The sequence below is a fragment of the Leptonotus elevatus genome, chromosome 7 (assembly GCF_054856555.1).
Source record: "Leptonotus elevatus isolate MCC_2025b chromosome 7, RoL_Lele_1.0, whole genome shotgun sequence".
Lineage (NCBI taxonomy): Eukaryota > Metazoa > Chordata > Actinopteri > Syngnathiformes > Syngnathidae > Leptonotus > Leptonotus elevatus.
In genome coordinates this window covers 2,942,785-3,014,873 of record NC_141245.1, presented here as the reverse complement: position 1 = coordinate 3,014,873, position 72,089 = coordinate 2,942,785, and the positions used below count along the sequence as shown (strand labels likewise).

General features: G+C 39.3%; 2 protein-coding genes across 5 annotated transcripts in view; one reads left to right on the top strand and one right to left on the bottom strand.

Annotated features, from left to right (window-relative positions):
- The first annotated feature begins 14,103 nt into the window (after nt 1-14,103).
- LOC147170383 (melatonin receptor type 1B-B-like) lies at nt 14,104-59,790 on the top strand. The gene is given in 4 exon segments (XM_086080962.1): nt 14,104-14,125; nt 14,128-14,298; nt 54,698-54,816; nt 55,571-59,790. Coding segments are annotated over 4 exon segments (1,062 nt in total). The 3' UTR covers nt 56,321-59,790.
- Nucleotides 59,791-71,010: 11,220 nt separating this feature from the next.
- Nucleotides 71,011-72,089, bottom strand: part of LOC147170382 (vascular endothelial zinc finger 1-like) — a 41,164-nt gene continuing 40,085 nt past the window's right edge. For all 4 annotated transcript variants that reach the window (XM_086080568.1, XM_086080570.1, XM_086080569.1 and 1 more), the window contains one exon: nt 71,011-72,089. This exon is cut by the window's right edge and continues 6,287 nt beyond it. The gene's annotated coding sequence lies outside the window, so the exon portion shown is untranslated.

Here is a 72,089-nt window from a genome sequence, read left to right as displayed (position 1 = left end):
TGGCTGTAATGTATATGCCAAGTCTACAGTGATGCTGTAGCGCAGCCACAGGGAGTTAACGGAAAGCGTAGAAGAAGAATCAGCGAAGAAGACAAACTTTATTGCAATCTGCAGAACAAACATAGCTTTGCATGTATCAAAACAACATGACAAATTTGCGTCATCGCCGTTCGTGATGAACCGTCTGCATGGCTGAATTTCTACTATCACCACACATGTCAACTTTATGCTTCATGTTTCAAGTGTGATTAAATTAAAGACAGCTAAAAATCTAACACTGTTACTCTAAACAGCTTTGTATATATTCACAGACGTGTCCGTAGTCTCCCTTCCAAGCATTCTCTCCCGCCCGCGGTAAGTGCATATCAGGCTTTTGATGACGTATGAATCGGCTGCGTGCGAATGAGCATTCACAGTACAGACGCATCGCATACATATCCAATTTATATCTACATACGAAAGAGGCCCAGATCGGGTGTGAAAAAATCGGAATTGTACCGTTCACATTGAATGAAAAAATCTGAATTGAGCTGTAGTATGAATGCAGCCATAGTCATAGCCACAGCCAAGTCATCCATCCATCCATTTTCTTAACTGCTTAGTCCTCACAAGGGTCGCGGGGGGCGCTGGAGCCTATCCCAGCTGGCTTCAGGCAGTAGGCAGGGTACACCCTGAACTGGTTGCCAGCCAATCGCAGGTCACACAAAGACGAACAACCATCCAGACTCACAATCACACCTAGGGACAATTTAGAGTGTTCAATTAACCTGCCATGCAGGTCTTTGGAATGTGGGAGGAGACCGGAGTACCCGGAGCAGACCCACATAGGCACGGGGAGAACATGCATACTCCACCCAAGAAGGCCGGAGCCCGGACTTGATCTCACGTCCTCTGCACTGGGCGGCGGACATGCTAACCATTCATGCACCGTGCCACCATAGCCGAGTCAAAGCAATAGCCAAGTCATAGCCACAGCCACAGCCAAGCCACAGCAACTCCACAGCTAGTCAATTTGTCCCCCGATTTCCTGCTCACGTTATGATTTCTATTCAATAAACTCACCACGTTATTCCGTTCCTCTATCTGATTGCCGTGCTTGCTTTCGTTTGGGTCCATAATCCCTCACACACCCACATTGTGACACTGATGTGTGTCATTCCTCTCTCTGTCTATTCTTATTTATTTATTTATTTATGTTTATTATTATTATTATCATTTTATTATTTTTTTCCTTTGCGAGCTCAGTATTGTTCATTCGGTAATTTTACCGATTTGACATGTCATCATCATTGATCTCTTTTTAAAAAAAAATATATATATATATTTATTTATTTATTTATTTATTTTGTATGTGCGTGTGTATGTGTGTGCGTGCATGTGTGCGTGCGGGTGAGTGTGTACTCATTAGTTCACCTAAAACCTATTAAAAATCCCATACCGTTCACCTAAACCAAATACTTCAGAATCCAGCTAGAGTCGTGAGGTTGTCAGGAGACCCGAGGAAGGATCAAAGGAAAGAAAGGAAAGTGAAATCCAGCACCGAACAGATATTACCTACTACCCACCGGGTTACCAACCAGAGTCTTTCACCAACCCCAGAAACATCTAAATTCCAACAAATTAGGGAAAATCAAAGGAGAGACTGAGGAAAGGAAGGAAGAATAGATGAAGCAGAGTAAGATCCACAGACATCATCCACCGATTCAACGACCAGAGGAAGAAGCAGATTGTGTTTGAATTTCGATAGATGCTGCTGTGGTGGATCTGGCATGCATGACAACCTCCACCAAAGAGGGGAGCCATCGACCCCAGCCAGGACAGAGCAAGCACAACCCCGCAGGGCCCCCCAGGCCATGGCAGCGCCAAGGGACAACCACCGGCCGGAGAGCAAACCCAGGTGCCAGGAGCGCTCCCAAACCAACGCAGTAGACGGCAGGCCCGCCATGCACCCCACCGGCCCACAGCCCCTGCTCCCCCCACGACCCCCCGCCCCTCACCCAAAGCTTTTTCTGGCTTTAATAAAAGTTTAATTGCTGCTGTATTCATGTATGGGCGTATGTAACCATTAGTTTTAATTTATGTTACTACTCTTAAGAATAGTGGATCAAGCATTAACCAAAAGTGCTTAAAAAATATAGCCGGATATCCATCCGGGCCAGGTGCTCTGCCATTAGGCATACTATCTAGAGCACTGTACAGCTCGTTTATAGTAAGTGGCGCATCTAACATATCTTTATATTCAGTAGTTAACTGAGGTATATTTAAGCTACTGAGAAATGCCTCAATATGCTCAGGGTTAGGCTTGTTAGTTTCTGAGTATAGGTTGCGATAATAGTTATAAAAAATGTGATTAATTTCTTCTAGTGATTGTGTGCATTCACCAGTTGTCCCTTTAATAGCCGTTATAAGAGATTTTTCCCGATTGTGTTGAAGTTGGTTTGCAAGAAATTTACCTGTTTTGTTATTACATTCAAAGTTGTTGTATCTCAATTGTTGTATTATAAACTCTGTCTTTTTAGATAGCATATCGTCTAACTGTATTTTTGTATTTTGTAAGTCAGTCCATATTTGGTTATTTGGGTTTATTGCGTACTCATCCATCAGTTGTTTAATTTTATCTTCCAAGTCTTGTTCTAATTTTTTATCTTGTTTCTTTTTATAAGATGAATATGATATCATTTTACCTCTAATTACCGCTTTCCCAGCTTCCCAGAGAAGAGATGGAGATAAGTCTGCAGTCGTCTATTTCCAAAAAGTCTGCCCACTCTCTTCTTATAATATATATCTTATAATATGAATCTAAACATAATGAGTATTCCTTTAATTCTTTAACGTACTCACGGATGACATTTAGTTTTTTATTTATGGAGTCAAGCATACTGACCGAAACGTCCGTAGTGGTTAGATTGTCCGTGTCCGTCGCTGAGTCATTTTTTCTCTTCTTGGAAGGTTTCTTGAAGGAAGGATCCTCCATCGCGCACCAGTAAAAATATCCGTCGATGAAACGTTCAAGGTCCTCCACGCTGGGTGATATTCCAAATCTGCCGGATGAAAGAGAGAAGAGAAAAGCCAAGATCTCTCTCTGTTTATTCTGTTGAGTGACAGAGAGCTGTAGTGGGCCTGCCACCACTTTTGGCTGTGTGCTCCGAGATGAACTACACATCTCTGGTTTCAGTAAAACTTCAGGGACCATGACAATGGCTTTGAGATAGCGATGGGTAACAGGTAGTCTTACCAGGCCGTGTTTGATTCAGTAATTCATACTTGCTCCATTGTCCGCAGAAACAGAAAATATGAGAATGAGGAAAACTTCATTCGGAATTCAGTTCTATTACAATATTGTGTATGTGCATAGAGAGCAGAAGTCCAGCTTTTCATGAACGTTTTAGCTAGTGTTACGCACCTGGGCTAGTCAACCTGGCTGTGACGGTGCAATAGGTGCTAGCATGGGTATGGCCTCTCTCCACCCCATCAGCAGCTCATTGGTCATTTGGCTATTTTCCATTGTCTTAATTTAATTAGGTTAAAATATAAGGAATACGATTTCTCCAAAAGCTTGGGGGAGGAATTTGTTTGGGAAAGTTGTGATAACTTGACTCTTACTGTAGCAAATGAAAACCTCTTGGAAGAGAGTTAAAAAAAAAAAAAAAAAAAAACATGGGTTGAGGAACACAACTTCAGGTTGGGAGACAGCCGATCTACTCCCTGAGCCACGCAGCTCCTGCTGTGTGTTAGTATTTTGCTTGTGTCAGCTGGAATCTTCGTAACTCTAAGACCAAAAACAATATGATTGGTCTCCTCTTTGACATAAGCAAACAGTAGGAGTGGCATAGCTCAGGTGGTAGAGTCTCCCAAGCTGAAGGTCATGAGTTTGTTCATCAACCCTTGAGTGACTTTTATTTTATTTTTCCCAATAGTTTTTTAAACTCTTCCAAGTGTAAATATTACTCTAAAACTGAGTGAATTTGGTCCAACTCTAAATATAGTCAAATTTACTTTACAAAATGTATTAAACAGGAAATGATTTTTGAAAAATGAATCTCGTAGTTATGTTAGTAACTACCAAGTGAATCATATGTAGCAAACCTGCCAGGGTTCCTTTTAAGGAAAAATTCAAAAATGTTGTGACATTGTTTTTTTTTGTTTTTTTAATGTATCAAAAGTACTAGTGGTATTGGTGACTACCCAACGGTTTAGTAGTCGTTCTGGTATCAGTCTAAAACAAGTGGTATCGAGTATCAACTATCACTCATAACGTACAACACTCGAGTAGGTCTGATCAGAGAAGACATTAAAATTGTGTCCTAGCCATAATACACTGTCAGAAAGTCATTTGGGTTGTAATGTTGTGTGAGTGGCAGTATATTGTCTGATTTGCAAAATGCACCGATGCATGGACACGTATAGTTGTCATTAACACTCGTTAATTCATCGTTCATTTTGTGCTTTTTATTTTGGGCTGGTTCAAAATAGAGGTTAAAAACATATATTTGTTCCCTGACGAGTGTAATCAGTATGCTAAATATTATTAGCCTGGCATCTTTGGAGGTTAATACTATACAACTTTGAAGGTAAAAAAGTGTTAGATGAGCTATTATAAGAACGGGTGTAATGTACGCATAATTATTCTTTCTGAATCTTTTTAACACTACAGGCAACCTGACTCCTGTGGAGGTCTAACAAAAGCCCCCTGGGAATCTCAGGGGACTTCTAATTGCTGTGCCATTGAGAATATGCTAACAACCAACCGACAAATTGCAACTCAGTAAGATACATGAAATGTTCCAAATGGGCTTATGAAGCCCCCAGCAGGTAATAAATATCGCCAGGCTGATAAGCAACTCCCACTTAACCTTCACTGATGACATTTATCTCAAGTGCTGTTGGGGAAAGTTGAGGGATAATATCAAAGATATTGCCTACCCTAACCAATAATTTTATTTTCTCCCCCTGTTTCATATTTATAATGTTGATGATACCTTGTAGTTAGGGACAATCTAATTTTTTTGTTTATTGATTGTGCTATTCTGAACTCCTTTACATTTTCATTTGATTCCAATTATAATTAAATGTATGTGTTTTGTCTTCTTTAAAGGATGGTACACATCTTAAAAATTCTGACATGGTACAGTATGCAAACTTATAGACAGTATCCTACATGAATGCACGTGTAAATAATCTGCACCTTTTTTTTTTATAAATATCCTAACATTTGAATTAAAGTGCATTTGTCTGTACAGTATATTTTTCACCATCTCTTCAACCTCTCCATGTTCACTTTCTGCTTCTCTTTTCACTCGTTTTGGTGACATTGAATGGCTCTGAATTAATACTTTTATAATGGCTGAATTGAACTCTGGTGAATTTCTTTGAGTTATTCCAACACTTGTTGAATTCTCAGTTGATGCTTGACTTCCAAATATTGGAGGCAAATTTCATCCTGTACATTCTGGTTGGTTCCTGAATCGTATCACGATAGGGAAATTTACATATTGAGGATCCACTGCACGTGCAAAGATTGTCTGCAGAAATGGATGAGGATGTCAGGATTCTGACGCTGGATCAGTCACACTTAATTAATCTGATTCTGTAAGAGAGAAAATATTTAATGAGATGATAATGTAACTCACCTGGAAACATGTGCATTTATCTACATAAAATTACAAAAAAAAAACGTTTTGATGCATTTGCAAATTAATACAAAGTTCATCACTGACTGCACAGTATCTGTGACTTTAATTGTATTCACAGTGAGTCACTGAATGCAGATGGTATTGTGACAAAACACTTACATCCAAGTCACCTGTTTATCAGATCTCTGTTTTGCATGACTAACTGTGAGCCATCAAAAGTGTACACACACAAAGTGAGTTCATGGGACAGAAAAGCAAAGGTGCAGTAGTGATGCGGCATTGATGTTGTTCCACTAAAATCTACCAATAATCTAATCAGGTTTCTCCTTGTTCCCAATTATACTCAGACTATATTAACATTGCATAACATATTGCACAAACCCTAATTCAACCCCTTCTACTTGTTGCTGCCCACGGCACAGGTTGGATCAAAAGTTGTTCTAGCCAAGTCATTTGTTAAGATCAAGCAGGCCTCCGTAATTTGTATGGTGGGCAATTTAGTGTTTGAGTGCCCAATGAAGGCATTTAAACCCACCAATTATTGCCTCATGCTCCATGTTAATCACTGGCTCAAAGGCATCAGTGACTGACAAGCCTACAGTATGAAAAACATGTTAGCTATTAGTTATTTTATAATGGATAGACAATTTAATTTCAGACAGTTACTGTATTTACATTGACATTATTTTGTTTTATTTTTGCTTTTTACCATCTTACTGCCAGTGTGTTGGTGTATACTTAGTGGTGGTGTGTGATACTGCAAATTTTGGCATCGATCCGATACCAAGTAAGTACAGGGCCAGTATCGCCGATACTGATATCAATACTTTTATAAAATTATGGTATATATATATATTTTTTTATTATTAAGGTAGCGCTATCATCGAATTGGTTATTCACAATCAATTTTCAACCTTTAAGTGTTTTTGTATTGTTTCCTTTTTAAACAACAAAATTAGGACAAAGTTTATTGATAAAAATAACTTTATCAAAGACCCCCCCCCCCCCCCCCGCAGAAACATTCCAACCATAACAACATCTTTTTTTACGTTCTTAAACAAAGTGCACAAATTAATCATAGGAAAATAAATTTAAACAAATACTTTATCATATGCTGTTCAGAAACTACAAATCTAAAAAATAACTAAAAAATCTGCATTCATCACTTCTTTTCCTTTTTTTTTTTTTTTTTTTTTTTCTAAAGAGCTCAGTATTGTTCATTCGGTAATGTCATCATCATTGCTCTTTTTTTTTATTTTTTATCCTTTTATATATATATATATATATATATATATATTTATTTTTTTGTATGTGCGTGCGTGCGTGCGTATATTTGTTAGCTCACCAAAAACCTATTAGAAAAAATCCCATACCGTTCACCTAAACCGAACACCGCCGTCAGGAGACCCGAGGGGACCAAAGAAAACAAAGGAAAGTGAAATCCAGCACCGACCAGACACCACCCACCGGGCCACCCACCAGAATTCTTCCCCAACCCCAGAAACATCTAAATTCCAACAAATCCCCCAAAAAATCAGGGAGACCTCAAGAGACCGAAGGAGAGACTGAGGAAAGGAAAAAAAGGACAGACGAAGCCGAGTGAGATCCACAGACACCAGCCTCCACCGATTCAATGACCTGAGGAGGAAGCAGATTGTGTCTCAGTTTCGATAGATGCTGGTGTGGTGGATCTGGCATGCATGAAAATCTCCACCAAAGAGGGGAGCCGTCGACCCCTGCCAGGACAGAGCAAGCGCAACACCTCAGGGCCCACCAGGCCGCGGCAGCGCCAAAGGACGACCCCCGGGCCCTACCAGCGCCACCGGCCGGAGAGCAAACCCAGGAGCAGGAGCGCCCCCCACCCCAACACGGCCCGCGCCCGCGCCCCCGACCCAACGCAGCAGGACGGGGCACTGCAGGCCCGCCAGGCACCCCACCGGCCCAGGCAGATATTTTTTCCATTAAAATGTGATTTATGAGGAGGTTAGACCATTGGTCGATATTCAGAGTTTGTTTATTTTTCCAGTTAACAAGAATTGTTTTTTTTGCGATAGTAAGGGCTACAAGTATAGATTGAAATTGTTTATGTGGTAAGTCAGTTGTTGTTAAGTCACCTAGCAAACACAAGTTTGGAGAGAACGGTATCCTACAGTCCAGGACAGCGGAAAGTTTTTCTAAGACTTTTTAGTCCAGAAACACATAACCGGAGTACATAACCATAAAGCATGAAAATAAGTGTCTGTAGTGTTTTGTAAACACTGGAGACAAATGTCGGAGTCTGAGAGTCCCATTTTCTTCATCATATATTGAGTAATGTATGTTCTATGAATAATTTTATATTGGATAAGTTGTAAATTTGTGTGTTTTGTCATTTTAAAAACGTTTTCACAAACTTGAATCCAAAAGTCAGATTCCGGAGCTATAGACAAGTCTGTTTCCCATTTCCAGATGGGTAAAGATGTTTTATCAGTATATGAAAGTAACTTATATATTTTTGAGTTTTTTTGTTGTCGGAGAAAGCTTGGTAATATCTAAAACAGCTAAAACAGGTGGTTGGAGCGTACCCTGAAGTGTTGGAATTTGTTTCTTTATCATACTTTTAACTTGCAACTTTATTTTTGGAGCAAGGATGTATATGATATAAACATATGATCTGAGAAGAGATGGTGGAGATGTGTAATTCCTTTCTGCTCCCACACACCCAAATAAAACAATTGGTTGTTAATTTGAAAGTCGGGGTTATGCCCTAGGGGAGAAAGCCCACAGGGCTCCACTTGGGCTTTTGTAATTTCTAGTGCCTTCCACCAGACAGTCAGGGTGGCGGAAATCATTGGATTTTTAAAACAGTTATGTCGCTTAATCGATGTTGTAATAAAGAGTAAATCTAGGAGTCTGAGGTTATTACAATCCTTCTGTTCTCGTTCCAGCCAACAGTTAGTATCTCTGTTGGGTTGTGCCCATAAAATAATATATTGTAGCTGGTTGGCTATATAGTAGTGCATAAAATTTGGTGCCTCTAGACCTCCTTTGGATTTTTTTTTCTGAAGAGTAGATAGACTAATCTTTGCCTTTTTTTTATTCCAGTAAAATTTTGTAACGGCTGAGTCCAACAACTGGAACCAGTTAGCCATAGGTTTAAATGGAATCATTGAGAAAAAATAGTTTATTTTGGGTAAAACTTTCATTTTAATAGTGGCTATTCGTCCTATTAGAGAAATAGGAAGATTATTCCAGGGCTCCAAGTCACTATAAATGCTATCCAGAAGTGGAGTAAAGTTTAAATGAATTAAATCAGTTAATTTAGGTGAGATTTTTATGCCTAAGTATTTTAAATTACCTATAGGAAATGAGTAGTGTGGGTCCTGGCTTGCAGGGTTCCATGAATTTTCTGTAATAGGTAGAAGTGTTGATTTTGTCCAGTTAATAGAATAATCTGATAACTGTGAGAATTTAGTTATTAAATTAAATACTTCCCCTAATGAAATAGCAGGCTTTTCTAAATAAAGTAAAATATCATCGGCATATCGATTAATTTTATGTCCTGTTACCCCAGAGTGAATTCCTGAGATATAATCCCATTAGTAGTAACAGTAGCTTTAGGAGAATCATATAATACTGACACCCAGTGAATAAATGACTTCCCAAAGCCAAATTTATTTAAAACAGCAAAGAGGAAGGACCAGTTAACTTTGTCAAAAGCTTTTTCTGCATCCAATGATATAATAACTGCCTTTTTATCATACCGCTGTGACATGCTAATAAGGTGAAAGAGCCTTCTAATATTATTAGTAGAGTGACGCTCTTTAATAAAGCCTGTTTGGTCGCTATGAATGATTGTCGGGATTACTGTTTCTAATCTAGATGTAAAAGCCTTAGTGATAATTTTAATATCAGTGTTAATTAGTGAAATCGGACGGTAACTTGATGGAAGGGTGGGGTCTTTTTCTGGCTTTAATAAAAGTTTAATTGCTGCTGTATTCATGTGTGGGCGTATGTGACCATTAGTTTTAATTTCTGTTACTACTCTTAAGAATAGTGGAGCAAGCATTGACCAGAAGTGCTTTAAAAATATTGCCGGATAACCATCCGGGCCAGGTGCTTTGCCATTTGGCATACTATCTAGAGCACTGTACAGCTCGTTTATAGTAAGTGGTGCATCTAACATATCTTTATATTCAGTAGTTAACTGAGGTATATTTAAGCTACTGAGGAATGCCTCAATATGCTCTGGGTTAGGCTTATTAGTTTCTGAGTATAGGTTGTGATAATAATTATAAAAAAATTTGATTAATTTCTTCTGGTGATTGTGTACATTCACCAGTTGTCCCTTTAATAGCAGTTATAAGCGATTTTTCCCGATTACGTTGAAGTTGGTTTGCAAGAAATTTACCTGATTTGTTATTATATTCAAAGTTGTTGTATCTCAATTGTTGTATTATAAACTCTGTCTTTTTAGTTAACATGTCGTCTAACTGTATTTTTGTATTTTGTAAGTCAGTCCATATTTGGTTATTTGGGTTTATTGCGTACTCATCCGTCAGTTGTTTAATTTTATCTTCCAAGTCTTTTTCTAATTTTTGATCCTGTTTCTTTTTATAAGATGAATATGATATAATTTTACCTCTAATTACTGCTTTCCCAGCTTCCCAGAGAAGAGATGGAGATAGGTCTGGAGAGTTATTTATTTCCAAAAAGTCTGCCCATTCTTTTCTTATAATTTTGTCAAATTCTGCGTCGTTTAGCAGTGAGATGTTAAAACGCCATGTCGGTGGTGGTTTATAAAGGTATAATCAACTTGTAGGGAAAGGGAGACTGGTGCATGGTCGCTAATAATAATAAGATGTATTGTTGAAAAGGACCGGTGCACAGCGGAAAATAAGGTAAATTCCTTCTTATTTGGGTTTTTAAGTCTCCAGCTGTCGACGAGGCCAAAGTCATCCATATATTCCCCTATTACTTTTGTCGATTGTAATCGCCTTATGCATGTTGTTTTATTAGAACGATCTATTAATGGATTTAAGACTGTGTTAAAGTCTCCTCCAATAATAATAGTAGAGTTCGCTGCTAATTCAAACAGCTTAGAGAAAAATTCATGGAAAAAGGCCGGATCATCATTATTAGGGGCATATAAATTACCAAATGTATATATTTTATTATATATAGTCACCTGAATAATAATGTATCGGCCCTCTGGGTCTGTTATTGTATTGTTTAGAGTAAAGAGTAAATTATTATGTATGAGTGTACAGACTCCCCTTTGTCTACTGTTATAAGGGGCAGAGTACGCTTGGCTAAAATTATTATCAATAAGTAATTTTTCTTCAGATTTTTGTAGGTGGGCTTCTTGTAGGAGGCAAATATCTGCTTTTAATTTTAAGAGATGGTCTAAAGTTTTTATTATTTTTGCCTGTGAGCGAGCGCCACAAACATTCCAGGAAACCAGAACTAATTTATGCATACAAACAATATAAACTCAGTCCTGTGTATATATATGTATAGGCCATTTGCCACTACTGGCATGTTATAGGATATAATCAAAGTGGTTAGGTGATTTATGTAATTTGTGTAAAATATGAGGTAACGTGTAAGTAAATAAAACTGTGCAAAAACGAGTAGGGAGGTGAAAGTGAAGGAAATTAACAGGGGATTAAACATAACAATACACCAGTAACCCAAGCGAGATTTTTTTGTTTAAATATACTTTAGATATAGTTCTGTATTAATATTATATTTATAATATAGCCTAAACATAATAAGTATTCATATTTTTGGTTTTATAACCACATATACAGTATATGTATACACCTAATAATCAAACTAAGTTTAGTTCCGCCAATGCCAATTAGAACAGCCAGGGAGTGGAATTGGGGTTCCGGAATAGTTGGCCATCGATATATAACTTATCAACGGCTATCGTAGTCCGTTTACCCTCCTGCCTATTTTGTTTCATTATAGGAAACAGTACCTTTCGCCGCTCATTGATCTCTCTCGGGAATTGATTATTCATTCCAAATGAAGTCCCTTTAAGATCCCGTCCTTTACTTTTTACAAATTATTTCTGTTTAAAATGCTCAAACTTGGCAATAATAGGACGGGGTTTATTGCCCCTACGGGCTCCAAGCCGATGTACCCGGTGAAAAGAGATGTTATTTACCGTCTCCTGAGGAATTTTTAACGACGTCGTCATAATTTTTTTTATCTCAACCTCTGGGTTGTCAGAGGTATTCTCGGATATGCCTGAGAATATTAAATTCTCCCGCATACTACGAGATTGGACATCTAGAACAGTTTCGTTTAGCGTTTTATTCTCCTTTTTCATAGTTTCCAGCTCGGCTGAAACAGCCGCGAGTGAAGAGTGTAACTCGGCATTTTCCCGTTGAAGGTCACTAACCTGTTGACTGACAAATTCCAGGCTTACCTTTAATTCTTTGACGTCCTCGAGGATGAGGCCGAGGACGTCAAGTTTTTTATTTATGGACTCCAGCACACTGACCGAAACGTCCGTAGTGGTTAGGTCGTCCGTGTCCGTCGCTGAGTCATTTTTCCTCTTCTTCGAAGAAGGTTTCTTCGGCGGTTTCTCGACGGAAGGATCCTTCATCGCGCAGCTGTAAAAATATCCGTCGATGAAACGTTCAAGGTCCTCCACGTTGGGTGGTATTCCAAATCTGCCGGATGAAAGAGAGAAGAGAAAAGCCAAGATATATGATGGTTAAATTTGGATTAGTTTAGTATAATAGAGCTAGTTCTATCTTAGCAGCAGGGCGCCGCCATGTTAGGGTTTCCTGGTCTCGCTGTAGGTCTCGCGATAGTCACGGCATCTCGTGAGCGACTTCCCCCCCGGGTGTCCTTCCCCCCCGTGTGTCCCTCACTTCTTTTTCAATGTAACAACAAATATAAAACATAAAACAACATACCAAAAAAACACGTTATTTTTCAAGTACAATACTGTATGTGTTCATGCAATCTACTACAAAGATGAGACGCTAAGTCACATAATGGCACACGATCGAAACACAGGAGGGGAGGAGGGAGAGCGGGAGCATATCTGCCTGTAGCTATTGTGATATGCCTGTTATGTGTTTGACCAAACCGCGGAGTGCTTAAAAGAGCCAAACTGAAACAAAACTACTAGATCGATGTTATAGTGCCAGTATCGATCCGATATCGATACTGACTTGTTATCGATAATATCAATATTTGGATCGATCTGCCCACCACTAATATTTAGCACATCTTGCCTATAAGTTGTACAAGTAGCATCAATATTATTTCCATGGGCCTCAGTAACACTTCAGAAAATCATTGTCAATCAAACCAGTTCATTGCTACATTTACAAACGTAAGTTAATACTCGACTATGCAACGCAAAAGTCAGAAAGTGAAGAAAGTCAGAAATGCCGTTGGCTTCTTTGGGTACGAGCTCATCTGAGATGGATTGACGCCAAGTGAAATAGTGTGCTGTGGTCTGATGAGTCCACATTTGACATTGTTTTTGTAAATCATGTAAGTCATGTCTCTGATGTGCAGAGTTCGATTCCGGCTCCAGCCTCCCTGTGTGGAGTTTGCATGTTCTCCCCGTGCCTGCGTGGGTTTTCTTCGGGTACTCCGGTTTCCTCCCGCATTCCAAAAACATGCATGGTGGGCTGATTGACTAGTATTTGTATTCTGTTTTTGTTTATTTCACACTTGCAGCATCCTAACTTAATTTTTTTATTAGAAAATGCCTCACATGATACATGTGATATTTGACTTAGTTGAGTCTTGTAAAGGAATCCCAGACCTTCACTAAAGGCATTTGCATAAACATTGTTGTGCATTACATAAGTTGCACGCAATCAGAAGAGAAGCCAAACACAAAATAGTTACAGTCTCAGAAATCCAAAGCATAAGCAAAAACTTGTAGTTAGAGACATATTAAAATCACAATCAAACAGACATCTTGGCACTTTTCATTGGTGATTAATAAAATATGACTTCAAGAGAAAGGATTGTACCATTCAAAGAAATGCATGAATTGCTGAAATTGAACAGCAGCCAGTGTATGCACAGACAGCAACAGAATACCAAAGGAGATTTAGCAAGTTCCTCCGAGATTAGAGGAGGGGGAAGGAAAGGAGATGTGTTGGAGGAGGCAGAAATGAAGAGAAATGAGGAGCAGCAGCTTCCGAGAGGCAGCGCAGCAGAGAGAATAAAAGGAGGTGTGCGGACCCATGCGTCTGCATCCTGCTCTCAGCATAGAGGATCCCTGAAGTGTGCATGGGTCTCGGCTGGCTGAAGTCCGCTCCGCGTGAACTGGCTGCGGGCCGGCGGAGCGGCTCCGGACGGCTCCAGCAGTAAGAGCGCAAATAACACCCGCGGCCACTGAGGGGCACGCAGCTGCTATTTGGGCCATGTCGTGGGGGAGAAGAAAAAGAATGCAAGCAGTCTATCACGCAGGGGAGTGAAGAGAAAGGGGGGGGGGGGGGTTGCTATGGACATGCCGGAGGATGGATCATGTTGACGAATCAGACTGAGCACGGGCTGGAGCCCAGCCGGGTAGGCGCGCGTCCTGCATGGGCAGTCACGGCGCTGGCCAGCGTGCTGATCTTTACCACTGTGGTGGATGTGCTGGGGAACCTACTGGTCATAATTTCTGTGGCGAGGAACCGCAAACTCCGAAATGTGGGTAAGAAGCTGAAATAGATTGCTAGACTGTACACGTGTTTGTGCACTCGCGTCAACGAACAGCCTAACGCATGTAGCGAAAAACAAAACAAGCTATTTAGATGTGACACAAGCTGTACTGTGGATGACACGACGCACTTTTAAAGGAGTCAGTCGAAACGAATGGGTTTTAATTAATTCATGTGTCAAACTGAATGGGTTGTTTTCAAGTCTGCTTCATTCATTAGCCAGCAGATTATTGAGTTTTACTAAACTTAATTGTCAATGGATCTATTCGCATTCAACGCAGCGCCTGGAACTTAAATCCAGCAGGTTTCACTTCATGCTGCAATGGTTTGATCTTGTAAAGTGGCCATAATGGGATAATGACGAGCTATGGATCAGATAAATACCCGACTACATAATCGTTTATACTTATTCCATGTACTTAATTAAAAGTGTGTGATAACATGTATGTACGGCAATTGGGGGGAAAATCCAGATTACAGGTGATAACACTAATAAATGTTGTTAACAAATTAGACAGATACTACCTTTTTAAGATCACTGATTCTTCTGTGCAGCTCATGGCAGCATGGAGGTGCTCTGATATTAGGATTGATTCTGTTTATGAGATACTCTGTACTGGAATGGTGCCTGGATTCTTTCTAAAGCAAAGCTATTTACATTTTAATGTATTCAAATAAAAAAACAACTCCCTACATGCAAAGTATACAGTCGAATACAAGGGTCTCAAACTTGCGCCAGGTGACATTTGTGGCCCGCAGGATGATGTTTTGTGACCCCTACTTGACACTAAAAGTGCTTTGTCATGCCGTTTCATTGCCTGTTTAAGTTTACTTAAAAAATAATAATAATACTTGAACCCCTTTTTTGCTGAACACTTGATGTGGCCTAGACACACCCAGATTCTATTTCCAGTGGACTCCACATAAATACAATTTGAGATCCCTTACCTAATCGTAACATGAATACAATAAAACACCCAACATAGCCGGTTAGCCCATAAGATCAAGGTACAGAAAGTTTCAGCGGTATTTGGACAAAGACAGAGTTCTGATTTTGCCAGTAACCTCTTCTGTATGTAATTTTCAAAATTTGGAAAGTTCCAGAACTCTTCTTTATGGAAATTACCACATCATAGTCAGCATCCGTTGAAAAGATAAGAGAGAGCTTCTGTAATTAGTGTGTAGTTAGTGGGTAGTGTGTGTGTAAGGCAGTTTGTGTAGGGGGATAGCAAAAGCAGAATAGTGCCACAGGTGGTGGAAGCAGATACAGTATATTGTCAAGAATGGAAAATATCAGTTGTACGGCTTCTTTTGATACTACTAATAGTGCCAATGGGGGAAAAAGCACAATGAGTCTAGGAGACTACACTGCTACAGAATAGATTGCAGTTTAATTGATTTATTCCAAATGTTCAAAAAGGCGTGGAGATCACAAAAGCTGTTATGGTTCTTAATTTTCAATTGTGACTTTCAATGAGCATGGTGAATGTGATGCCATATGCAAGTATCTGTGTTAAACAGGCAAAGCTGCTGAAAGACCAACATCAGCATCCTCCGGCCAGAGAGAGGAGAAAGGGACTTTCCATTCCAGCGCTTCTGATGCTCTAATTAGAAATGCCAGATTAGATATGCTCCATGAAGAGTCTCTTTCCTCTCTTGTGTTCACATCATTTGCTTGTGCACCAAAGTAAAGAACCTTGGTATTCTTCTCCCTCTAAATGCCAGGAATTTAATTCTTATTCAACTGTTCACTTGGAGCAGCAAAACAGAGTACATGGGATTGGATGCACCAAGTCAAGCATTCATCAAAATGATCATAAATCAAAGCATCAGACACAGAATTGTAAGTAACGGGTGTACCAATAACTCCCAATACGAATTTGTATATCATTGCATATTTCCGGTTTCCATTTATTTCAAGCTATTTTGGATACACTCCAGAGGTAAAATAATCTCATTCTTCAAATGTGTGTCAATGTGTGTTAGTGTAATTCAAGAGCTCCGAGCTGATGCTTTTCAAGGTTGGAAAGTCACCCGAAGTTGTGACTTTATAAAGACAAAGGAGATGCTCCTCCAGCCAAATCCACGGAGGGCCATTTGAACACTTTTACCAGTGAGTCCATGCTACAAAGGAGATGGAAAGCTTATTCATTCGGCTGTAGTTTGTCCGACCTTCTCTACGTTTCTCTCTGCCCGGCTCCCTGGGGAGCGAGGCGTAGCTTCAGTCACTCCATCGCAAACCTGCGCTTGTTTTGTTTTTCTGGAGAAAAAAAAACTGCGCTTGTGGGGATCGAAAAACTCTCGAGCCGTAGGACGCATTTATCCTAATCCGGCAGTTAGTATTATATGCTTGTCATTATTATTATTTTATTATTGGTTGTCTTTTATGTTTTCATAACCTGAATTTTTCTGCACCATAGATTATTTTTGTGCTCTTTAAACAAAGTTGAGTTGAACATCAATGTCAAACACAAGTCTATATATACAGTACATACGGACCTGCATGTACTGTGAAACAGCCAATGGCTCATTACATCACATATGGTGCTTTGATTGCTTCGCAGACACTTGGATAACTAGAGCAATTAGAAATGTAATACGTCATTTACGGTAACTTGACATTTTACAGCAGATGGCGAGTGTATTAAATAATTTGATGCTATCATGTTATCGCTATGCATTAGACCAGCGACTGGAAGTTAGCACGCTGCACATCTCAAACACAGAAACGGGGCATGCATAGAGTCCAATAGTGAATGTAAATCTTGTTTTCATCAATAATAAAACATAGTTTTTAAAAAGGCACTATAATGCTATTATTCAATTTGTTGTATTTTGGCCACAGTAAATCCTCAGGAACCTGTTGTGTAGTATGGCTGTGCGAACTAGGGTCTAGTCAAGTTCTTGAGTGATTGTCTACCCCAACACCAAAACATTTCCATCTTCAAGGGCAATATTTGAGAGATTCGAGAAACCTTTGTCTGAAGCACTCATCAGATCTTATTGGAGAACTACCCTTCCTTCGCATTTAAATGTACCCATTGGGTTCTATGTTCATAGACACTCGAGCGTCAAAACTGGCACATTTTGATTTTTGTGTCGGTGCAAGCCTCGTTTAGCATATTTGGGAATTTGGCAGATGATTTTGCGCCATGCTGGGTGTTTTCTTTGACATCTCCGTATCACATCTGACAATTTGGTGGCTGAGAGTAACTTTATGCCTGCTGCAAGCAAGCCAAAGTACAGTATTGGCACACGTGTTATGTGGTTTTGATCAATTTGATCAAGGTGCAGGCAGACAGAATCTGAGCTCCGCGAAATGTCTGGGGTATGTCATCATATTTCATTCATAAATATGACAACAGCATGCAGCAAATCCTCTGAATCATTGTAGAAATCAATTAATTGAGCACATTATTTGTATTATTTATATAAAACACACGATTAGTTCGGAGGCTGTTGACTACTAAAGCAATTGTTCCCCAATAAAATGAATGGGAATAGAATTGACCCAATCCAGCCCCAGAAAATAAATAAATAACTTCTCTGGGGTTGGTTCACGGGGGCAGCAGGAAAGCCCAGGCTTCCCTTTCCCCAGCCACTTGGTCCAGCCCTTCTGTTGTGATTCCAAGACGTTCTCAGGCCAGCCAGCAAACATCGTCTGTCCAACGTGGTGACTTCCCTGATTCATCCCGGGACCTCCATCCAAACCAGATGTCTGAACCACCTCAATTGACTTCTTTAGATGCAGAGGAGCAGCACATTTACTTTGTATGTGTGATCCCAGTTCTTCCAGGCACAATCCACAGCTTGTGACCATAGGTGTGAGGGTTGGATCATAGGTCAACTGGTAAACTGCCACAACAGAAGGATGCAGAGTCCATATCACTGCAGATGTGCCACCAATCCGCTAGTCAATTTCTCTCCCCATTCTACCCTCACTTTTAAACAAGACCTCAAGAGACTCCACCACTTGGGGCAGGATCTGGAGCGATCACTCAATGTGAAAGGATTATTGACTGCATGAACACGTACTCTGTGTTTGGCTGTGGCTAGTGCAGGTATACCCACAGGACTGCAGCCAAGTACCGTGGCACATTTGGTATTGGGCTGCAGACACAGTACAATAGTGGATTATGAGCCTCAAAGGGAGACCTCAGCCAAGCCCAGACACACAGAGGTAACAATAACCAAACAGTGTCTGTACACTAAATAAAGTTAACCTCACAAACCAGATTGCTAATTGTAATTCACTCAAGCGAGTTCTTTACATTATCAATCTGGAACTTCACTCGGCAGATCCGTTCGGGGAAGGAGGGACTTGCTGTACAATACTCTGAGCTGATTGGACGATGCAGCATCTTGTGCACGTTTGTTTTGACCAATCACAGCAACAGATGAAAATGTTGTCTTCGGTCTCGTCTTAGGAAAAAAAAGCATGAACATCATTACCAGATAAAAATGCACGAAGCGCTTGTCGCTGTTCAACGTTCTACAAAGGAACGGTGAGTAATTCTGCAAGAACAGAATTAATAGCAGCGACTATTCGTCTATGTTAGGTTTGTTTCACCTGACGTTGCCGCTTTCCTGGTTTCGTCACAACTGCATGTCCCGACCTAAACAATGCCTGATTGGTCCGACTTAAAAAAGGTCGGTTGCGAACGTATCAGCGGCAGCAGTACAAGATGTATTCTCGTGGTATTTGTGATCAAATATCGCAAGAATTCAGCTTGCTGGCAAGGTTAAAATAAAGTTTTTATTTTGACACTTCAAATCATTAACGTTACATGTTACAGAAATATTTGTTTTGTTATCTATTAACATTACTAGTAAACTAACTATATACGCTGCTGCTGAGTTCAGCCTCATACATGTTTTATATTTTGAGCCATGCGCCACTGCGCCTACCCAAAAGGATAACTGCTATCATCCTCTATGGTTGTACATGTGTGGCCTTACATATGCACTATATTTTTCATCTTTAAGAAGGTTGTGAAATCCTCAATGTGGTTGATCAATCTCAGTACGTTCTGCATGCGTCAGCAATCCTTCTGTTCCCATGGATAAATTCAGATATTAGAGGACTGCAGCGGTGCCATTATTTGTTGTGTACAAGAAATGCCTCATGGTTTTATTTAAACTATGCATATTAAGCCTGAAGAGAATATTAGCTTCAGCCATATTTCATAATTGCTTTATTTTATTTTAGCGCTTTGGAACACTGATTGCTCCAAAGATGGTGACTTGTGAAGGGGAGAGTGCTGCCAAAAATATTGACCACATTCATTATTTAAGATTGTTGGCCTGACTCATTTTGGACCCTATTATCGGGTCCAATCCACTCTAAGCACACCTCATATATAGGAATAATCTTAAAAACAACCTTATAAATCATAATATTTTAGGGTGTTTGATGTCCTTGCAAAATCGAGATAAAAACTGACTTCATGTGTGTACCCGGCCTGGATTGGCACACGTTAAGATGTAAAGCACAAAGATGAAGAACACAGGTTGTTGTAGACGGGAAATGTGGCTAATGGAACATGTAAAGGAATCTGTACTGCTGCATTACAATGCCTTAAAAGCATTTTGTCCAGAAGGCAAGGCAGTACAGTTTGTTGTGCTACTCGTGTTTTCAAAAGTGTTGAAAGCAACAATATTTATTTTAGCACAGGGATGTATTTCACAAAGCAGGTTTAGTCAGAACCCTGGGTCAGAAAATCCTGAAATGTGGGAAACTCTGCATCTTCCGTTTCAGAAAGGGAGGTAACTAGAACCAGAGAAAAAGAGGTAGCCTATTTCATAAAAAGAGGTCATTTAAGCTCTCGGTCAGTTACCATAGCAACATTGTCCATGAATCAAGCCTTGTCGGTGACAGGTTTTTCACAATGAACCTCGAGGTTTTCTCTGTTCCCACCTTCTTCCACGACATTTATTTTCCTCATTCACAAAGTCCGCTTCAGCGAGTTTTTGCGTAAATACGCCTATGGTCTATAGCGTAAAATTCACTTTTGTCACGAACATGACATGTCCTTTTTGACAATGACCCTATTGATGAAGGTGCTGCATTATTGCGCAGGGAATTAAACATTCGTCGCGAGATTGTTATCAGACCGTGCATAGATATGCTGGCATTTCTGGATAGTTATCTTTTTGAACGGTACCGTTTCATATCACAGTCCGTCGCCTACATACACAGCTTAATCCGTCCTTACATTTGCAACATTACCGGCGCCGTAGTCATGCGCTCACATAACAGCATATATTGTGGGTTGCACTCCGCGTTTTTCTTATAACCATTTGAATATTGTTTTTATATTTCATCGTAAGTCAAGTGCGCTTCTTCCCCGCAGGATTGCGCCTAAATGAAATTAATTAATGAGTTACAATTCAACAGGTTTCCCCTGTAATATTATTGTAATTGCAAAGGACTACATTTAAATTTATGCATTGACCCGAGCAGCAATGTTCTCCTATGCCGCCTTCCTCTATGGGAAGCCGCTGCGGTGTTGCACTTTTTTTCTAAAGACATGTTCAAACTCGCCATATGATCACATTAAGATTTTCAGTTGAGAGGGGTAAAAAACAAAACACGGAAGCAGAGGGCGGCGCCGCCCTCTGCTTCCGTGAGCAGGAATAGACTTGCTGGAGTCCATGCAAAAGATCGTACATATGTTTATAAAGGATTGCAAGTAGGCCTCTATGGGTGGATCATCGCTGTGTAGTGGGCACTTGGAGACCGCCTTCCAGACTGATCATTCTTGTCTGTTGTGTGTGACCACCCTGACCCCACCTAGCTGTGCCATGGCCCGGGGGGTGTTTTAATAAAGATAAATAAATTTGAAAAATAAAGAAGATGATAATCATGATGTGTTTAATTAAATTATTCCTACAATGATTCTGATTGTTTGATGCATGCAATTGTCATATTTATGAATGCAATACAATGGCATCCACCACGCCTATGTTCACATCAGAAAAAAACATGGCAAATATTTTCATCTGTTTGTGAAAAGTTCACATTTGCAAACCCCAGCAAATTTGTCTGAAGGAGCAAAATTTTTGCTTCATACACTTCATCTGCACTGCCCGGCATGCCCGTGCAAACTGCATTGACCGAATGGCAATCATGACGCATCACGGTCTGCCAAATTCCCAAACACAGTAAATTAGACTGGCCTTGGCCAAAAATGAAGATGTGGCACGTTTTACGCCAGGTGCATGTGCACCATCTGCTAAATTAGATCCTAATATTGTTAAAGCTAACGAATACGAGCTGCAAAATGCATGAGCCCACCGAAAAACTCAGGAAGGATATATATTCAGGTCCGTTATGCTTCTCACGGACAGACAGCATACTTCTGCTCTGAGGGGAGAACATAACACAACTCAGTTGGTGACACATGAATAATTCCACACAGGTCTGGCCACCACCTCTCACCCTGGGCAACTATGTGGAAAAGAATCAAATCTCTTTTTTTGTGCGTCTTAGGCTATGCGAGTGTGGATAGAGCAGAGCTTTAGAACTGCTTATCCTTCCCACTATGTCCGAAATTTCTTTACACTAAGTCCAAATCAAGTAGTAGTAATCAATCAGATAAGAGCTTCCTTTTTTTTAATGCACTTGCAGTTGTCTAAAACATAAACAGGACATTTGTCCTCAATACAAATAAAAGCAGATTTTAGCTTCAAATTTTAGCCGACTGGTCACGTTTATCTCTCTAACTCCCTGGACCTAATTCGTTTGCATGTTCACGCCAATACGGTTTAGTTACTACTGTTGGAATAACAATCTTTTTTTGGATGGGACAAAAAGTGTGTAGAGAGGAAGATGAGTATGCACAGTACGGCTGTCACTATCAAATAATTAAAAAAATATATATTATCCTATTGATTATTCCATCGATTAATAAAAAATAATCATATTTTTTTCTTTATCCAATAAGGTTGGACGTAAATTGAAGTGAATATAAGTACTCATAATTTATTATTTGATGCATTATTAAACACCAACAAAATTAGTCTATGCTAAACATTAGCAATCACGATTAGAATTAGCGTGGTAGTGATTACCACTTACGGTAAACAAACACTAACTACCATTTAGTTCACACATTATATCTACATTACACATGTAAGAGTATCTTAAAAGTTAACAGTGACGGTCTTCTATATCTTGACACTTCTTTTACCTGTGACCATGAGCGCATGTTCGGCACAGACATTAACTTGAACGTGCACTCTCTTTTAAACAAAACTTTTATCATAATTGACCTGATTTTAAATAACAACCTAAAAGGTATTCATTTATCAGAGATATGGCTTCGCACGGATGCCCCAGTTTCTCTCACCGAGGCTTGCCCATCAAATGTGTACTTTTTATTTTCTCTCAGGGATAATAAATGAGGAAGTGGGACTGCATCAATTCTTAAAACCACTTTAGCTTCCAAGGAAATAATTTTTAACAGTTACTCATCCTTTGAACATCATGCCTTTGTTTTTAGCAGTCCTCCTATTCTTTGTGTCACTGTTTACAGACCTCGCCATCATTCCACTTCTTTTATTAGTGAGTTTTCAGCGTTTTTTATCGATTTTTACATACTGTAATTTCTGGACTGCAAGCCACTATTTTCACTTGCTTTCGACCCTGCGGCAAATACAATGGTGCGGCTTATCCACCAGGTTATGAGGCGGCGCACTATAAAGGAAGTGCAAGAGCACAATAGGAGAGACAGAACGAGAGCGAGACAGTTTGCACCCTCATTATGGAAAATAATCGAAGAAGTGATGTTGCATTAGGGATGGGTACCTTTCACATTTGAACCGGTACTGTTCCAGTAGTCAGTACCTGGGAATCGATACCGGTACTCAACGGTACCAATTTTCAGTACTTTTGTACTTTTTTTTGTTTTGTTTTATTTTTATTTATTTTTTATTTATTTTGGTGGTTTTAAATTTCTATCATTGTTTAATAGTAAAAAAAAAAATTTTTTTTAATCAATTTAACAATTACCTTTAAATATATAAAATTGACAAATAAAAAAACATAAAAAAATTCATTCAAATGAGCCAGAGATGAATAGTAAAAATAAAGGTTTAACATTTTACTGTCATGATTGGGGTCAGCTGGTTCTGTTTTCCCTTGCAGTTGCTGGGGAAACAGCTGGAGGGCGGATCCTGCCAAACGTACCTGCTGCCCATTAGTTCATCAGGCCAAAATAAAAGCCTGGCAGAAACAGCAAGGAGCGTCGGGTTATTACTCCGTGACGTGACTCACCAGAACTGACGTTGTGATTCTGCTAGCGGTCTAGGGGCAATCTTTCCAGGTGCTGTGGACACCACGCGTGTTTTGACTAGTAGCATTTATCCATGGATCTACTCTGTACCCCACGCTACTCGCTGTTTTATCCGCCCTCGGGCGTGATCTTGTGTTTTCCTGTTTTTGATTAAAACTAAGTTACCAGCATCCCTGCCGTGGCTCTCCTACCTTCCTGCATTTGGGTCCTCCACTCCGTAACCCGTGACATTTACAATTACTGAAGTATAATTAATAAACATAAGTTAATATTACAAAAAAAACAAAGTGTGAATTAAAGTTCTGTGCAATGAACAACAGTAAATATATAGATTAATAATAATTGATGTTATTTTAGTTTCTTGCAGTTGTTTTTTCAAGAACGTAAAGCCTGTAGCGCTATGAGCTCGAAGTTTGAACCCATATTGGACTCAAATATAAATTAAATGACAGTTGGAAGAGGACATGACATGAACAAAGAGAATAATTGGGTTCAAATTAATCATTTGAATGTACCCGATGTGGTCTGTAATGCTCGCTACATTTTGGCCACAATCTTTTGCTAATTTAAATATGGTGACCAGTAGTATATCCAAATTACAATGTCTATATACCTTAACAATGGTGAAGCAGTGTGCCTTCCAGCATGATTCAATCGGTGGGGGAAGACATGCTCCTCATACAGTGAGGACAACACCTCCCTCTCAGGCATGCATTGTCAGCCTGCACCTATGGAGCCACAACACTGACAATAAGATTTGGTATTGAAAAAAAGTCATTATGGAAAAAGCTGCATTGACATTGAAACAAGTATTGGCATTGTGAAAGGTTGTAGTGAAAAATAAAACACAGACATGGGAGAAAAAAAACACTATTTACTTTAAGCATATTTTTTTGTATTAGGATGTCTTTTTTTAATGCCAATCTGCAGATTTTTTTTTTACACTTCTCTTTTTTTTCAGTTTTAACTAATTGGCAGTGTTTTAATGTGGGGGCTTTGAGCACGAAAATGCCTTCCAGCTTTTCAGAAAAGGAGAGAAGAGAGGAGAGGAGAGCTCACCAGCAACTCTTAAGCCGCCTGTAAATCTGTGTTTTTACTACATATAACCTTGTGGCGTCAGTGTTAATGTTTTTGTAGTAAACTAGTTAGTACGTTAGCTAAATTAGCATGACATGATGCATAAAGTAATTTCAAACATGGTGCTTTTAACACCAGGAGTAACATATATAATCACATATAACCTTGTGGCAAGTTTAGGAGTTCCTGGTGAACTTGTATCCAAAAAAATCTGGAAGGCGTTCTCACGCTCAAAGCCCTGCCCCTAACCACAACTGTATTTCTTTGGCTTAGTGCCGCAAAAATCTCGCTAGTTTCCAAAACCCGGAAATGTATTTTAGCACGCCTTGCGTGAGTGGGTGACATCAGTACGCTAGTGCGCGTATAATGTTGCGTTCAAGTGTGCCATGGAAAATCGGCAACTCTTCCACTCCCGAAACATGGCACCGTTTGATTTTACGTGAATCAGTGCTCGGAAGTACCGACCCAAATCGGTCCATACCCCAAAAAGTACAGTTTTTGGTACCCATTCTTATGCTGCATTTAAGTTAAAGACAATCTACCTGTTTGATTCTGACACTGAGGAAAATAACTTCAATGGTTTTACGTTGTATCCAGGAGGAGGACGATGTCACGAGAATTACTGGTAAAGACTGACTTTTCTGCTATAGTAGGCTAGTTATTTTTGTTACAGTAATGTATTGTTGTACAGCCGTGTTAATACACCTTTACTGACGTTTTACAGGCAAGCACTTTTAAAAACTGATTTTATTTAGCCATTTGAAGTTATTGCCTCGTCAAGCGCTGTAAGTTTTGTTTTGTTGTGACTGTTATTACTGTGACTGCAGGACGTGCGCTGTATTATTTGTGCACCTCACGAATGCTGTTCAGATGGTAATAAATGAAACGCTTTGTGTTCCCAAACAGTCATCACTGTCCCAATAAGTCCCAATGTGGTAGCAGCAACCCTTATATACTGGTACCGTAACATTAACACACCTGCGGTTTACAGTCTGGTGCGGCTTATACCTGGACCAAACTGGGGTATATCCCCCAAATTTAGCTAGTGCAGCATATAGTCAGGTGCACTTTATAGTCTGGAAATGACGGTACTACTTATAATAGAATTTTAATAACTGCCGATTTTAATGTGCATGTTAAAAACACCTGGCTGTGTCTGACCACTACTGTGTATATTTTAACATCGCCAGTTTAAATCATCAGGAGGCCATCCAGTGACAACAGTGAGGAAACTTCCAAGGTGGCTGCAAATTTTTTTTTGATTTTTAAGAGAATCCCTGCTGACATCTTACCTGTATCTTGTGATTCTATTGTTGATCATTTTATCTGTAATTTATTTCAATTCATTGTAAAATATTATATGAACAACTCAAATCCTACAATAAAACGGTAAAACAGGCAACAGCACATTTTTCAAATCTCATTACAGTCAATAAAAACAACACTAAATGTATTTTTTCCACCTTTGATCTTTTTACAAATGCTCTCTGTGAGGGCTTTGCAGACAACTTCAGGAGTAAAATCGATGACTTCAGGTGCAGTCTTTTAGCTCATCATAATGTAGGTTTTAATAAACCTGGACAGTCAGTTTTACCTGAGGAAACACTGAAAAATTTTGCTCTGGTTGATGCACGGACACTCCAAGGTCAAACCAACAACCTGCCTTTTAGATCCAATTCCCACATTACTTCTAAAGACATTTTATGGATTTTATTTTAGGAACAAATTTTAAATATAGTAAATTGCTCTCTTCAAACGGGTGTCTTTAAAACGGCGGTGGTGAACCCCTTTCTGAAGAAAAGCAATTTGGACCCAAGCATTTTTAATAATTACCAACCTGTATCCAACTTACTGTTTTTAAGTAAGAAGTTGTTTTTATTCAATTTAATTCATTTTTAGATACAAATAATGTATTAGAGAAATTTAAGAGGATGAAAAATAGTACAGCGACCGCCCTTTTAAAGATTTTAAATTATATCAGGTGTAATACAGACATGTCTTGGTACTACTGGATTTAAGTGCTGCCTTTGATACGGTAGATCACAACATTTTATTGAATATATTTAATAACCTGGTGGGCGTCTGTGGCACTGCCTTTAATTTGTGAAATTCCAATCTCACAGACCAATATTTCTTTGTAAGTATGTTCCTCTGGAACCCATGTAATTAAATGTGGGGCTCCCCAAGGTTCAATCTTAGGCCTATTACTTTTTAATCTTTACATGCTTCCCCTTGGGGATGTCATGAGGAGACACAGCGTCAACTTCCACAGTTACGGGGGGGTTCCCTGGGGCGATCGTGGGCCGTCATCACTTCTCAGTGTGGATGAGCTACTCCTGGGTGCCTTTCTCACATGGTTTCTCTGTGCCTCACCATGTTTTTTGTTTTTTTTGGGGTCTCAGTGTGTGTGTGAGTATGCTCATGGGGATATCTGGGGAGGGTGTATTTTTTTTTATTGTACTATAGATGTTTTAGTTGTTCAGCACCTTGAGTTGCATTTTAATATATGAAAAGTGCTATATAAATAAAGTTTGATTTAATTTGATATCACGTAACCACCGCGCTTGTCATGACCCACCGGCGAATAAATCTCTATTTATTGTGAATACAAATATTTTAAAACTGTATTTTATTTCCTTTGTCATGGGGAGTAGTGTGCACATTCGGACAGCCCAGATCACAGCCACCATGGCAATACTACGCGTGTCTGTAAAAAAAGGTCAGTGTATAAAACATGGATAGCCCAAACATGGTTCCAGTGTAACTTCGAGGCAGAACATTTAAGATGATCTATTTTTAAAGTTTACTTATCCGACTTGGTTGCCTTTTTTTCCCAGCCGTAATGTAATTGGAGGAGTCACTTGCGAGAAGACTGGACTTTTTGGTAGGTTTACTTTCTGATTTATTTGCTTGATGCTTGTTGGAGAACTCTAAAGTAATTTGCACACTTTGCAGAGCCAAATTCAAATAGCACAGTATTTGTACACCTTTGGTGTATCACCTCAGAGCAAAATTCCCTGCTCTTGGTCCCTCTACGGCACCTCACAAACCAATGCTGCAGGAATGTGGTGCTCGTGAGCAGAACTATACCTGTAAGCGAGAATTGTTTCAGTCCATTTCAGTTATATTTTACAAATTTATTCCATTCAAGGATCAAAAAAAGCTGTTAGCACAGTCTTTGATTCTAAATATACTTTCGATTTGATTATTTTACATAAATTCCAAAATTAAAGTAAATATCTGTTACAAGCTTTTAAGGAAAAAGTGGAAACAAAAGTGGAAAATAAATAATCGTGATATATATATTCTAAATGAGATTAAGATTTCAAAACTTTTTTTAACCCTTTACAACTCAACTGAATTTGCTTTAATCTTCTTGAGGGTAAGTAAAATTAACTGAAATCATGTGGTGCACACCCTCCTAAAACTGGGGTGTGGCTGTGTTCAGAATTAATAATCACATTCAAATTCATGTAGAATCAGCACACACATGCATGCATGCAAAATTCGGATGCTCTAGTCGGCTCTTCATGACACCTTTTTTCTTTCAAGCAGAAGCCTGAAGGTTTTATGTTAAGACTCCAATTCCTGCTGAAACAGTCCCAAAGCTTGATGTTTATATAGCAATGCTCTCTCACCCTCGCTTCCATCTCTCCCCCGCTCAACTTTGTGTGCTCATTGTTGCCAACATTATACAGTGGTACCTCGGAGTTTGAACATAATTCAGAGCCTGCCCATATGGAATACATTTTGTTGAAAGTTGATATATACAACGATCACTGAGCTTCCGGGTTTTGTGAAAAAGGTCCATACTAAGAGCTAAGGTTGGACTGGCACCCAAAAAAATCTGCCCTGGCATTTGGACTTAGACCAGCCAGCCTGCTGGTTCAGTTTGCTGTTTATATTGTAAATTGTTTATTGGTCTTCTCCCTCAATTGGGGTAAAATAGAAGAAAATACTAATTTAATAGCACAGTATTGGCCCCAAAAGACGTGGGCCCACTGGGCATTTGCCCTGTATGCCAGATGGCCAGTTCAGCCCTGCTAAGAGCCTATGAACCGTCTATGTCTAATCTACAGTGTTCCCTCGTTTTCTGCTGGGTTTAGGTTCCAAAAAATACCCACAATAAATGAAATCCGCAAACTTGATGATTTACATTTATTATAAATGTTTTAACGCTCTAAAAACCCTCACCACACATTTTATACATTTTTCTCATTGAGGCATTTACATTTTCTCACATTTCTCTCTTATTTAAACATTCTCAGTGTTCAAACCTTCATAAATATTATAAAATAGGTACATTGTTGTAAAAAAAAAAAAAAAAAAAAAAGCATGCAAAATTGCACACACAAAAATCCGCAATACACAGAGGCTGTGAAAAGTGAATAGCATAGTATATACAGTAGTCTGCTCGCGAGATGGGAGTGGTAAAATCGCCGCTGTTGCTTCAACGGTTTGCACGGGCGTGTATGGGCTACAACCTATCCAGTTATACATAAAGATTAGTGCCCTCACTAGATGAAGTTATCTATCTATCTATCCTCCATAACGTGTTGCCTTCAGGAAGAGTCTGAAAACAGCTTCCCTTATGCAACTCAAATTAACTTGACTTTATTTATCCATCAATCTATCTAGCAGTGCAGCATAGTGCACACGTGGTTAGCATGCTCCCCCACAGTTCTTGTGCTTTGGATTTGAATTGGGTGTCTTACCATACTTGTTTTGAAGCAGTTTCCTGTTTGATGCAAGGTTAAAAACAAAACAAAATTGAAGTGTCAATGACACCTTAAATATCACGTATGCTTCATGAAAGCTGTTTGATAATCCTGTTTACATATTAGTGACAGCATAGAGGTCAAGAACACATTACAGGCCTTAGTAATGCACTCTCATCTCAGGAAAGTGGCTACATAACTGTGAAAAGTACTGGAAAACAACATGTTTACTATGAATTTGGAGGAAAATAAAAAAAGTTGGAACACTTACTCCTAACATTGCTCATATTGGTTAATGTCTGATGGCTCTTTGAGGTTAAATCGTAAAGTGTGAATGAGCAACCAAATGCCTAGAGATGCTTCAATGGGAAGAAATTAGATTCCTCATTGATATGCCAGCATTGTAGCAAAAATGCTCTAAAATCCCAGAACTAATGAAGAAGCCAATTACGGAGCCGCACTCTGGGAATAGAGAAAATTCCCAAGCCATATATTGAGATACCTTTACAAACATCTACTGAGAAAAAATAAAAATTCACAATTGCCTCATTCTTTCCTGGGGGAATCTGTTCCCTTCGCTCCCTCTGCCTGCTGCCTTTTTCCTTGTGTCCCACTTTGTTTTCCTCCTTTTTTTATGTGCTAGCATAAACAGATTAACTTATGCTATCAGCCATGGCCAAGATGCAATTGCAAGGTTATTTACTGATTTAACACACCTTTACTTATCTGGATGTAGAATTACTTGACTTTGGAAGACATTTCATTCATTTTCTCTTATGATCAATTTGGAGCCTTGACACAGGTGGTGGTTATATCAGAAAAGCCACCCTTTTCACTGTAATATCAAACCACTTCCGTTATGTCTCTTCCTGCTTGTCTGCTTCCTTCGTCTGTCTACTATCGGCTTGTGAATCTGTTGTTGTGAGTTTTGGTCGGGTTGTTTCACCACACACTTTGCTATGTTTATATACAAGAAAATAATAGTTCAGTCTTTTCACTTGGACCTGCGATACTGCTGCACTGTGATGTCATCTTTATTCAGCATGACTAACACGTCTCGAAATAAGCGGTTTCACATTGCAGTTCGTGTGCCAAAATTTGTATTTGGCGCCTCGTTTTAACACATTGATTTCTCACCGAGATAAAAGTAAAAAGAAAGTAGAAGACAACAAAGAACCACTGAGACAGGACTAAAACGCTCACGTGGCCTACTGTGCGTAGTCGGAGGTTGAGGGAAGCTCTGTACTACTGAGGCAGAAGCAGCTCGCTCGCAACAGCTTCGACTGGCTACTACTACATCACCTGTGGGGCGGCAAATAAACTACACTTATGACAAGTGTCATACTCACAAAGAGATGACGAGAAAAGGTGGAGACATACCAATTGCTAAGCTAACCTAAGATTGAGCACAGTGTTCGGGTGACACCAACGTCTGGCTGGAATAGCGTATCCAACTTTGAACAGGAAAACTTATCGTATCGTATCGTAAAAGGCTGTGAATAAGACACATTTTTTCCTATATAAAATGATAATGATGAAAATCAGCAAAACACCATCAGCAAAACTAGTCAAGCTAAAAGCTGCAACAATATTGTTTATGCTATCGATGACGGAACACGCAGCCAGTGGTGAGGTAAACTTTGAAATAAAATCTTTCAAAATGCAGTTATACGCTGACATTCGTGCCTTGTTTCCGACACAGGGTGATTACTTTTTAACTCATCCAATCCCAAAAACGTATAAATATGTTTTTTAATACATTGTCCTTCACTTCCAAAAACGTATTATGTATTTTTTTAATACTAGAGCATACAAAAGGATTTTATGCAGCTTCTGACCAGAAGAGGTGGCTTAAAGCAATGGTAGTTATTACAAAAAACAGCCAGCAGGTGGCAGCACAGTATAAGAGATCAGCCAGGGCCATGTTTCAACAAGCTCTTTTTTCCAGGGTTTTCAACAGATTTGTGAATAATGATGAAACTTAGTTATATTCTAATGCTAATGGACTATTTGCACAAATCACTTCCGTATTCGACATATGAGTGCACCCAACCTTCTTGTGCGGGGAGACTTCAGCGGAGCGCACTGTTGATGTGATGTAAAACTCTAAGCCCAAATCTTTAAACCACTGAAAAAGAACAGGAGTCGCTCCTTGCTTTAACACTATGACTATCAGAATTTTAAAACTACTAATTAGATCACCCAAAGCTGTAATTTTAACGGCTTGAGCTCTGGTAATGATGTCATTGCTTAAAATTATTATTACACATAAATACAATCCTTTTGAGTAGCTACTAGAGCTATTTTGTTTATTAGATTTTGTAATGTAAATGTAAAACATGTATTGTAGCTCCTCTTCCGGGACTACTGGAGTCCACACAGTACCCCACTAGTCGGTAAGGTTGAGGTCTCGGATCTTTCAGATGGAACCTGCCAGATAACTGTTCATAGCTTGTTCATTTTTCTTTTTCTTTTACCTGGCATTACCGGAAAAGGCGGTGCGTTATGAGATTTTCCCAGAAATACATCACGACTATTTGTGCATAGAGTCCATTGCTGCAAAACGGAAACAGATACAAATATACTTTTTTTTCCTAATGAAAGAAAATGCTCAAATCTTTCTTTTGGTAGGTTCCATGTTTTTATAGTAATGGAACACAACATTCTGTGGACCTGGCAAAATCAGTCAAAATCCACTAAAACAGCCGGGAGTGAAGGGGGTTGCTTCAGTGAAAATGGCTGGGAGTGAATGAGTTAACAAATCAGGCTTACTTAAATGTGCTGTTTAAGCCGGCAAAATCTCTACTGATGTCATCTTGTTTCATAGATCAAAATCTATGGGAGAGATTTAATTTTGTTTTCATTTCATTTATTTCAAAAAGAAAGGGGGCAGAAAGAAGTAAAACTTGTAATATCTGCTAACTACAATCAAGGCACACTTACAAAATTAAAAAAAATGAATTCGGAAAAATAATGATAGTATAATATAGACAGATTTATCTAAAATCTCAATATTAGCAGTAAACAACACGCTTGTTTCACTTTTAAGTGTACGGGCTCTCGAGTAAAAATCACGCTTTCTAAACTGAACTGAAGCCAATAAAGTTTGCTGCTATACACTATACAATTTAAGAAATAAAACCTCTATTAAAACCTCTTAATTCTATTTTTTTTTTAATAATAAGAAAACCAATTGTTCATTCATCATATTTTATTGTTTAATCAAACCTTGGTTAATTTCCCTGGGATTAACCTGCAAAATAACAAATAATAATAAAAAATAAAAAACATTGCTTCACAGTTAGAAATTTGCTCTTCAAATAAAATCATCGATTTAGCAAAAAAGAAAAATATATTCCAAGCTTTGACTAAGATTGAAAATTATAGCACATTATGATTCCTGCTTTTCACCTTTCATTATTATTTGTTTGCGTTTGCATTTTTTTTTAGACAACAGTAACCACAGCAACAACAAAAAGAGCACTTAAAGTTTAAAATTTTAAAGCTTTGCATTTTCTAGCTGCATCACACTTGTCATAAGTACAAATTCCACATTCAACCTCCCCTCGCCCCTTCCCAAGAAGTGTCACAGTTGAGGTGTTGTACAGTTACTTTCTACTAAGTACACATTGTGCATTATGAATGTTTTTTTTTCACTTATTAAAATTTGTCAGATCAGTTCTCAATGGGATTTATGTATTTGCCAATTTTCAATTATTTGGAGTTTCTGTAATAACTTCTTCTTCCTCTGCCCTATCCTCCCTTAATGGATTTATCCCTGCTTCTGCCTGTCTTACAGTCTCTTATCATCTTTATGGACTCACTTCCTTTGTCCTTCCTTCCTACTCACTGCCAAGGTCACTCTTCACTTTGCTTTCTCATTGACCTGGACTCTCTGCTGAATCTCCGAGTTTCTCATTGAACAAAATAAGGTTGTAAGGTTATACTGGTGCTGCATGTACCACTTGAAACTGTAGATTGAATTCATTACAACAGTATTTTTTTTTTTACAATATGATAAATAGAACATTTAATTCTACAAAAGCTGCTAAATGAAAAAGTGCCCTGAATTGTCTTCATCAATTATTTAATCAATAGCAATCTCTGATTTGAAATGTTTGTTTTAGTGATCTAGCTAATTCTTCACTCCTTCAGACAAAGCCTCAGCATTTTCAGATCTCACATTAGATCCACCTGCTTGTTTAAAAATACCTTCACTACATGCAAAGTAAAAAAATCCAGATGAAAAAAAAAAATAATTGACCTAACACAAGATTTTTTTGCGACTTATCCCTTTGCAGACCAGGATTTGTAATTCACAAGACCCCTGGCAGAAAAATCCCTGAGCTCTATTCTTGCTTTGCAAGTCTATATTTAAGCATGAGAATGAATTGACATACCGTAGTAGCTTTCTATTAATACCCGAGAGGCAGTCAGCAACCATCTATAATTAATACAACTCCTGCTTGTGTTGCTTTTTTCTTTTTTAAGTCTACGGTGCTTTCTTCAGGTCACATGCACACAGTTATGGAAGGTGGAAGTCTTCCCTCAGTCCCATTATATAACCATCATCCTCACATAAGACTGTGTCTATGCCTTTGAGAGATCTCCACCTCAAATGATGTCTGTTTGAGTCACTGTTGTGTTACAAATGTTCTTGTTCTTGTTTATTACTATTCAATTTCTCTTCCTCCTTCCGCTTCATCTGCAGCATGCTTTCCCTATTGACCTGATATAGATGTAATATTCAGTTGCAAATCCTTAGACTCTATAAGTGCATCAAACATGTGAGCACCTGATTTCACCAACTGTTGCATTCTTCTTTTGGATGCATTCAGTTGTTCTTTGTTTTGGGGAGTGATTCCAGTCATTCTCCTCTTTAGCAGATAAAATGCATGCACTTTAGGACTTGAGTCTGGACATTGACTGAACCAGTACGTTTCTGTTCTTGCACAAGGAATGGATTTGTTCCTTTGCTTTATGATGATCTCCCTCCCAATCAGTTTGGGTGTTTTCATTTGGGAGAGTTTTTTCTAATGAACACTTTTCAGTTAATTTTGTGCTGTCATCGTGATGTTCATCGATGAAGATTATCGAGCCCATCCCAGAAAAAAGCCGTGTAAGTCCAAGCCATGACATAACATTACCTACTTGTTTGGCCTTTGCATTGCTTTCCTAAAGTTTAACCGTCTTTTCACTCAACAAAACTTGGTCCACAAATGTTTGCATGGGCGGATCTACCGGGGTGGCACCCCTGCTGCCACCCCAATTTGCAGAGACAAATTTGACATTTACGACCAAGAACTTTAATGTCTGCTTTCAATGAATGCAGCACTTTTTTTCCTACATCTTTGTCCAAATTATATGGGCCAGACTGTAAACAAATGTGAGAGTGCAACGTTCATTTGTGCCTCAACAAAATTGCTTTGTGAGTTCCACAAATGAGCTAAAGAGACATGCTCACTCTTCACACTGAATGGTCAGTCAAACAGAGTGGGAGTTAAAGTATAGCCGTTATAAGAGTTGTAACTCCTGAAAATAACTGTGTTACATCAATAAAAGAATCTTCATACCTGAGATGGGAACAGGTGTTGTCTTACTCTTTTGTTTCACCATGAATGTCTGTTGTCACAAATTCGTATCATACCCAGATGTATGACTATTTTATGTGCTGTACTCATATTAACATTTCCAACTAAATTAAATTTTTAGTGAGTACCCTATAAAATCCTTTATTTATGCTGCTTTTTTGGTCCTTTTTTATAATATTTGTGTAAATATTAACAACTATTTCTTTTATTCAACACAATCTATTACATTTTTAATCAAAATATATAATATTTGGTAAATTAAAGGTGCATTGTGCCGTTTAAAAAGGTAATATTAAAGCTTTTTCTACAACATGCATGCACCACCAATGCCCAGATGAGTACGAAGAGCCCTGACTGTTTTACTCTGACTGTGCCTATTAGCTTTTATCTTCTCTTTATAGTTTCTTTGGGGAGGGGAGGGGCGGAGTTTTTCTTAAGTCATGTCTTGGGTTTTCAACTGTGGTTGTCGCTTTAAGATCATGCACGTACTTGCACGCGCAACATGAACGAGTCTGACACAGATGCTGCAGTTACGCTCTGGGCCAGAGGTGGCAGTTGCGAGTAAAAAAAGTGACAAACTGCACAAAGATCCTTTAAAGTTGCGCTGATCACGTGTTTGAGGTCATGTGACCATTCACAATGGCGACTTCCGAGCCGAAGAGATATTTCTGCATGTTTTGCTAATATATGCTGAAAAAGAAGGCGACTGAGGGCTGCTTCTCATGAAATATGGTGTAAGCCCTACATTAGAGCCTCCGAAACATACTCAATAGGGTTCTGCTATATTTGGTGTATGAAGAGTGCATGCAATAATATCAGCGAGCAGTTGGCGCCTGTCACGCGGACATGTAGAGACAGTGGCGCCTGAGCGCAGAAATGATCAAACATGTTTGTTACTCTGCGCCGATGACACAGTACCACTTGCACACAGAAAATGGCGCCCGTACACGAGGCGCGGATGTTGAAAGGTGGTGAATTACCGAGCATTGTGACTGAGCGCCGATGCCGCCTTGTGTGCGCCAGCTTTTAGGTGACGGTAATAGCGTTATTCAAAGGGGAAAACAAAAAACAAAAAAACTTTTGTTGCCACCCCTAAAAATTGCCTGCCCCCTTCTTTCCACCCCATAAATATTTTTTCTAGATGCGCCCCTGAATGTTTGACTCATCTGAATGCTTTTTAGAAAATTCATGCCTGACATTCCTATTCTCCTTCTGAACTTTTGTTCATGAAGAGTCGATTGTGATGCATACACTCCTGCTCTCTGGAGGTTGTTGCTGCTGTCACACATGGTTGATTTCCAGACTTTCTTTACAGCTTTCAAAACATTGCTGTCGTCAACTGCTGATGTTTTCTTTGCTCTACTTATTTACTGTCTCTTATTGAGTAGTGTACACTAGTGGTTTTGTTCTTCAGGACACTCCAAATAGTTGTATTGACTTAGGTCAATGCTTGTGCAATAGGATTGACATTCAATCATCTCTCAGCCTCACAATAGCTAGTTTTGTCTGTTTTATATGCTGTATTACACATCTGACTCGTAAACATGAAGATTTAACAAGCAATAAAAGGATAATAATAGACAGCATACAATTACACTCACTGAATACACAATTAGGTACACTTGAACTATCCATTTAAAATGGTTTATTATTGCAGTTGCATTTAGCAGAGGAAAACGAGACACTGCTAAGAATAATTAAGTTCTCCAAAATATTATGTAAAATAATTGACTGTCACTTCAACTTTGCCAGTGTTATGTGTTATGTGCATGCACACGTACAGAAGGTCACCTTGAATCAGCTAAAGAGGTTGATGGAGCGGTTCTGCTGTCCTACTCACCATTACAAACCACAGAGCTATAGAAATGTGCTGAAAGTGATCCGACTTCATAATTTTCCTCATTGCTGACATGGCACTTCACTGAAAGTGATGTATCATATAGCCATCACATTCTGACTACCCCTTCAACATTGAATGGTGATAGTGTGTTTATATATAGAACGCCTGACTTGTGACTTTTGGAGACATTCTAATAATGTAAACGTTGAATTATACATCCCACAACTGTGTTCTTACTGTTTCTCCCCACATTCATTGAACGATTCTTCCCACAATGACCTTCCTTGTTCTTACCGTTTCCACTCTCATTTATCTTACAGTTTTGCAATTCATTTATCTCTGCCTCAGCAACATCACCGCTGACCCCTCTGCTCTTGTAGTAATGTTTGCGGGGAAATTGAATGGCACCCTGGCCCCTTTAAAAGCTACCCTATCTAATGATTAGCAACTGGTCAGACCCAAAAGCAGACAGAGAGAGAGAAAGGAATTACTCAAAGACTTAAAAGCAAATAAATAAAAAACAAAACAACTCAGAGTGGACCACGACCATGTGAACCATCTACCCCCGGTGGGCACCCCCTAGCAGCCTCTGGCTTGTGTATCAAGAGAAGAGGACAGTTGAAGCCTTGTCATGCAGGGGTTGATGAGACATTTGATTTTGTAATGGACAGATGGATCAAGTCAAAGCCAAATGGCCGTGGGACTATAGCCATGCCCTAGTCTGGAGTCCAATGACGATGGCTTGTTTGTGGGTGACTGGTGGAATAGGTGAGGCGTCAGACACGGTGGGCACGGCAGAGATGAGTCTGAACGGAGCTCCAAGTGCACTGGCTCATCATGCCAACCTCAACTCGTTTTGGACCCAATTATGGGGACAAGTCCACTCTTAAAGTAGCACTAAGGAACTTTTCAAACTTAATACAATTATTTCATGACACCTTTCCACATTAGTTACAAAGATGGAAATCAATTTAAATGTCAACGCTCGCTGGCGTGAGCTCGAAAACGACGCAATGCGCTTGTCCACATGAGAAATGTGGTCTTTATTCAGGCATAACATTACCACTTTTTTCCATATGGTGTTGCCATAATCAACGTAAACTGAAAGTTCCTTAGTTTTGCTTTTAAACACCTCTCACTTCAAAGGATAAACCTGTCAGGATGGGGGAGTATGAGGACCCAAATGCGGGAAGACAGGGCGTGGAGGCAGAGGTTCAATCAAAAAAAAGGGATTTTAATTACTACAAACAAAAGGTGATCTTCCAAATTGCAAGATAAACCAAAACTAGAACCAAAAAAATTACCAAAACATGGGGGAACAATGCAAAAATGAGCAGCATGGCATGGGGGAAAAACAATGAACCGACACAGACAGAGGGGAGACAGCAGACTAAATACACAGACACTAACGACACAACAAGACACACCTGGGGCAAGACACAAGTGGCTGAGGGCACTGATTGGATCACACGAGGAAGGGCAGGATCACACTTAAGACCAAGGGAGACACACAAGGAAAACAGAACCCAAAACATGACAGAACCCCTCCCTCAAGGGACGGCTCCCAGACGTCCCTAACACAAAAAAGTCCAAAAACAGGGCGGGCGGAGGGGGGCACGGAGGCGGGAACCTGGCACTTCCATCAAGGCCAGTCCGTGGGGCGTCCCGGACGCCAGACGAGGGGAGCCCGGTGGCGCCGGTCCGGAGGGCGCTCCGGACGCCACACTGGAGCAAAGGGCGACCACAACGTGCGCCGCCAGACAAGGAGAAGACGGCAGTGGGACGTGCACCTCCTGTCCACACTCAAGGACTTGAAGCCGCCATGGAAGAGGTGAAGAGACTTTGCACGAGAGCGACCGAGGCAAGGAGGCCAGGGGCTGCAGCGGCACAGGCGGGGATGCCCGGGGCGGCAGCGGCGAGCTGGCACGGGGACTTGAGGCTGCCGTGGCAGACGTGGCACGGGGTCCTGGGGCTGCCGCGGAGCCGGCACGGGGTCCTGGGGCTGCCGCGGAGCCGGCACGGGGACCTGGGGCTGCCGCGGAGCCGGCACGGGGACCTGGGGCTGCCGCGGAGCCGGCACGGGGACCTGGGGCTGCCGCGGCAGACGCGGCACGGGGACCTGGGGCTGCCGCGGCAGACGCGGTTCGGGGACCTGGGGCTGCGGCGGCAGACGCGGTTCGGGGACCTGGGGCTGCGGCGGCAGACGCGGTTCGGGGACCTGGGGCTGCGGCGGCAGACGCGGTTCGGGGACTTGGAACTGCGGCGGCAGACGCGGTTCGGGGACTTGGAACTGCGGCGGCAGACGCGGTTCGGGGACTTGGAACTGCGGCAGACATGGTTCGGGGACATGTGCTTGGCTTGGCGGTGCTTGGCGGTAGCTGGGTGAACATGGCTTGGGGTGGCGTGGCTGAAGCAAACTTGAGAGCAGGAACTGGGGCCACATCAGCCTGCCACCATGGGGAGTGAGGAGCAGCAGGGATACTAGAAACCGAGGATACAGAGACTGAAGGAACGTGACGAGAAGAAACAGGATTAGGTAAGGAACCAGGTGAAGTGGGGACTAAGTATTGACGTGGCGGTAATGTGGGGCTATGAGGTGCACAAGATGGGGACCGGAGTGATGAACTTGGCGGGGACCGAGGTGACATGACCCGGTGTTAAAATAATCCGCAAAAGAAAACCGTGACGATAACATGTAAGGGTCTATGCTGGTGAAAAAATCCAAATCAGTGTCTAAATCGGAACTGGAATCTGTAAGTGCATTAACCAAAAAACAGCCTTCTTCATCATCATCTGTGAAGTCTGTGTCTATGAAACAATGGGGTGACAAAATGGTGTCATAGGGCAGGGACTTAAGTGAACTAAGGAGATCGGGTGAATGGGGAACAGAGGACAAGGCGGAACCAGTCAGAGAAAAAGTACCTACATGGAGGGAATGGGATTGGGTGGCAGGCTGACGGTGCTTTCGAGCCGACAGACGGCATGCCGGTCGGCAACGGGAGCTTCCCACTGGGTCTGATCATGGTCGGTTCATTCTGTCAGGATGGGGGAGCTTGAGGACCCAAATGCGGGAAGACAGGGCGAGGAGGCAGAGGTTCAATCAAAAAAAAGGGATTTTAATTACTACAAACAAAAGGTGATCTTCCAAATTGCAAGATAAACCAAAACTAGAACCAAAAAATTAACCAAAACATGGGGGAACAACAATGCAAAAACGAGCAGCATGACATGGGGAAAAGACCAGGCAAAAACGAGCAGCATGACATGGGGAAAAGACAAGGCAAAAACGGGCAGCATAACATGGGGAAAAACAATGAACCGACACAGACAGAGGGGAGACAGCAGACTAAATACACAGACACTAACGACACAACAAGACACACCTGGGGCAAGACACAAGTGGCTGAGGGCACTGATTGGATCACACGAGGAAGGGCAGGATCACACTGAAACAAGACCAAGGGAGACACACAAGGAAAACAGAACCCAAAACATGACAAAACCTATAGAAAAACGTATAAAACATAAGATTGTCGGGTGTTTGAAGTCCTTGGTCGGGAAAGGACAAAATCGGGACAAAGACTGACCGATTGTCTTTATGCGTGTACCCAGCCTAAAGTCACAGAAGGATGACTTATTAGGGCTGGGTATGGATTCAAAGTTCTTCAATCGATTCAATTTAGATTCACAAGTGCTCAGTTTGATTCGATTTAGATTTTTTTTCCGATTGGATTTGATTCACTTCAGTTCAATCAGATATTGATTAATTATGGAACATCAATTCTTCTTAACTCTTTGACCGCCATAAACGTTGTAAAACGTTTAGTAAAAACCTACGGAGGGGCGCCGAGGACGTTAAAAGACGTTCACTATGTTTTTTTTTGTTTTTTTTGGAAACGGGTGGAGGAAAGCCTTGGGCAGCTGTGTATCAAGTATCAAGCAGATCTAGTTAGTTTAATGACTCGTTTTGGCCCCTAGATGGCAGCGATGACTCTCTTTGCACAAGGTTGGGTGGGCCGCCCACCGTGGGCGTCAGTAGAAGACGTGAGGCGGAGCTAGAGTGTTGAGGAGACAATGGCTGATGATGCAACCGGTTGCAAGCAGCTCAAGCTTGAGCATTTTTTTCAAAGACGGAAAGCATCGATCAATACTAAAAAGCGCATTGATGTCGACGATGATGATGACTCCGAGCTTGACGCCAAAGTTGGAAGCCTTGACGCGACCGTTATGATCACGTAGTAAGCCTCACCGGCTAGCGCTGCTAACGCCGGAAAACGCGCAGCACATAGAAGTACCGGGTACTTCTGCACAAGCGGAGATTCGATCAGGCGATGGAGAGTTGTCGAAAAGCATCGACCAATGCACATTGATGATGATGATGATGGTGAATCCCGAGGTTGACGCCACAGTTGGACGCGGCCTTTATTCTCACGTCATAAAGCCTCACCGGCTAGCGCTGCTAACGCCGGAGCTGCACAAGCGGACATTCGATCGGATGTCCAATGCATATTCATCGGAGGAGCGGGTACAGTCTGATCACGGAGAAGACACTGGTCATGGACTACGATGAAAAAACGGCCTGCAAGAAAGTGTAGCTTCTGCACGCGAAGAGGTAATCGCAGTGAAACTAATCTGTTGTGCAAATCATGTTGCGTCTCCTTGCACGCAGGGGAGTGTTTCACAAAAAGAAAAACTGTCGTTGAAACATCCACATAATTGTAAATAGCACCACAGTTGCACACATTTGTAAATAGTTTGCCAAATTGTTGTCAAATTGTTACACTGTTGAATATAAATAAACGTATTTTGCTATCAAAAAAACACTTTTTCATTCTTGGTGGTAGTGTTTTATAGAAGTAAAGCACTATTTAGGTGTTTGTGGCATCATTCATGGACAAAAATAAGTGTAAAATTCACTAGAGTGCATGAAATAATATTGTTTCACTAAAAGCTTGATTTCTCCGTATTTTGGTCCAAAACAAGCGCATTCGGAGGAAAACTAACCCTTTTCTATTGTTGATTACTAAAGAACGGAATAAGGTAGAAACAAACTATTTTTTTCTAATGAAAGATGATAGTTCAATCTTTCATTTGGTAGTATGTGTGTTTAAACAGAACATTTTCTGTGGACCTTGAAAGATCAGTCAAAATGCTTAAATCGGCTGACACTGACAGCATCCCTTTTCTGAAAACGTCTGGCAGTCAAAGAGTTAAATATCAAGGACATGCTAAAAAACAAAAAAACTTCACAAACATTACATTCCAAATAAAATTTTGCAGAGGCAGTAACTGGTTAAATGATTTATTTATTAATGAAAATAACATGTGTTATAATCACTTCATCAGCGTGGATGAGATGAAAATGTTTTAATAATTGTAATTCAATAATTGTAAATATAAATGAAAAAGCTTCTGAATTAAACAGGTATTTCATAAATGTAAGCAAATACTTTTAAATTCATGTGAACAGTAAATATCAAGAAAATTAAATTTGGCTATACAATTCTATTTTCTTGGTAATTTATGGGGGGCGGTGGGGAGGGGTTGATATTAAAATAATAGATTCATGGTTTTAGGAATAGATATTACGTTTGAAAAGAAAAATCAATTAGATATCGATTATTTTTATTTTTTTTAACCCAGCCCTATGACTTGTGTTTCTTAAAGTGTACCTGTGTGCTCACAAGGTGAAATATATTTGGTCTATCAAGAATAACTGCATCCAAATGCATTTTTTGTTACACTAGTTGTATTAAAGGAAGCTTGTAATAGCTCTCGAAAAGTATTTGTCGAGACGCTATGACAGCTCCTACTCGCAGCCATATTTGCCGGAGGGCACTAAAGTCCAGATGTTGCCACGTTGAATGCTGTCTCGGCTCAACTGACTCCCCCGAATAAACGCGGCGTCTTTTGATGAATCTGAGTCATTACTCACGGAAGGTCCATCAATCCGTAACTGGCAACGCCCGTTTACTGATGAACAAGATGAGACAGGAGGAAGTGCTGTCATGTATGTAAATATTCCGGGTAGTGAGAATGTTGATTTTCTGAATACAGACTGGAGATTGGTGAACAGGTCCTTCGAAGGATTTATTTTACAGAATATTCCGGACACAAACAAGTTTACAGACAAATGCTGCAGTCCTCTCGGAAGTGTGTCGATTCCTGACAATTGCAATAGTCTTATACTATCAGAAAGGCGGTACCACTAAACCCCTCCCCTCTCCCCTTTCTCCCCACCCCTGCCCCTTTCTCCCCACCCCTGCCCCCAGCCAAGACAGACTTTTACAGCATTCAATACACATTGACAGATGGCCTTTTGATGTGGAAATATAGTAGGTCTCAGACCTGACGGCACCTAGCACGAGATAAGACTTACAAAGAAATCCTATTAACACATTTGCTTCACCCCAGACAAATGGCTCATTGCGTGTGGGAATAGAGGAAGCTCTTCAGACATTCCACCTTATTCAAACACTCACCAAGCTTTACTGAGGAAATTAAAACAGTTATGACTAAATCTAAACAGTTATAACTAAATCTGGGCAGAAGACTTTCAACAATGATTTAAAAGAAATAAAAAAATACATAAAGAAATACATAAATAAATAAACCAATTCTACCAATACAGAGCAATTCTACTCCTAATATTCTTAGTTTTATGCAAACATTTGTCAATCTTCTTCTGGGGTTGGGAACAGTGGGAAGTTAGTTGTCATTTTACCTATTTATTTATTTTTTTACTTTACTTAAGTTAGTTGTGATTATCACTGAGTGAATGGTCAAATACAATGACCATGTCAACACAGCTGCTCATCATGGTTGCAAGCAATGCATTGTGGGAAATGCGGAAAGCCCCAAAACCCTCTATAAAACATTAAGAATCTACATAGACATAATAAATGGCATTTGAGATATAATAATGTGGAATAATGGGACGAAACATCAATTAAAGCGACGGGGGTCTCTCCCGACTGATGACCCAGCACCTCCCCCGACTGGCACCGGCGGGGGAACATCAGGAGGAAACGCCCAGCAGGTAGCTTTTACCTGAATACAGCTACATGGAAAATATGATTTTGTTTATGCTACAATGCATGCAGTATAGGAAAATAATACTAACATTATTTTTGTTATTTAAAATGTAAGTTTCATGTACGTTTTTCCACAACGCTTGCGTCGGGCCAAAACCTTGTACCTTCAAAATCTGCACTTTTCAGGAGACCCCAAAAATGGCATGTTTTCTTAACAATTAACTTTGCATCATCAAAGAAAGCAAGCCATTTTTAACACTTTAGATTATCATTAATTCCTAAAGATGACACACGTGTGCACTGACCAAAAGTGTAGATTTTTTGAAGAAGAAAAAAATAATTTGTCGAATTGTGGCTTTGAGGTTTTGGCCCGATGATAGCGATAATTATGTTTATTTGTTTATTTATGTAATGTTATGTCATTTTTTCAATTCTGTAAAATTATTTATGGATTTTTAGGGTTAACATACATGCACACGCACACGCACACACACACAGATATATTATTCCTATAATCTTGTTCCCCGTCCCCCCAGGTCCAAAATCCCATGAATTTGAACCACTTGCACTGGCTAACGTTAGGATGCATCCATGTGAGATGTCTTGCTGACTAGCAGAATGTTGAAGGCCAACGCCACATAATTCAGTAATGCTTCTCAGGTAATTTGATGACATGGATTTTTTTATTAATTGGCCTGTCTAAACACAGAGAGAAAGTGACAGCTGGGCGAAACTTCACTCAGTTTGCATCAATTCCGTGCCTGGCTTATCTATTATTGCCGGGGTGCTCAAGTTCAGTCCTCGAGAGCCCCTATACAGCCTGTTTTCCATGTTTCTCTCCACTAACACATCTGATTCATGATCAGGATCGTTACCAGGCTTCTGCAAAGCTTGCTGATTAGCTGATCATTAAATTCAGCTGAGGGAAACATGGAAAACAGGCTGGATAGGGGCTCTCGAGGACCGAACTTGAGCACCCCTGTATTATTGCAATGTTGTACAGGAACACTTCAGGCAGCGGCCAATTAGTTTTGTTGATGCTGTATATATATGCGCCACACACCAAAAAAAAGTTTAACAAAACAACTAGGCTCCAATTATAAGGATAATAACTTTAATGTTTGCAGTATTCATCGAATCACTGGCAACAGCGATATTTCACAGCAAAGATATCTACGGTACTCTTCTGTGTCAAAACACAAAATAGTTGTACAGTATAATCAGATGATATTCTCTATAAGAAGAAAAAGTCATCACTTCAAGAGGTCATGAATCAAATCAAAAAATATTTACAATCAATGGGAGTGCTGCCACCACCTCACTCACAGCAGTCCCCCTATCACTGAACCCTTTCAAAATAAACTCAGACAGCTCTCGAAACATTGTCTGCCAATTTGAAGGAAGATGCAACCAAAATGATTGGGTGATCATGCAGCAAGATAATGTTCTGACACTTTTTGAAAAGATTGTATGATATTGTTGTCTAGCGTTGTTTTTCCCCCTCTGTTTTGTCATTGTCTGCCTGCTTTCAAACCTTGTTTTATCAGATGGTAATTCCAGTAAATATTCATCTCAACTGAAAGGGAAGGAGTATGTATAACTCTTTTGATGCACAGCAAAACTGTTCACACGTTTAGGCAAACGGAACCACCGTATGGCATGACATGACAAGACTAAGCAACCAAAACAGAATGGGTAAAAAAACAAATTAAAAAAACTTATGTCATAAAAATGATCCGATACTATGACACCATAACAAAAGGTGAACAGGGGTGACAACCCTACTTTGTATGCATCTTTGATTGCAGTTTTTTTTGTCTGAGTGATTTTTTTCGTACTTTGTCCATTATCCATTTTCCTCTGATGAGTGACTTTATGTTGTATTGGTTCATTAAAGGGATACTTGACTCATTGAACCATTAAAAAGTACATTAATATTTTGTCCACAATTAATTTGATAACTTCATTATTTATTTATTTTTATTGTACAATTAATACCTTTAAAAACAAAATTTTCCACTTGCTGTCGACTGAAGATGACATCACCTGTGCTGAGGAAGTAAGTAACGACCAATCATGGTTCACCTGTTTTCTGGGTTTGGTCAGCAAACTGAGCCATGATTTGTTGTTACCTTTGTCATCAGCAAACGTGATGTCATCTTCAGTCGACAGCAAGTGGAAAATTTTGTTTTTTAAAGGTATAAATTGTTCATGAAAAATAATTAAGTTATCACATTCACTCTGGAGAAAATATTAACTTTTTTACTGCTGAAAATGGCTCAGTGAGTCAAGTATCCCCCTTTAAACTTTTTGAGAATATCTATCTTTTTGAGTTTGAGTCGTGCATTTGGGTTCACACCTAGTTCCACCGTGACAACAATATGTTGTTGGGTGTGATTTCAACATCTGGTCATCTGGACAGCTGACATTTTCTCCCATTTTTCCTAATTTAGTGGTAGTAAAATACCAAACTTTTAAAAGCCAATTTCCCCTACTACTTCCTTGAAAATCTTTAAAGTTTTGGAAAAATACTTGATATTTCAGGTTTTAATGTAGTTGTTTTCCAAGCACGATTGCTTAGAACAAGTTGTAAACATGCCTTAAACTCTGTGGTAAGTGGTTTGTACACCTTTGCTTTTAGGGTGACCGATTAGTGAAGGACTTGAATGCTGTGTATCTACTTCCAAAGATGTATTGTATTGTATTTGCAAGTATGGTAATTATTAAACTTGCCGGTCAAGTGCATGACCAAATGAATATTAATGGTCATTAGAGTTTGGAATATATACTCAATGTTCAATGACAATTTGCTACTGTAAATGTAGCGCCAACATACTATGGCCATGTTTTTGGAATAATGCCAGTCCTTGCACATCCTCCTCCCACGTTCCATTTTCCTCACTGTACTTGAATGCCACCATCAATCACTGCTGACCTTCATCATTCTAAAGTTGTTCCTGCCAGCTGAGGTGAGCAGAAGCTCATCTCGCGAACAACTGGCTTCCATTTCAGCAAAATGGTCCCTAGGTTGCAGGTCTAAATGGAGGTATGGGACGGGAGGGAGTCTAATAAAGAACGTGACAAAGGGAGTGAAGGATGGGAAAAGATAGATGAGATGATGGATGAGGGAATTGAAATCCATCTGTGTGGAAAAATGGAGATAGTGGAATCATAGGAGATATATAGTCGTGCAAGAGGAGGGGCTTTGTAGCTTGGAGAAGGACATGGTAGGTCGTTCAGACATTTATGTGCCTTACGCGGCACAACGTCAATAGTAAAGCTTAGAATGTCACCGGTTCACTCTCCCCATGGACTTGTCTTGGAGGGCTTGAGTTAGGCCGATCATGCTCATGAGTGTGCTAAAATCAAGTTTGGTTCGACTTGCCTTTTAATGACCCCGGCTGATGAATGACTTGGATATACTCACTGTGCTCTGGTAATTTTACGCTAATCTAAGACATTGTAGCCAAAATACTATGTAGGAAAGGTGCAATAAATACAATTTCCAAAAGGTGTATCGCTCCATTTGTCAATCTGTACAAGGGAAGCTAACTTTTCTAAATCTCTTAAAATTTAAATGATATGACTAGTTTTACTAACATCCAGCCACTTGCACCATCTAATTGTATTCCAAACATGTATCCGGGGAACCTTGAGTTGGGGCATATATATATATATTAGTGCTGCTCAAAAGTTTGTGAACCTCTTCAGCAATTTGGATTTTCCAAATGTTTCAACCTGATTTTGTTGTTCAATCTGAACCATTACATTTTATATGAAATAACAGGTTTAGGTTTATCAATTCAATGCATTGTTCTTTTTTTTTTTTTATCAATTGTGTAGTCAAAACTTAATTAAAGTTTTTGGTCAATTCGTGTAGGTGCAAAAGTAAGTGAACCCTGAGCAATCGAGTAGGATCAGGTAGGACAAATTGGTAGCTATCTAAACTAACCACTGATATGGACCACTGAAATGAGAGGTTTAGCAACAAAATTGTGCATCACTGACTGAAACAGAGACAAAACCACATCACTTTAGTCTTACCCAGGTGAACCCATACAGGTCAGTCATGCTGAGAGGAAGAGAAATCCCAGGGGACATCAGGAAGTGGGTAGTGACAGCACATCTGTCTGGGGAAAGCTATAAAGTCATCGAAAAAAAAATTTGCTTCATCATTCCACTGTGAAGCAGCTCATCTGCATCTAGAGAACACAAAAATTTACTACAATCCTGCCTAGAAGTGGACGACCTTCTAAAATATCAGCAAGAACCACAAGAAAAATTATAATTCAGGTAAAAAGCCAACTCGAACATCACATCAAGGGATTTGCAGACTTATTTTGGTGCATCTGGGACACGTGCATGCTTCAACAATCAGAAGAAAAGTCAATCGACAAGGCTTTCATGGAAGGCTTGCTAGGTGGAAGCCTCTGCTCACAAAAAAGATCAAAGCTGCCCATCTCAACTTTGCAAGAGAGTACCTGGACAAACCTGAAGCTTTTTGGAAGTCCCTTGTGTGGACAGATGAGTCCAAAATTAAACTTTTTGGTCACAACTAAAACAGTCATGTTTGGTGAAAAGTCAACACTGCATACCAGCAAAAGAACCTTCACCCTAGAGTGAAGCAAGGTGGGTGAGAATGTTAAGTTCTGAGCTGGCTTTTCATCCTCAGGACCTGGACAATTCACATTGTCCAGGGAATCATGAATTCAGAGGAATATTGTAAAATCTAGGATCGTAACCTGCAGCCGTTCTTTGTGAAGTTACAGCCTGGTAGATGATGGATCATGCAACATGAAAATAATCCAAAGCGTTCCAGCATTGTCTGAAGAACAACAAGATTCATGTTCTGGATGTGCCCAGTTAAAATCTTGACTTAAAAATTCTTTCAAAATACTTTGGCGGGACCTGAAGCGGTCAGTTTATGCTAGACGCCCATCCAACCTCTCTCAATTGGCTGCATTTTGCAAGGAAGAGTGGCAAAAATTCCCCCAAAGTAGATGGGAAAGACTGACAAATCACTAAAGAAAGCGTTTGGATGAAGTTTTCATTGCAAAAGGAGGTGCAATGTCCGATTAAGTGAGAGGTTCACATACTTTTGCACCCATGAAATCTGGGTTTTCCTTATATCAGCAACTTTTGCTCAATAATACTGTATAGTACAACAAAGTTATACAGTCGGATGTTTTCAAAGTATGTGATAGTATGCTGGTTGTCTGACAAAATGTATTATTTGGAAAGACAATCCAAGAGAATTCCAGAGTCATCAGGAAAGTCATGGACTGAGACGGAGGGAAAGGTTATGAAAGTGATAACTGAAAACCTAAAAATTCAGCAAACAGTTAATATAGAAAGGGCCCATCGCACAAGAAAATTTAAGGACAGACAAGGAAGACCAAGGCCGGCGGTAGTGAAGCTGCAAAGATTTAAGGATAAATCAGGTATTCTACAAAAAGCTAAGAATCTTAAGGGAACAAAAACTTTCTTAAATGAGGACTCTACAGATGCTGTTAAAAGGAAAAGAAAAAAACTGAGCTGAACTGAGAGCTGCAAGAATATTTGATAAAAAATAAAAATATTGTTATTCAAAACAATTCAGACATAGCTAATGATTTTAATGAGTATTTTTGTTAATGTTGGCAGTAATTTGGCAAAAGAAATCCCTGAGCCAAGAAACAAACATGAAATAGATAAGCACATTAAAACAAAAATCATCCACGATGTGGTTTAATGCTGTTAATGATGCAGAAGTATTGAATGTTGTTAAAATATTTAAAAAATAAAAAGTCTACTGACTGCTTCAACATTGATATGACATTAGTAAAAAGTATTATAGAGTATGTTGTGCAGCCTTTCATATATATATATATATATATATATATATATAATATGTAGTTTAAAGCTGGTATATTTGCATAAAAAATGAAAATAGCAAAGGTTATTCCTATTCATAAAAATGGAGAAAGAGATATATTCACTAATTATAGACCAATATCACTGCTGGCACAGTTAAAAAATATTTTTATATAGACTGGACAATTTTATTGAGAAACATAAACTTTTAAGTGAAAATTTATATGGGTTTCGAGAAGAAAAAAAAACCCATCTCATCGAACTCGTAGAAGCAATATCTACTAACATAAATAATAAAAAATGTACTGTTGGAATTTTTATAGATTAAAAAAAAAAAGCATACTTGATACTATAGATCATTCTAGACTAATGAATAAATTAGAAAGATATGGCATAAGAGGTTTAGCATGTAAATGGATGAAAAGTTATTTAGATAATAGATATCAGTACTTACAGTTTAACAATATACAATCAAAACACTTGAAGATTACTCATGGAGTCCCCCAAAGGTCTGTGCTAGGCCCCAAATGATTTATATTGTATATAAATGATATTTGTTGTGTCTCAAAAATATTCAAAATGTCTTATTCGCAGATGACACAACTCTCTACTGTTCAGGAGAGAACCAGAAGCAGCTTCTGACTACTGTGGAAAATGAACTAATCACTTTAAAAAATTGGTTTGATATGTACAAATTATCACTAAACTTAAATAAAACAAAGTTTATAGTTTTTGGTACTAGACAAACCACACAACAGGTCAAAATTATGGTAAATTCAACTGAAATAAAAAGAGTGTATGAAAATAAATTTCTTGAAGTAGTTATTGATGAAAATTTATGTTGGAAGTCACACATAGATAATGTCAAAAGGAAAATTAAAAAATATATAGGGATACTCACTAAAACTAAGGATGTCCTCATTATAAAGATTATATTAATCATTATTATTACAAAATCGGACCGATTGTGTGGAAATCTGGGGAAACTCAGTAGTTGGGAATTCCTTTACTTTAATCACTGCCTTGATGTGCCGTTAGCATTGCCTGCGGGTCCTGGAAGCTCTGGCTTTCTTGATGCTTGCTGTCGGCTCTTTCTTTTTAGGTCTGGCGGCCCTCATTTTTCTCAATAGTACTGTTATTACAAGAGGAAAACGAGGGCCACAATACAGTATTATCAAGAAGAAAATGAGGGCCACCAGATCCCCCCAAAAAAAGCTGACAGCAAGTCGTGACAACTCTTTTCTGACGACTGCCGTTGCCCGGTCGCCCGGCCTGGTTAGCTTAGCCGCCGTTGGTTCCTTCGTCTAGCCCAAATGGTCAGCCTCACCGATGGTTCTCCTCCTGGTTCTCTCCGAACAGCCTTCCTGCCTCCACCGCAATGGCTGGTGGTAGTTCTCCGCCGCAAATCCCTTGTTTTGTCTGGCCCAGCTGGCCTGTCTCGCCCCCTCCGATGGCGGTCTCCTTCTCGGTCCCCCTCAGTAGACTGCCGTTCTACATTAAAAACAAGACATGAAACTAATTAAGTACGTAAACACTGTATTTAAAGGATATACGTGTGGTTTAGTCACAGTGGTTTAATTACACTAAAGTGAACAGGTTTTTCCAGTACTCCAACGTTGGCTCATGTCTGTCCAATCTCGTAGCAGTGACCTCACATTTAGACGATTGCAATTTCACACCTATTTGGAAAATCATACCAATTTTTACTTTACTTATTTACTTTCACAAAACTGTCCTAAGAAGTTCAAATGACTACAAATACATAATTATTTGGGATGTTTAAAGTAATTCTTTAAACATCAATGTCCAAAAGTATGCTTTGTGGTTTACAATGAGCATATTTTAAAATTGTTATTTAATGAGACAATTGTAATTTATAAGATTATAGTAAAACTCACCTTGGTCTCTGCTGAGTTGAGTTTACAAGACTTCCTGCGTAGTTGACACATCATCAGGATCATCACGCCTTAGTGTTGTGGTCCATGAAAATATTAGAACGAAAGTCATAATATATGTGTCACATTGGTCACGTAGATGTTGGACTACTGTAAGTCAAATCATTACTATTTATACAGCAGCACAGTTGAAAAAGCAGTTAGCAAGTCTGCCTCACACTTCTGAATTTTCCTGTGTTTGGGTTGGTTTTCTCTCTTTTCCTACTACATTCCGAAGAGATGTATGTTACTTGAAGACTCTAAATTAATGGTGTGAAATGTGAATATGAGTTTGAAACAAAATCAGCTGGAATAGACTCCATTTTACCAGTGACCCTGATGAAGACAAGCAATACAAAAAAAAAACTAGGTGCATAAAAGGCAAATTAAATAGAATGGAATTTGAGATTGCCTGAGGTAGTGAATAGCAAGTTAGTCACTATATGTAATATCAGACAGAAAATGTACGGAGACAATTAAAAGATGATCCAATAGCATTCATTTGAGTGTCTGAAAACCACATTTTAAAAATTGAGGCCCGAGGCCTCTATAAAATCCCAGATTAATGTTGTCACTAACACCCTCTCGGTTCTAAACAAACGGACATCACACAAAATAATAAAGATTTCCCAAATCAGAAGTATTGATCAATAGCCTGCCACATCAGTTTCTCATTGCCATCGATTACACAGTTCTTCACCTTACCCTGACAAATTCGGACAATCACAACTCCAGTGCCAGAACACTTTTCACTGATCTCAATTCAGCATTCAACACTGCGCTTTACCCAGAAGGCCAAGTTAGGATCATTGCGGACTTCAGGAAGGCTCAGAGCAGGTACACACCCACAGCCACATCAGTGGAGCGTGTGTCAAGCTTCAAGTTCTTTGACACCCACATATGGGATGATCCCTCCTGGTCCCTGAAGTCTTCCAACCTCATCATAAATGGGCTGCAGTGCTTTTACGTCCTGCTGAGCCCTAAGAAAGCTCACCTTTGGCTTCTGGTGGACTTCTTTCCCTGTGTCATTGCTGAATTCAAGAAAAAAGACCCAAATATTCCGATAACTGAAAAATGTCATTCGTAATCCAAGTATCATAATATTACAGTTTTTCTGCATTGGTTTTTCTCATTTCTTGAAACAGAAATGACATTCTCAATAAAATAACATGGACAAATCCCTAAACCACTCTGCAATAGTTCACAACAGAATGCCATTTCTCAATGATTCCATCAAATTGCAAATGTCTCAGTGCACGATTCCAAATGGTTATGTACCATTGTACCTCAAGTAGCCTACAGTTAGCATTTAGCACATTTTCCAAATAAATAGATTTTTCTGATCTAAACTTATTCAGTAATTCTGAGTCTAATTTGCAAGTCATCATAGTCAGTCATAGTAATAGTCATCACAATAGTCTGTTTAAATGTCAAATAGAGAGCAACCCGTTTATCACCAGGAACAGGGGCGGACTGGCCATCTGGAATTTCCAGAGTTTATTATTTTATATTATGTATTTTATTTTATAGTTCTGGACTTAAAATTGATGTCAGCAGTAAAAATAACCTGCAAAATGACCCAGTAGGTCGGCCAGTCCTCAAACTTTGAAGGATGCTCTTGCAGTGCTCACAGAATGTCAAAGGGACGCTGCATTTTCGGGCCACTGACTATTGTCACTGACTTGTTTTCTTGTCCTCTGTATCATGAGTTGAGGCAATTTTTCTGTAAACTATCAGATGTGACTAATTTGTCTGCAATGTCAGAGGAAGAAAGTTTCAAATATCTGATTGTAAGTAGAAGCTGTTTATTTGGCACAGTTTCTGTTACGTGCTTGGATGTAACGTAACTGATTTATTTGTGAATGTCTGCCTACTATTTAGTTTGGTGTCACATTAAGTATTGTACACGTGACATGCATCAAACTTGCCAGGGCATGCAGTAAATTAATCCTGAATTAGAATTGTGTGCGTGATACATATTGGGTTCATTTTGCAAGAATGGGCACCTTAATTTAACTTTAATTTAAGAGGGTCACATGGTTATTTATTTCCATGAAGAGATTTTGACCCATGTTCCTGAACATTTTTTTTTTTTGTATTATAACAAGTATTTTGGCACAAGCATGCTCCCGAGTGAGTGCCCTTCTATTTTAGTCTACTGCCAATTTCCGAGTTCTCTTCTGTCTCTCCTTTAACTGACACACTCTCTTAGGTCAGATTGCTGAGTCGGTAACTTTCCTGTCACATGAAAACTGATTAGAGATGAGTGATTACCCCAGCTTTGTTTGGTTTTTCTACATTCACTTACATTTAAGGTTTTTCTTGATGATGAATGGAGTTTCCCCTTGAGAGTACATGACGGAGACTATAAGTCACTTGCTAGACAATTAAAGTACCGGTAGTGCTGATAATCTAATGCATTTCATTGTATATCTTGCTTTAAGTGTAGGCTATAAATAAAGAAATACATTATTTTCAACGCAAAAAGGTCCTACAGGCTTTTGATGTATCTGTCTAATTAATGCTTCTTAAGTCAGATACACGAACTGCAAGTATTGGCTCTTTTCAGTGGTCATTTTATGACAGATACAGTACTGTTTAGTTGTAGACCGATGCGAGAGTAAAAGTAGAGGAAAGAGGGAGAGGGAATGTGAGAAGGTACAGCCAAAGGCTGATTAATAAACAGTCAGGAGTGCAGACTCTTGGAAACCTCATAAAACTTGTGAAAAGGGAAATATGGAGGCAAAGTCCAAAGTCCAAAACAAGGCAAAATTGCAAAGTGGCAAAAGTTACTGGGGCAGAGATTGAAGTGTTGGAGTGACGTGGTCTTTGTGGCCTTGAATAGCAAATGCAAAGAAGTCAGTGATTGCTTGGTTAAATTTGTTTTATGGTACAGTACTATGCTGTCCAATATTTGAGGATAATCGTAACTTTACACCAAAAACCATGATGCTCTTGTTTTTGTCACTGGTGTTATTGTTCAAGCTTGTAACTGTCGAAACCACGCAGGTTTCAAAACTCACCATTTTCTTTCTCTTACCTTTAACAGGAAACGCCTTTGTGGTGAGCCTAGCCTTTGCCGACCTGATGGTAGCATTCTACCCTTATCCTTTGGTGTTGTATGCTATTTTCCATGATGGCTGGTCATTGGGAGAGACCCAGTGCAAGGTACGCATGTCATGATCTGTGTTTGGTTTTGCTTCATTTTAGTTATCATGCATCCCTCTTGTCATTGTGCTTGTTTTTTCCAGTCCCTTGTGTCTTCCGATGAACTCCCTCTGCCACTTGTCATGTCCAGGTGTTTGTCATTGCCTCGTTAGTTTGCTTCTATTTAGACCCTGTGTACACGGAAGCAAAGCCGGCTTCATTCCTCAGAATAATTTTTTGTACACACAGAAGCATTTCAAGACATGCGTGAGTCCAAAAGAAGACGCTGAGGACGTTTAATGGCTGTAATGTATATGCCAAGTCTGGAGTGGCGCTGTAGCGCAGCCACAAGGAGTTAACGGAAAGCGTAGAAGAGAAGACGAACCACTGATCTGAAGACGTTTGAAGCTGCGAGGCTTGCACGGGCATGTATGAGAGGAGTGACAATGGCGGGTGATTCCAGTACAACCACATCAAAAATATTTCGCTGTGAAAGCTAAGGAGGTTGTGCAAAACGACTACGACACGGCTATTCGCCATTGTTGACAGACTGGCGGTTCGCACGCAGTCACGCAAGAATTGGAGCATATGTCATTAAACTGAAGGAGTATCCCGCATATGGTGTCTCTAGCATGAAGAAATATTTGAAAAAATGCATAAATACGTTTTTGGGGCCATGGCAGTATTTAAACTGGAACATTTGTATACGTTTTTGGGAGCAAATGAGTTACCCATGTGTATTTATCATTGATGTGTCTAAATGTCCTCTTTTCAGATAAGTGGCTTCCTGATGGGTTTGAGCGTCATCGGCTCCATCTTCAACATCACAGGCATCGCCATCAACCGCTACTGTTACATCTGCCACAACTTCAGCTACGACAAGTTGTACAGCAACCGGAACACCCTGCTGCTGGTCACACTCATCTGGGTCTTAACACTAACGGCCATTGTGCCAAATTTGTTTTTTGGCTCCCTGCAGTATGACCCCCGCGTCTACTCATGCACATTTGCACAGACTGTCAGCACTTCCTATACCATCACAGTAGTGGTCATCCATTTCTTTGTGCCCATTTCTGTGGTCACTTTCTGCTACATGAGGATATGGATCTTGGTCATTCAGGTAAGGCGCAAGGTGAAATCTGAGGTACGTCCTCGCATCAAGCCCAGCGATTTGAAGAACTTCATTACCATGTTTGTCGTGTTTGTGCTTTTTGCCATTTGCTGGGGGCCGCTCAACTTCATTGGGCTCGCTGTTGCCATCAACCCAGAAGAAGTTGCACCTCGCATTCCAGAGTGGCTCTTTGTTGTCAGCTATTTCATGGCTTACTTCAACAGTTGCCTTAATGCCATCGTCTATGGCCTACTGAACCAAAACTTCCGCAGGGAGTACAAACGTATTGTCATGTCTGTGTGGTGGCCACACCTCTTTTTCCAAGAAACATCACGAGGAGGGACTGAGGGCATGAGGAGCAAACCATCACCAGGACTCAACAATAATGACTTAGTAAAAGGAGAAACTCTGTGACGCAGTTTGTATCTCCTGTGCCAAAGCCTCAACAAACACTTGAAGCATAATGTTGGAGTGAGCTATATTAAAATCAAAAGACAAGAAGTAATATCCAAAATAACAATGTTCACCCTTTTCCAGTGCCATTCGTTACACTGAAAGCTCATCAGATTTTTTTTTTTTACGAATTTTTACTGATCAGCATTTTTGGGGCCTGAATAAAAAGTCCCGCATTATTTCTGCTGTGCAATTTATTTATTTATTTTTTAACTGATTTTCTCTTTTCCCTACGGCGGCGTATTAGGGCCACGTATATATATATTTTTTCAGAAGGGGGGTAATTTTCCGAGAAAAAATAAATCTCAAATTTGCTACTTTATAAAGTGGCAAATTTGCGAGAAAAAAAACTCAGAAACTTATGAGAAATACAGTAGCAGATTCGACACATCAACTTAGCTACTTGTACAAAAAAATACCAAAATGTATAAATAATAATTCTGGAAACATAAATTATAATATATTGTTAATATAATATTAATAATTTAATATAATATTAATATACATTTTAAGAAATTAACTTAAATGCTTGATCCTCAGGGTGTGGACCTTTGCAAAGCGAGGCGTCTTTTGTCGCTGGCCGTACCCAACACTTCAAAGAGCGAATGCTTAACATGATATGGTTAATCTCTGCTAAAGCAATTACTATCTCCTTATTTGAAAACCCGACTGAAAAGTATTGGCACAAACATTTTAGTACGTACTTATATTTCTCGTAAGTTTAATTTTTTTTCACGCAAATCTGCCACTTTATAAAGTCGCAAAATTGCCACTTTATGAAGTCGCAAATTGCATTTTGAAGTTTTTTTTCTCCGAATATTGCCCCATCCTCTAAAAAATATATATTTTTATATGTGGCCCCTAATACGACAACTTTGGTGTTATGTCATGTTTTTATTTGTTATAGTGGACGCCAGGATAGCATGGCTGTAACGTGTTGCAAACTTACCAAGCTTATATGTAACATTTTTAGCATGAACATCATGCAAATCAACTTGTGATTGTGATTGTTAGCTGGGATCCAGTCATGAACCAGAAGTGTTGACATCATCCAAATTGTGCGTTTTTATTGGTTTAGACACGCAATTATGTAATGTCAACTGCAATCATCTATGAGTTTGAAAGGGTTTTAAATGTAATTTTGGAGCTACTGAATGAACTAAGGACCAACTTGGACCCACTCACAAGGAGTCATGCCATATAATTTTTGACAAATCTCCTTTCAACTCTACATTTCCTTACATCTGGGTCATTTCACCACACGGTGACAGTTGGTGCTGCTGCAGTTTTAAACAATGTTACGCAAGATTCAATTGCCATGCATCAGGACCAGGTTCTTTTGCATCTTTCATTAACACTTCCAGTTCCAAAACTTGAAATGTGTTTTGCGGCTGAAGTGCTTTCCCGAATTTTCCATGGTGAAAACCATCCAACTTAAATAAGGAGCACCTCTTAAATCCGGTGGCCTCCAACACTTGCTAACAGAATAGTAGGCATGCATGCATTTAAGCACCTGCTGCTTGGAATCTTAGTAGGCCCTTGCAAGGAATTATAGATTGCTATACGCCAACTGCTTTTTTTCGTTACCATGCATCAATTACTGTTCAGAGAAGAAAAGCTTATCGTTTTAAGACTCTGTATTATCCATACTGTAGGTGTGAATGTGAGTGTGAATGGTTGCATATCTACAAAATACAGTAGTTTATGAAAATGTTTGGGCACCCCTGATATTTTTCAAGATTTTCCTTTATACATCCTTGGTTATTCGGATCAGCAATTTCAGTTAAATATATCATATAGCAGATGAACAGTTATATTTGAGAAGTGAAATAAAGTTTATTGGATTTACAGAAAGGGAGCAATAATTATTTAAACAAAAGTAGGCAGGTGCATAAATTTGGGCATCCCAAAAGAAAAAGTACATCAATATTTATTAATGTTGTAGGTCTCTGGAGCTGGGTTGAGTTTGACCGATGTCGCCATCCTTCGCGTCTGCTTACCTGAGATTTTTCTTGGCCTGCCACTCTGGGCCTTAACAAGAACTGTGCCTGTGGTCTTCTATTTCCTCACTATGTTCCTCACAATGGAAATTGACAGCTAAAATGTTTGAGGGGAAAAAACTATCTTTTTGTATCCTTCCCCAAAACCATGATGTTGAATAATCTTTTTCATGTCATTTGACTTGTTTTGAGGCTCCCATGTTGCCACTCTTCGGAGAAGATGCAAGGAGGCGAAAAACTTGCAATTGGGCACTTTAAATACACTTTCTTATGATTAGCTTCACTTGAATACTGTACTGTATGTAGGTGAAGAGTTAATGAGCTTAAAAAACACATTTTGTGTTACAATAATTAATGCCATGCCAAAGGTATTCAAATCAATAAAGCAACAGGGTGCCCAAATTTATGCAGCTACCCACTTATGTTAAAATTTCATCTGCTATATGATATACCGTATTTCTCCGACTATAAAGCGCATCGGGTTATAAACCGCGCCCACCTGGTGTGGATTATTTTATTTTTTTCACGTATTGGCTGCGGCGGACCATAAGCCGCGGATACATAACGTACGTTGTGAAATTAGATACTCAGCAGCGGGCATTCGCACAGCAATATCCTCAGCTAAAAACAAACAAACAATACATGAGCCGCACCGTCAGATCGGATGCAGGGGTGAGAGCGCATGAAAAAAGTAGTGGCTTATTGTCCGGAAAATCTGGTATGTAGCAGGACAAACTGTATGGAAAGAAAATGAACAAAATATTGAATTAGAAAAAGTAAGCGCTTAAACTTTTTTCACTTTTGTCATCACTTTTGAAGGTGATACATTTTATACTGTCAAATGATTTTCAGTTTGTGAGGATAAAAATGAAATTGATGAGATTTTTACGTGTCGTATGTTTAAACGTTTGTGTGCACACTCAGGGTGCCTGTGTTGTTTTGGCAATATGTATTTTCAAACAATGGCACCAAAATAGAGTTGTTTGGTGACAATTGTGACAGACAGCAGCTTCTCTAACTTATTACTCGTAATATCACATCAGTCGTGTATTACTGTGCAAGGTGTTTGGCAACACCAACTGTTTTTAAAGGTATATCGTATATCAAATTATTATATCACATTTTCCTTGTGTCCCTTTTATGACCTACCATGGCTAAACGTGATATATTTAATTCACTGCTGGTAGTTGATACCTCAACTTCTTAAACATCATAAAAGGTGCCTGTATTGCTCATCTTTTTCACTTAACCAAAAATAATAACCACTTATATCATGATGACCATAGATGGACATCCTCCTACATTATAGGAGATCTTATAGGACCTATAAGATTGTTCTCACTTCTTTAGGCTGAATATGAATGGGCAGCACAATTATAAAACAAGTATACAGTATATACCCCCCCCAAAAAAAAATAAAATACAAATAAAATAAAAAATAAATAATTTAAATAAATAAATAATCTGAATCGGGGGGGGGGGGGGGGGGGGGTTGAGGGGGTATAATAATTTTTACAATTTCCAGATTTCTTTTTCATCCATTTTATGACTCATACTGACATAGACATAAAGATGCCATGAATAAGAGAGAAGAAATAACTTATTTTTCCTCCATGTACTTAAAAAGTGCACATTTCTCAAATTTATGTTTGATGAAAACAGAAAGGCCGTTTGGTACCTGCAATACTGAACACCAACCATTCCAAAGAACTGGATTGAGTTTGGATTGAATAACCTGCCTTGCCGGTTTATTTCTATAGCATATTTCATACACAAGGCAACTCAATGTGCTTTACATGAGACACAACACCAACAAGCATCAACATACACAACAGTTAACGACGTTCGCATGCAAAGCAGTGAAAACAAAAGTAGCTTACAAAAATTACTACAAAAAAAACATACATCAACAACGAAAAACACATTCATAGAAAACTTTAAAGTAAAGAAATAAAGTTTAAAAAAAAACAGATTTAAAAATGTTTAGAAGACCCTAAGCATAGGTATAGGATTTTTTCTTTTTTTATTATTATTTTTTAACCTGAATTTAAAAGCATTTACACTCGGGGCTGACTACCTCTGTTGGCAGCTTATTCCATATACAATTTCCCTTCTTCAGTCAAACAGCCAACACAGTTATGTTAAAGTAACACTGAAAGAAAAGTAGCGACCCAGTCAGTGCATAACTAACTACACATCCGGGATACCACAGTATTCTGTTTTTTTTGTGTGTGTGTGGGGGGCATCCAACTTTTGGCTCACTTGGCTTTACTTGGGTCATCTGTCAGTAACATACTAGGTTTAGAGTTTAAAAAATAAATAGATTTTTAAAATCCTCTTCTGCAGCAGCAATAAAAGCTGCTTCCAGAAAAAAAACTAAATAAAAATTATATATATAATACAAGTGAATGTAATGCTACTGACTTGAATTGTCCTCGAAAGTGCTGCCTAATGAAAGAAATAAATGTTACGCGTGGAGGAGTTCAGTTGCCACTTTGGCATTTCACTTATAGTAGATAGTCAGGAATAATTCCAAATATGGAGAACAACAGTTAAAAAAAATAGAACAGCTCCTTAAAATCACCAAATGCAGCACATTAAAACCTGATAAACATCCTGCATGTTAAAAGACAACAAATCATTCAATTCATCTGGTTTATATTGATGTACTTCACAGAACCACACAACTAGTCATGAAAATAGGAAATATAATAGCTGACTACAGATGGACCAGTTTAAAATGTTTTTGTTTTTTTTCCCCTCTAGTAATAGGACCATTATTTATACGAAAGGTTTCTAAAAGCACAATTATTTAATAAAAGCCGGATCACAGTGTACTTTTGCAGTTTACAGTTTGAAATCTTAGTAACATTTCGATCTTAGTAATGATGAGAATCAGTACTTTCTCTATGCATTTTATTCTTCATCTGATTCCAAATGAGCATGAAAAGCAAACAGAAGGTCACTCATGTTTGTGAATAGTGCTCCCTTTTTTAATGAAACTATCTTAGTAAAAAACAAACAAAAATGCCTCAGCTGATGCAGGCAGAACTTCAGGCTCTGTATGCCAATGTGCATGTTGAAAAAAAGTTTCTGTTATCTTGTTGAATGTGAATTCTTATATACAATAATTGTTTCTTTTTTGTTTGCTTTCTGTCAAATGATCCCAGCTTGTGGTTGATTGACATCTGTGCTAATAATGTTGATAAATCAAAGCATACTTAATAACTGTAATAAATAACTGCATTGATTTAAAGTTGCACTCATCAATGTCTTCACTTTTTTTTTATTGTGTTCATCCTTATCCAAAATGTTGTCACACATGATATACAGCAGTCCAAAAGAAATGAACTTCATGTAACCAACTGTTGTGTTTTATGTTATTAGACAGCATATTTTAAGACGGTAAGTTTTGTAATTATCACTGTGGTGTTGATTTTCAATGTCAACCTTCACACCCCAAATTTTGTGATCAGTCAAAATTGTTAGAACACTAACATAACCAAGTACTGCACAGTGATATCTGACTTTTTGATCAGTTATTAACATCAGTCAGTGGCACAGCAAATGTAATAATGTCACTATTAATAGGGTCTTGGACATAGAAATAAAAATATAGCATGTGTTGCTAGCATGCTAGCTTATTAGTGAAATCTACACTAATAATTGTATTTTACTGACCTTCCCGTGAAGCCATGCCATGTTCTTTCCATACATGCATCTGTCAAGGTTAACATTCATGCTAGGAGGTTGATTCAAGACTCTAAATTGACCATAGTTGTGTATGTGAGGCTAGATGATTGTCCATAGTACTATTTTATATGTGGTTGGCATTTCAACCAGTCCCAAAATCTACTGCATACGTGACCCAGAACAGGATTAGCATATAGAAGCAGGATGTTTATATATGTTGACAGTTTTAGTCAATTTTTCCAGAAAGGTTTTGTACACGTTCAGGCATCCTCAACTTTGAGATCCACTGTCCTTTCTTGTCATTTTTCTGATGCCACAACATGGGCTGATGATGTTGATGATCCAAGATGCTATTAAATATTTTAGTGCAAGTTAGCACTTCACCGGCTTCAACATTTAAGTGACATCTATGACACTGCAATTATTTTGATGATCCACTTTCTCCTCTAGGTATGCACAAATGTAAGAATGCTTCTCTCAGGCTTGCATACTGAAACGAACTGTTGGTGAAAAGAGGTGGACTTTCCCGATTTTACTGTGTCACCCAACATGGTACAGACGTTTCATGTACAATTTTGTCTTCTTATAGTATCTTCATTAAAAAGCATTATTGATTTATGTACTCTTCCTCTCTATAAAGTACTTTTCACCTTTCTATGAAGTTGACTATATGGGCTTGTAGACGACACTGTCCTTCCCTTGGTTATGACTGAATGCACTTTGTGTGGTGAGGGAAAAACAACATGTGTTATATTAAAAGAATATGTTTTTTCTTTCATCAAAGAATATGGTGCCAGACTGCTCACTGATTGTGGCAAACATGCTTGGGAGGACATGAAGACTGAATTCCTTCAAGACAGACACAGTACATAGTGATTAGATTGAGAGGGTTCATGAAAATTTTTTAGGCTACCCACAAAATAAATGAGGTTTTCTATTCCCACATTGGCAGTCATTTGTAATGGGAAAACGTGTCAACTCACAAACACAGCTGTTAGATTTTCTAACTGTGAGCTTGTTTGTATGTTTTTCTGCCCATTAAAGATGATGCATTTACTATATGCCGATTTCAATCCTGATTTCCATTGACAAGATATTTGTCAGATTGTTTAAATTTTTGAGATAACTAACAAGTTACACAGGAAATTGCTTTGTGATTCTTAAGTGACAAAAATGCAAAATACACTGCATTTATTATTCTGTTATATGAGTGGAGTGCTCTCAAGTTTGCCATTGTTAAAGTTTACTACTATGTCAATTAAAATATTTAAAGGTGTTGTGTTCATTTTTCTCTTATTACTGTCGTGTTTTAAAAGCGAGAGCAAGAGGTTCCGCTAGCCTTGTGAGGCTATAGGTGCAGAAAATGGATTGGATGGACCTGCATGGTAGGCAAGGGATGGTACCACTCCGCCACCTGAAGCCCCCTGTTTATTGATCGTGCCGCTACTCAAACCACATCAGTGATGTAATTCTGCCAACGTCTCATGCCATGACATGCATTAAAAAAATGAATTAATGAATTAATCCAGGATATTTCCACAATAAGATCCCATGTCTCGGCACAATTTTCCCCATTATACTATGCGGGTGTCAGTTGTGATGCTATATATTGTAGCGATAATTTGGGTTGCCATAATGGCTTATGAGAAATTTAGACGGTACTGAGGGGAGTTGTAATTTCCTCAGCAACCTCAGGGGCACCACGTTGACTTTGCTTGTTTGTAGGAGCAAAATAAACGATAAAAATCCTATTATCAAGTATTCATAATCTGAAGTTGCTACTTTAGTTAATCATGGAGTTCTTTGCTTTCATAAGAGAATTACTAATCCACTCATTAAACACAAAGGATTCGGCAGAAATGGAATTTCTCGACAACAAATTTATTTATTAAACACACATATATCAGTCACAGCCTAACCTATTAACTCTTTGACCGCCATAAACGTTATAAAACGTTTAGTAAAAATCTACGGAGGGGCGCCGAGGACGTTAAAAGACGTTCACTATGTTTTTTTGTTTTGTTTTTGTTTTTTTGGAAATGGGAGGAGGAAAGCCTTGGGCAGCTGTGCTGAAAGTATCAAGCAGATCTAGTTAGTATAATGACTCGTTTTGGCCCCTAGATGGCAGTGATGACTCTCTTTGCACAAGGTTGGGTGGGCCGCCCACCGTGGGCGTCAGTAGAAGACGTGAGGCGGAGCTAGAGTGTTGAGGAGACAATGGCTGATGATGCAACCGGTTGCAAGCAGCTCACGCTTGAGCATTTTTTTCAAAGACGGAAAGCATCGATCAATACTAAAAAGCGCATTGATGTCGACGATGATGATGACTCCGAGCTTGACGCCAAAGTTGGAAGCCTTGACGCGACCGTTATGATCACGTAGTAAGCCTCACCGGCTAGCGCTGCTAACACCGGATACTTCTGCACAAGCGGAGATTCGATCGGGCGATGGAGAGTTGTCGAAAAGCATCGACCAATGCACATTGATGATGATGATGATGGTGAATCCCGAGGTTGACGCCACAGTTGGACGCCACAGTTGGACGCGGCCTTTATTCTCACGTCATAAAGCCTCACCGGCTAGCGCTGCTAACGCCGGAGCTGCACAAGCGGACATTCGATCGGACAATGAAGAGTACCCCGAGTCCAATGCATATTCATCGGAGGAGCGGGTACAGTCTGATCACGGAGAAGACACTGGTTCTGGACTACGATGCCACCATGAGTGGATAAGATGGATCAGAACATCTCTTACCACCCGGTATAGCAACTGAAGGACATGAGGAAGCCAGACGTAACACCACCGTAACGTAACCGTAACATGATCCTGATATTAGACTTTATGGCAACACACACTGCAGTATATACTTGCTATTCCCCGGAAAAAACGGCCTGCAAGAAAGTGTAGCTTCTGCACGCGAAGAGGCAATCGCAGTGAAACTAATCTGTTGTGCAAATCATGTTGCGTCTCCTTGCACGCAGGGGAGTGTTTCACAAAAAGAAAAACTGTCGTTGAAACATCCACATAATTGTAAATAGCACCACAGTTGCACACATTTGTAAATAGTTTGCCAAATTGTTGTCAAATTGTTACACTGTTGAATATAAATAAACTTATTTTGCTATCAAAAAAACACTTTTTCATTCTTGGTGGTAGTGTTTTATAGAAGTAAAGCACTATTTAGGTGTTTGTGGCATCATTCATGGACAAAAATAAGTGTAAAATTCACTTGAGTGCATGAAATAATATTGTTTCACTAAAAGCTTGATTTCTCCGTATTTTGGTCCAAAACAAGCGCATTCGGAGGAAAATTAACCATTTTCTATTGTTGATTACTAAAGAACGGAATAAGGTAGAAACAAACTGTTTTTTTCTAATGAAAGATGATAGTTCAATCTCATTTGGTAGTATGTGTGTTTCCATAGTCCAAACAGAAAATTTTCTGTGGACCTTGAAAGATCAGTCAAAATGCTTAAATCGGCTGGCACTGACAGCATCCCTTTTCTGAAAACGTCTGGCAGTCAAAAAGTTAATGAAACGGAATAAAAATGCTAATCAAAGTTAAAAAGAAAAACTTGCAACCTAACTAACTAAGATAAAAGAAAGTAGATGAAAAAGGTAGATAAGGGAATAAAGATGGAAGCGTTTGACCTGTCAATTACTTTATGTTGGAATAAAAGTGTTGCACCAGTAATATATGATCATATTGCAATGCGGCGCAACTCACGAAACTGGTTCAGTTGCACGGGAGAGAGAGAGAGACTCGAGCGTCGAGTTGAATGCTGGAATTCTGGAATGCTGCAACAGGTCTCCGGCTGCTGGTCAGGTGCACGCGCGGCGTGGAGGCAGCGGCCGATCCTTGGCTGGCACACGTCCAGCTGGAATGCTGCCCGGTGATGCACGCGCGGCCTGGAGGTCTGCAGGTCCTTGTGTGAGCGCTGCCGGGGCGCCCCGGACTCACGGCTGGAACAGACACGCGCGTTTTAGGGATGCGCAGTGTTTTTGTGAGTCCTTGCTTGATGCACGCTTTTTAGACATGTGTTGTGGCTCAGAGGAAGAAGCCGTGTGGTCACCCTCAGCGACCACATTTCTCGTGATGATCAGGGAAAGTTCGTGGGGAGGGGGCATACCTGAGGTGGAGGAGTTGCAGGAACGAGAGAGTCCTTGAGCAGTTCAATGGGGAAGAGAGTTCAGGAACAGAGTTTCAGGAGACGAGCGTGAGGGGGGAAAAAAATTGCAGGAAAGAGCGTCAGGACAAAAAAAAAAGAGAGTTGCAGGAACGAGCGTCAGGAAAAGAGAGATGCAAGAAAAGAGAGAGAGAAGTTAATTTGCGCGCTTGGTTTTAAAGCTGTGTCAGCAGGGGGGTCGGGCCGTAGTCACAACCCCTCCGTGCGCATGAAGCAGACTTGGTCAACTGAGACCAAGCTTTTGGGATAGTATTTGATCATTTTGGATCAGAATTGACAAACCAAATGCTTCATTTGTCATTCTGAACACATTTCAAACATTGCCACGATCATAAAGTTATTGAATACGCTAAGCTTACTAATTAGCTAAACTTAGGTGGCTACATAAATTACACACACATAATTCATTTGAGATAGACATACAGGTTGTGTACAAAGATAAACAACAGGAGTTACTTGATGTCAGTCAAGTACATAGAGTCCGTTTATGTCCCGAATTATGTAGACTAATTAGATTAGATTAATTAGGAGCGGCAGGATTCTTGAGGATAATCGATAGTGACCGTTGGAGGGCACTGTTGTACCATACACCTTCTACGGGGCATTGTTTCCCAAGAAAAAACACATGGCTAATTCCTGTGGATAGACCAGACCATAAAAGATGGTCTATGGACTGCTTATCAGACAGGATTTCAGGTCTGTCGGAGCTGTGGTATGCGTTTCCTGGGGGTTATAAAACGAAGTCCAGTCCCTGCTGGAGGGAAACTCAGAGTCCTTTTGAACAGAAAACACAGATTTAAGACACACACACACACACACATTCCCCAGGGGGAAATGTTTAAAAAGTCACATAAAATGAAAAAATTGAGGGTGACTGGCAATATCCGTTACAATATTAATTTGCTGTGCCGTACTGAGGTGTAGGATGTGACAAATAGGAAGACAAAGATAACACATAACAACATTGATAATATTTATTTGTAGTTGATAAACAGGTGAGGTCTGCACTCCACTGACTTTGTAGAAGTATTCTCATCATGGAATTGGTAAAACAGCTAAACTAATGTTGTGTAATTTTTACAGAACTCATACTGTATTTTTATTTATTTGACAAATTATGATCCCTGAGGAAAATTTAATTTTCACATTGTGTTAGTCACTTGTTGCTAAATCTCTTTTTTCCATTTTCCTTCTTCAGTCAAAATCCTACCCATGCTTATCAGCAGCCATTCCTTCTGAAAGATGCCAGAGTCGTAATTGATTAATCCATGGAAATCGTTTTGGTCACGCCAAGCATAATTTAACTTCGAGGGTGTCTGTCATCCTGGCAGTGGAGTCTAACAAATGCTGACAAGGGCTTTGGTGTCTCTGGGCATGAAAAAGTGGACAAGAATAAATTTCCCTCTAAATCTTTGGTTGTAAAGAACTACAATGTCAAGACTCACAATCACAAAAATCCTTTATTCTAGGCCACAAGCCTTCTGGGTAAAAACAATGAAGGCTACCTTTCCATTTATGTTCAATGAGACACTCTCCCTCGCTCACACGCACGCACACACACCCCCACACACACACAATCCACTCTGGTCAATTGCCCAGATTTTCCATAGTAAATCATATCTAGATCGATGGATCCATCTATCTATTTTCTATGCAGTTTTTAACTCACGTAAAGTAAAGTTGCTTTTTTGGGGGGAATGAAAAGTGCTATATAAACAAAGTTTGATTGATTGCTTGATTGAATAACCCTATAAAGCCTGAACCATGAAATATATGAGAGAAAATTCTGATTCTTTTTAAATAGAGTATTTAGTGGTCCTTTTAAACAAAAACATTTTTTCCCACCTTTGACTTTGGATTTGTGTCATATTTGATACATCCGTTCACACTGCTTTAAATTTGTATATTTATAATTCATGTTAAAATATAATAATTAACAGACATATGAAACATTAGTATTTCCAAAAATCAGAAAGAACATTCCCCACTATTAATAAGTATAGGTGCCTCTCCTTTCTCAATTGGGGCGATCCTGCAAGGTCCCTAGAAAAGCCATCAGCTGGGTGATACTGCCCTCTAATAGATTATCCGTGCAATACATGTGTCAGATCATATAAGTCAGGGCTTGAATGAAAAAAAAATATTGTACTCGTGAAATACAGGGCTCACTGCACACGCTCATCCTCCTCTTTTTATAATCAGTTAATTACTTGCATAATTTAAAATGAGAAAACAACAACAACAACCCAATATCACTAGAACAAATATTTAGAATGTCATACGCAAACATTTATTCAATGCTTTACTTTAATGCATGTAGTTATGTTTATTGCTCAAACACAACCTGTGCTCCCTTTAATGTAACGCAGGGATAGGCAAGTTCGGTCCAAGAGAGCCGCAGTCCTGCATATTTTCGATGTCTCCTGCCTCCAACCCAGGTGTTTCAAATCATCAGCTCATAATTAAGTTCTGCAGGAGCCTCTTAGCTGTGTTCTAGGAGGGAGACATCAAAAACATGCAGGACTGTGGCTTTTTAGGACCGAACTTGCCTACCCCTGCGCTTTAATGTAACCATCCGCTGTCAGTTAAAGAATCGTCTGTGGTCAGAAAGAGTGGTTAAATCTGCGTTAAAACAAGATGAATGTGATTTTTTGTGTGTGATTAATCACTGGGTTAACGCTTTAACTTTGACAGCCTTAATTTAATATGATACGTTTGGCTTTATAGGGTTAACAATAATGCCAAATTTGTATGATGAAAAAAAAGCCCCCAATTATATGCAATGCGATTTCCAAATCATGAAAAAAATCAAGCAATTCCACTTAAACATTGTGGGCATGTCTGCTAATTGTGCTGAAACCATGCCTCACATAACTGTGAAACACTACAATTATGACCAGAAAGGGGGGAAATGGATGTGTTGTTCTTATGCCAACACAAAACTGCATGTTTGAGCCAAGAAAATATTACGGGTGGCTTGATTATATCCCAAAAGGACCATTTCGGTGGAATCCCAGGCCGGTCAGTGGCTGTTAAGTTAGACTGTACAGATGAGTTTGAATATCCCACAGGGGGAAACGGCCGAATGCGCTCCGTTGTTTTATTTCTCGCTTACTTATTATATGAATGCCTAGCACCCTATTTCAGCACATCTCTGTTACAACAACCATTTCAACAGTACAGTATTCATTTGAAGCAGATGGGCGGTACTTTCGTCCAATCAGTCGTCTGATTCCCCCTGCCCAACGTACACAACACTTCTGGTAGTTACTGTAAATATTGTTGTACTTTGTCTTTTGTGGTTGCTATTACCGTTTATTTTTTTATTTGCTATCCTTTTCTTTTTTCTTTTTGATTACTTTGTGTGTGTGTGTGTTTGTGTGTGTGTGCTTTTTAAAATTTGCGTTTGAGATTACTTTTTTGAGCGTTTGTTTTATTGTTGAGATTTTGGATTTGCGGTTAAAACATTTTTGGGTGATTTTTTTTTTAATGCTTAGTTTGGTTTTGTGTTTTTCCATTTGCTGTAGTTTTGTTTTTGTTTAGCTGTTTTTAGATTTTGGTGTAGTGTTCAGTGGTTTTTGAGTTTTGCACTTCAGGGCCACCGTACTCACAAGATAAATGACATCTCCATGGACTGGCTGACTTTTAAGGCATAATTCAAAATGTGCTTTTAAATCCTCTCCAAACTGTACATTCATCATGGGCATTTTTGAAGGTCCCATTGCCATTCATGCAAGAGTGAAGATTCTTGCAAAAAAGAAAAGAAAGAAACAGCATTCTAACTTTTAATTTACAATTATGTACTCCATGTTTACCTGGCTCTTAGGTGGAGTTTGCAATGTTGTGACCACTAGTCATATAGCAAGTTGGTTCATGTCCCTCAACACAAGACGAGACCACTGGGGACACCTGGTGGACAGCTAAATATTTATCATATTTTGATCTTATGACTCCCATACAAGCCAGAGGCTGTATTCAGTCTTTACAGTCGTTATATAGATACGTTTTCATAAGGCCAACTCCCACCTAACTTCCGTATAGAATTTTTTTTTTTTTGGGGGGGGGGGGGGGGGGGGGTCATTTATGTAATTAAATTTTGTGGTTTTGTTAGTTATATATGTAATCATTAACTCATTTGCTCCCCAAAACATTTATGTCCTATTTTAAATGTTTTAAGTGTCCCAAAGACATACTTATAATTTTTTTAAACGTTTCTTTGCTTTGATGCAGCCTCTCAGCTGCAAAGAACGGTTGAAGAAATGGTAGTTATTACAAAAACAGCCCCCAGCAGGTGGCAGCAGAGCAAAAGAGCTCAACCAGGGCCCTGTTGGGGAAAAACAAGCTCATTTACAGTTATAGATTTGTGTATGATTAAACTTGGCTAGATTCTAATGCTGTGTTGAAATACGAAAACAGATAGAAATATTATTTTTCCTGATGAAAGACAAGACTATTCTTTCTTTTGGTAGGTTCCATGTTTTTATAACAATAGAACACAATATTCTGTGGGCCTTGCAAAATCTGTCAAAATCGAGTAAAGCAGGGCGAAGGGGGTTGCTTCAGTGAAAATGGCTGGGAGTGAATGAGTTAAACAATTAAGTGTAGTGAAATTGGTTTCACTTTTTGAATAAATTACATTTTCCATAACATTGTAATTGGTTTTCTTAATATTGTAATGTGTAGTGTAAATAAGTAAATGGTAAATAATTACTTAAACCCACCAAGTCCTGTAAAATAATATGTAGTGTCAGAAAATACGCAGAGACACGAAAACATTTCCAAGTTTAATAGTTAAAGAATGGAAAAAGAACTTTTGTTCGTCTTTTGGCACGCACTCTCAAACAATCTATTTCAATAACCATCGTCACAGAGGCACTTCCTGCACACAGGCCAACTGTGAGCCAGCAAGCTGGTAAACACACTGTTCACGTCTGCGGTTATTGTGGAGATTTCATAGCTGCAGGTGTCAAACCACCTCAAAAGCATCAAACGTAGGTCTCAACATGGCCAGCTGACAATCATGTTTTACTGTTTTCTTTTATTTAGACAAACCCAAATAAAAGGCACATAAAAGATTGCGCTTATGTTTACATAATTACTCTCCATGAACATACATTTTAAAAAATGTAGGAATGTTTTACCTTTCTGCTAATCAGAAAGCCTAGCCTTCATATGTACAAAACTTATCATTGTTAATGATCTAATACAAAATGTTTTATAAAAAGTTTTTTTTTTCCTTGCATGTGTCTGTCATAACTATAACTACGTCCTCTGATCTAAACGGTTTGTACAAAGATATACATTCATTTGCCTTCACAAGATCTGCCTTAAAAAAAGGGGGGGGGGGGGGAACCGATAATTAGTTGGTCAAATAAACTCTTATACTAAACTTTTATACTCATCCCATGTAAAGTTCTTGATGAAAAATGTCAGTTTGTTGCAGTCATGAATCATAGCTAATCCCACTTCAAGGTGTTTTGTTAACTGAAGAAACACCACAATCATGTTTCTTCAAGGTAACATCTGAACAAGGCTTCCTTCACAGTATATTTCATCAAACAAGACAGGGAGGAAGCGTCAGCATATGGAGAAGTCTTGCAAAGTCGTTCAGGCACATTTGTTTACGGCCACTAGAAAAGGACATATGACAGCACATGCTTGATTTTACCCTAATTTTTTTGTAGTGTTTAGTTGTTTTCTATAACGTCACTACCCTAAAAAAAAAGTTCAACTTAAACAACGGACAAGCTGAGTCCACATGCAACATTGTAAATAAAATAATTGCTATTAAATGAACTAAAAATGTCCAAGGTCATAATGCCATTCCAAATTGGAGCATTTCCCTTGGGG